We start from the raw sequence: 72,089 nt of genomic DNA, 5'->3' as shown, positions 1-72,089 counted from the left end.
TATATCTAACATACTCTGACATTAGTATATCTAACATACTCTAACATTAGTATATCTAACATACTCTAACATTAGTATATCTAACATACTCTAATATTAGTGTATCTAACATACTCTAATATTAGTGTATCTAACATACTCTAATATTAGTGTATCTAACATACTCTGACACTAGCATTTCTAACATACTCTGACATTAGCATTTCTAACATACTCTAACATCAGTATATCTAACATACTCTAATATTTGTATATCTAACATATTCTAACATTAACATATCTAACATACTCTAATTTTAGTGTATCTAACGTACTCTGATACTAGTGTATTTAACATACTCTAATATTAATCATCAGATATTTCTGTGATACAAAATGGAAGTAAGTTAAAAGTTGAGAAAATATGTTAATCTTAAAACATGTAAGTTGAATTTTGAAGTGCTCTATAAACATATGGTTGAACGTTCTCACACGTAAATAGATTCATTTCCTTTCGGTAATATGTTTCTAAAAGGGAACATATTTCTATTACCTGCAAATTTTATTGTGTGAAAAGCTAGTTTCAAACTAACACAATCACAGTATGAGCAACGTTTCGGTTTTCAAGCCAGCGGAATTTTTATTAAAATAAACACTCTTTACATAAAGACAATGGTCACACATTTACACGCCGTACAAGTGTATATCAGATACATGTGATGCTTCGGTTGCACTTTTAGCTGTATTACACTGAGGAAGCCATTTCATGTTAGAGATACGGTCATTAAATTATTCTGATATTAGCTATTAGCATGCTGAGGTGTTACGGGATTTCAAAATCAAATTCAGTTGTCTCATGAATACATTTGTAAAAAATAAGAGATTAAAACTCATCAATACATACATCCATATTCAAAATACGTTACTTACTTACCTTAAGGTACAGAAATACACATGAACTAGTATATTTTGAAAATCAGATAAAATTTAAGGTTCCATACAAAACTACAACACAGTAACGAAACTACACTGTGAATGGATATGAAACCTAGATATTCAAATAAATCTTCAAATGTCATGTGTCCATTAAAACAACAACTAAAAGTCATATTCTGAATAAGGCCCTTATTAATACCGTTGTCCCTTCGTTTTACGTATCTAAATTAATAAATAAAACAACTTTAGAAATAGTGGACCGTTAAATCTTCTAACTGCAAAGCTACAAGAACCTTAAATTTTTATACAGTTGTAAATAGTCATGCCATTCATGTTTATCGGAAATCCAGCAATGTAACTTGCACATATATTAGTTGGTACATAATTGAAATGCCTCAACTAAATAAACAGTAGGGCATTTTGCACTCGCGCTCAACAACGAGAACACGCTGGTAACTACAGCAAATTGTACTAGAGGTTTTAAACCACTCATTTCATCATTATGAAACAGTTCTAAGAAACACGTGACAGATTGTGTTTGACTTTCACAAATAAAATCTTCTTACACGAAGTTAAATGTAATATGATATGATGAATATCATAAATTAATATGATATGATTTATAAAAATCGCTGCTCGTAAATATCGCGGTTTGCGATTTCCTTTTGTTTAATGAAAACTCCAATATGAAACGTATTGTTTATGAGTTAAAGTGATACCTGTATAGAACATGTGCAAATTATATAGATAGAAACTACATAATTAATGGATTAAAGCTAAGAACGTTACAAACCAGCTATGTATTATTTCTAGTTTAAGTGCTTTACCTGAAGAGTTATTCATTGTAAGCTAGGCTTAACGGTCAGAGACTCATAATGTAGGGGGCAGCACCTATTATCATATAATCTTTTTATCGCTTTTAACACCGAATAATATGATTAAATGTCACTCTCAACAGCGCACCTTTTAATTAGCTATAATATAATAAATGTTAAACAACTTATGAAACAAAACATAGCTTATTTAACGTGCTTTTGAAAATCTAAGAAACACAGCTATGTTCATTTTATTACAACGCCATCTAACAAAAGTAAAGTTTCATTCATCAAAGTTAATACATTTTATACACTGAACACCAAGTCTCTTCTGACGGTATGTGTTTGGTTCTCCCTACCTATTAATGTCCACTTTCCAAGAACCATTTGCTGAACTACTCCAAAGAACTTTAATAACATCAGGCTTATCTGGAAGATAAACTAAACCCTAGTATTGCTATTTTCTTGAAGTATTTTTTCTTATCTTGACCTCTATTCTGCACTGTAAAGCCAAATATTTACGCTGAGAATCGGTCGCTAGGAGAAAGCACGGTCGGTTGGAAATGAGGAATACAAAGAATGTAAAATACATCAATAAACTAAATCGCCCGCAGACTCCTAAAAGTATCTTTAATTATATATAACATTTGAGTACTCGAATTACAAAACATTTTTTTTCCTAAAAAGAAACACCGATTTCTTTCCTTTATCCCTAACGTGCACAGTTCCACGTGTTTATTAAAAGGATGACGGATTTTAAAAACTTATTTTATAACTACAGAGACCCTTTCACTATGGATCTGTTAGTATCATGAGCTTTATCTTCTTTCACAGACTTCTTCCTTAAAGCTCTCGAGCGTTTCTTCCACGTGTATTTATTTCATAGTTTTATTATAGAAATTGCTCTTCCTGCACTAATCCAGTGAATGTTAAAATATGCCAAATATTAAAGTTTAAAAAGAAGAAAATATCAAGTTTCTGAATGGTACTAAAGGATAAGTACCATTTTCAAATTAATAATTCTTTAAAAATTGAATCTATCTATCCAGACATTTAAATTAACCGTTTTTTATAAAGATCAGGTGTAAACCTTTTGTAACCATTTATTCATCAACAGATACTAAATATCATAAGTTTGGTATCATGGCTAAAGTAATTTAAGAAATACCATAAGTGTTTAGTACCATGGCTGAAGTTAATATAGCAAGTATATTAAGCTTTAGTACCATGCCTAAATTTAGTATCACACATATCATAAGTGTTTAGTTTACTACCATGGCTGAAGTTAATATAGCAAGTATATTGCTTTAGTACCATGCCTAAATTTAGTATCACACATATCATAAGTGTTTAGTTTAGTACCATGGCTGAAGTTAATATAGCAAGTATATTAAGCTTTAGTACCATGCCTAAATTTAGTATCACACATATCATAAGTGTTTAGTTTACTACCATGGCTGAAGTTAATATAGCAAGTATATTAAGCTTTAGTACCATGCCTAAATTTAGTATCACACATATCATAAGTGTTTAGTTTAGTACCATGGCTGAAGTTAATATAGCAAGTATATTAAGCTTTAGTACCATGCCTAAATTTAGTATCACACGTATCATAAGTGTTTTGTTTAGTACCATGGCTGATGTTAATGTAACAAATAACAAAGTTTCTAGTACCATGGGTGAAGTTTGTGTAACTAATATCTTAAGTTTCTAGTACCATGGTTAAATTTAGTATCATAAATACCATAAGTAATTAGTACCATGACTGACGCTAGTATAACAAATACCATAAATTGTTAGTACCATGGCTGAAGTTTGCATAACAAATAACAAAGTTTTTAGATCCATGGCTGAAGTTTGTATAACTAATATCTTAGGTTTCTAGTACCATGGCTGAAGTTAATCTGTCAAATGATCTTGTTAGAGGCAAATACAAAACCGTATAACTTAAGTGTTTCTGAAAGGTGGACCTGTGTCGTAAGTTTACAGTAAGGCAGCTAAAAATAATACAACATTCCTATTACGTCTTTTACCATAACACAGAAAGAGTAAAAAAAATAGAAAGAACACAAAAATATATTGTGTTCAAGTAATCTTGTAAGGCACTATTACAACAGAACTACAAACTTTAATATATAAACCGAACAATCACTATTATGGCATGATAATAAAAAATAGTTCAATATATAAAAATAACGTGATAATAAAATTATAAAACTCGTAAACCAGACAATACCATTAGAACACTGGGAATCGTCAGTTTTATCCGGATACAGGGTGGCTCTGAACACCTACTTTTTACTTCATGAGAAAAAGATGACGAATGACAGTTCCTACACGTACGTATAGTACATGTGTACAGCCCAAGGAAAGTTAAAGAATGACAGCTGCTACACGTACGTATAGTACATGTGTACAGCCCAAGGAAAGTTAAAGAATGACAGCTGCTACACGTACGTATAGTACATGTGTACAGCCCGCTGAAAGTTAAGAATGACAGCCGCTACACGCACGTATAGTACATGTGTACAGCCCAAGGAAAGTTAAAGAACGACAGCCGCTACACGCACGCATAGTACATGTACAGCCCAAGCTGAAAGTTAAAGAATGACAGCCGCTACACGCACGTATAGTACATGTGTACAGCCCAAGGAAAGTTAAAGAATGACAGCCGCTACATCGCAACGTATAGTACATGTGTACGTTCAAGGAAAATTAAAGAATGACAGCTGCTACACGCACGTATAGTACATGTGTACGTTCAAGAAAGTTAAAGAATGACAGCTGCTACACGTACGTATAGTACATGTGTACAGCCCAAGGAAAGTTAAAGAATGACAGCTGCTACACGTACGTATAGTACATGTGTACAGCCCAAGGAAAGTTAAAGAATGGCAGCTGCTACACGTACGTATAGTACGTATCTTGAAACAAAAATGTCAAGGAATATCAGCTGCTACCAGAACGTGGAGTATCTGTCATAATGTTATTTACAGTAAAGATTTTATCGATATTATTATTATTGTAACAGCTGGAATTTTCTGACATTTTATACTTTAAACTAGCAAGTTGGCTTTAGTTAAGTAAATATTGAACTGTAACTGTTGTTACTTCTTGAGTGATTCAATGAATCAATATATTAAAATATACTGAGTTATTTAGAGATTTTTTAAATAACTGAAACATTACATTTATCAACATGTTTTTACTGATGACGGATCTTAGATTTGGGTAGAAAACTCAGCACACATATCTTTCTCTGCCTATCTGTTACTTCATCAACTAATATGTTTTCCATGCCTTTCCGTGCACACACTTTACCTAAATTATTATTTGAGTAATTATGTAAACTAGTTTTTTTATGTTAATCATCTCCGTTTCTTATTAACTGATCAATTTGTTCGCATTATGTCTGAATGTTGTTTTTTACAACTTATACTAACTTACTCTCGTTTCTTGGAGATAATTTAGATTTTTCACACCTTCTCAGTCTTAGAGACGATGTTTAGTGTGGTTCTCTCAACCTTCGTTATTTTAGGCTTAATTGTCAGCGTCATTACAAGGTAACCTACGTATGTACACGTCGTTAGCTACATTAATAACTTTGCTACTTTACTTTCAGAGTCCTTGCCTACTCAGATGTCGGCTTATGCTGCAGTGCATAACATGATAGTTAGTACCTGACGTTAATTAACTAGAGGGCGTTCATTTTAACGATACAAAAACTATATTTTTAGTTCTTTAATATGTCCGTATTTTCTAAAATAATGTCGCGAGCTATAATTATATGTCATTCTAATCTAGAGTGTAATAAAACGTCTGTGGCTTGTGTGAAAATATTTGTAAACACGTCGTTAGTTTATGAGTGATAAATTGATCCAGTAATATGTGTGAATACTAATATACCTATAATATTATTATATATGTATTCATTATGGGTGTGTTAATATACACAAACATTTTACAGGAAAAGTTGTGAGAAATTCCAGATAAATATATAATTACTATGGTTACATTAGAACAAGAAATACTGTATTCTTAATACGTTCTCCATAATTCTACCTTGGAGATACATATCTGGTAAAACCACTTCTCGTGTTTCTTATAATTTAGATTATTAACTATTGTTCTATTTTCATCAAAAATTAAACAAGAACTGAGTGGATTTTCAAACATTTATTTATGAATGTCTCCATACGTTTAGTGTTACATTTGTTATAACAAAACGAATTTGTTACTTACAGGTAACGTCAGGGGTTCGATACCTCACGGTGCACACAGCCCGATGTGGCTTTGCTGTAAGAGACACACAAGCACACATTCTTGTATAACAGTAACTTTGCTAAAGTATTAACCAATCAGTCCACGTTGTATTTTATCATTTTGAGAAGATCTAGATTGTAACAATTGACGACAACCATTACATGACTTGCTTTATATAATAATGCTCAGTAGTGAATTATCACAAATATATCAAACAAGAACCTGATCAAACCTTATGCTATGATAACAGTAAGAGAAACAAACAGACTCCATATTCCAAATCAAGCTAATTGTACTCAAATGTACAAGTTCGTTACAACATGACTTCTTTAAGAAATGCTCTCAATAATTCATATTTGTTGAAAAAAGTCCAGAATCATTCGGTTATCTTACGTCTTCTTTGTTAGCAGTTACATTTGTTTTCAAAAACAAACCTTTATTACTGTGAGATGGAGTTTGTACACAACAAAGCCTTTTTCCCTAAACTCTCGATAATTCTGAGAAAGATAATTACACTTAAGAATGTATAGATAAGAATGTTCTAAGACTCTAGTGTATGGCTATCCTAATGTGTTATACACGTGCAACATCACCAGCAAGAATATTTGTACCTTGTCCAAGTGTATTTTGAAAAATATATTTTTATATATATACGACGTTCGAAATGAGGCAGCATGGAACTGATGGCCATGAAGAATGGTTCATAAGGACTAAGCGACCCCTTAAGGACTCCAGCTGTTTGTTTCTTAGCCATCTTTCCGCTGTATTGACACACTATTAAAAAAAAGGTGTTGGTATAATTACGACAGCCACGTGTGCACATACACACATAAAAAGGTCGTTAGGTTTATATTAGAACCAAGAGGTGATATGGGTTTTCACTGTTATTCGTTTTGTAACAAATTGTATAGTTGTTTTTCCGGTAAGATTCAATACGAATTTTTCGTTTTTAGGTGAGAGGTTATGATATAGCAAACCTGATTTTTTATTTTTATCCGAGTTGAAGAAGTTTGTTGGATTAAGTGATTTTGTGTTAACTTTCTATCTCTATGATACCATGTGATATATATATATATCAACCAATATCGGAAACTTTATATATTTGCTCTTTGTTTCCTTTGAAGATGTCACAGAGGTAATATAGGGCGCTGATAGTAATATAATGGCCACGTAAAGTAGATGGAAAGGTATTAGCATACGTCATAGTAATATGAGATATGAAATTATAAAGAAATGAAATATTATGCTTATTTCTATCTTTAGTTTCCCAAAAATGTCAGAAACTATTGTAAACGCCACGTTTCTCTCTATACTAGTTTGGGTTTAACCGTCTATTCCTTGCTATGTTCACTTGCTTCCCTCAACAGTCGTGTTCTTAACGTGATATGGAAGACCTGCATCATTAGAGCTCAACTACAACTACTCAAAGATTCTGTAGTTGAATAAATACAAAAATAACTTATTATTTGTCTTTGTTTTCTTGCAAAGTAAGAAACTACACAAAGACCTACCTGCTGTGTCCACTCACCGCGAAGTTCTAGGCCTGACTGTTAACGTTAAAATCTGAAGAGATAAACGCTAAACCCAAGGGAGCAGCCGACTGATTATGAGAAATCCCTGGTACTTCTATATCGTTATCACACTTAGCACAATCATGGCTCTAGTTTTTCTGAAATAGAGTGGGTTGAGGCATAAAATATATGATCCGGCCAAATATAAAATAAAACAAAAACTAGATTAATGAATGACATTAGTTTGGGGGTTAGCGACATTTCGGGAAACTAGACCCCATTCGCTATCACTAGCTCTAGTCTTAAGCAGTTGCATCTAGCCTCGTAGTAATGAATACTAATTCAGGCCTTGCCTACAAGTTCCAAGAACCTTTATCATAAAACAAAACGAAACCAACTATATAAAACTATAAGGAACTATCTCATTAACTTTACTGCCGTTAATCAGACATTTTATCTTTGATCATATGAAACAACAAAAAGTAGTGAATGCAAAAGTGAATTATTTATTTACAGCATTCAAAAATTTCACGAAAAGAATATGCACATCTCACTTCTCACCTAAAAAAGAAAATTCTTACTGAATCTCACACGTGGCTGTCGTAATTATACCAACACCTTTTTTTTAATAGTGTGTCAATACAGCGGAAAGATGGCTAAGAAACAAACAGCTGGAGTCCTTAAGGGGTCGCTTAGGCCTGATGAACCATTCTTCATAGCCACCAGTTCCATGCTGCCTCATTTCGAACGTCGTATATATATAAAAATATATTTTTCAAAATACACTTGGACAAGGTACAAATATTCTTGCTGGTGATGTTGCACGTGTATAACACATTAGGATAGCCATACACTAGAGTCTTAGAACATTCCTATCTATACATTCTCCAGTGTAATTATCTTTCTCAGAATTATCGAGAGTTTAGGGAAAAAGTCTTTGTTGTGTACAAACTCCATCTCACAGTAATAAAGGTTTGTTTTCGGAAACAAATGTAACTGCTAACAAAGAAGACGTAAGCTAACCGAATAATTCTGGACTTTTTCAACAAATATGAATTATTGAGAGCATTTCTTAAAGAAGTCATGTTGTAACGAACTTGTACATTTGAGTACAATTAGCTTGATTTGGAATATGGAGTCTGTTTGTTTCTCTTACTGTTATCATAGCATAAGGTTTTATCAGGTTCTTGTTTGATATATTTGTGATAATTCACTACTGAGCATTATTATATAAAGTAAGTCATGTAATGGTTGTCGTCAATTGTTACAATCTAGATGTTCTAAAAATGATAAAATACAACGTGGACTGATTGGTTAATACTTTAGCAAAGTTACTTTTATACAATAATGTGTGTTTGTGTGTCTCTTACAGCAAAGCCACATCGGGCTGTGTGCACCGTGAGGTATCGAACCCCTGACGTTACCTGTAAGTAACAAATTCGTTTTGTTATAATAGATGTAACACTAAACGTATGGAGATATTCATAAATAAATGTTTGAAAATCCACTCAGTTTTTGTTTAATTTTGATGAAAATAAAACAATAGTTAATAATCTAAATTATAAGAAACACGAGAAGTGGTTTTACCAGATATGTACCTCCGAGGTAGAATTATGGAGAACGTATTAAGAATACAGTATTTCTTGTTCTAATGTAACCATAGTAATTATATATTTATCTGGAATTTCTCACAACTTTTCCTGTAAAATGTTTGTGTATATTAACACACCCATAATGAATACATATATAATAATATTATAGGTATATTAGTATTCACACATATTACTGGATCAATTTATCACTCATAAACTAACGACGTGTTTTCAAATATTTTCACACAAGCCACAGACGTTTTATTATACTCTAGATTAGAATGACATATAATTATAGCTCGCGACATTATTTTAGAAAATACGGACATATTAAAGAACCAAAAATATAGTTCTTGTATCGTTAAAATGAACGCCCTCTAGTTAATTAACGTCAGGTACTAACTATCATGTTATGCACTGCAGCATAAGCCGACATCTGAGTAGGCAAGGACTCTGAAAGTAAAGTAGCAAAGTTATTAATGTAGCTAACGACGTGTACATACGTAGGTTACCTAGTAATGACGCTGACAATTAAGCCTAAAATAACGAAGGTTGAGACAACCACACTAAACATCGTCTCTAAGACTGAGAAGGTGTGAAAAATCTAAATTATCTCCAAGAAACGAGAGTAAGTTAGTATAAGTTGTAAAAAACAACATTCAAACATAATGCGAACAAATTGATCAGTTAATAAGAAACGGAGATGATTAACATAAAAAAACTAGTTTACATAATTACTCAAATAATAATTTAGGTACAGTGTGTGCACGGAAAGGCATGGAAAACATATTAGTTGATGTAGTAACAGATAGGCTGAGAAAGATATGTGTGCTGAGTTTTCTACCCAAATCTAAGATTCGTCATCAGTAAAAACATGTTGATAAATGTTATGTTTCAGTTATTTAAAAAATCTCTAAATAACTCAGTATATTTTAATATATTGATTCATTGAATCACTCAAGAAGTAACAACAGTTACAGTTCAATATTTACTTAACTAAAGCCAACTTGCTAGTTTAAAGTATAAAGTGTCAGAAAATTCCAGCTGTTACCATAATAATAATATCGATAAAATCTTCACTGTAAATAACATTATGACAGATACTCCACGTTCTGGTAGCAGCTGATATTTCTCGATCTTCTTATGGATAGATATATACCATACATACGTGTAGTAACTGTCATTCTTTAACGTTCTTGTTGTTAGACTGGTATTATACATACGTGTAGTAACTGTCATTCTTTAACCTTCTTGTTGTTAGACTGGTACTATACATACGTGTAGTAACTGTCATTCTTTAACCTTCTTGTTGTTAACTGTCGTTAATAAAACATTTTATCTTTGATAATAAAACGTAAATCTTTGTGGATCTTACTGCAGAGAATCAGACATTTTATCTTTGATACTAAAACGTAAATCTTTATTAATCTTACGACCGTTAATTAAACAGTTTATGTTTGGCTATATGAAACAACAAAAGTTAGCGAATGTGATCGTGAAATACTAAGTCTGTTTGTAAATACCACTGAGAAATCTCGCGCTGCTAGCCATTTGGTCAGGAAAGAATTGTTCTGTCCAGATACACTCCAAGGAAATTAAGGCAGACTTTTAGTATGAAAGATTTGTTGGGGAGATTTATGGTGGTTTTCGCAAGCAGTGAGCTGGAAAGTGACTTTATGTGCCCAAATAATAAGATATCCCAGTTGTGCAGGGCCTGGATGAATGCCATATAAAAATTAAACATGCCGACCAGACTCATGCTTGCAAGTACTTAGATCATGGTGGTTCACAACAAATTTCACGAAGAAATACCAACATAGCTTTCAAAAGCTATTTTATTAAAATCCATAATTGAGTTATGTGGCCTGATTGACCTTTCTGAGAATTTAACGAAAGCGCAGTTAGAAATTGGTAATTTGTGATAACTGACGTGAAATGGTCATTTTAGATTAAGTGTCTCTTGAATGTCAAAGTCTGGAAGATAAAACACAGGATTAGAAAACTTGTTTTACATACCTCTAATTTTGAATCCAAAATAGACAAATTAAGACTGACTAGGGATAAAACATCTGTCGTTTATGTTATTTTTATCACAAATTTTAAATATGCTGGTTTGTAATTTATCATCACCAAATTTGGCGTCTGAACCGTAACGCTTGTATCACTACGTCACGTACACTCGAATGTTTTATTTTGTTGTCTCACAGTTCGCCATCAGTATGGGAGGAGGCAATGAACACGTGAGTTTATTTCATTTAAATAAGTGACAATTAGATTTTTTTATTTGTTTGTAATTCGGTTGAAACCCAAAAAAATGGGATATTCGTGCACTACCAACAACGAATCTCGAAACCCGGTTTATAGAGTTGGAAATTCACAAACATGCTGCTGTGCCACTCGGAAATGGAGGTAACCGTTAGAACCGCAAAAGAAACGAAAAACGTTTATCATAAAAAGTATGATAAACAAGTGTGATATAAAAGAGAAAAAGTAGCAATTGTAAAAAGGAAGGAAATGAAAAGGAAAAAGATATTTAGTCAGGAAGTCTGTGATAATGGTAATAAAGAACCGGAAGATGTATCATAAACTCTGTGATAATGGTAATAAAGAACCGGAAGATGTATCATAAACTCTGTGATAATGGTAATAAAGAACCGGAAGATGTATCATAAACTCTGTGATAATGGTAATAAAGAACCGGAAGATGTATCAGGAAGTCTGTGATAAATGTAATGCAGAACCGAAAGATGTATCATAAACTCTGTGATAATGGTAATAAAGAACCGGAAGATGTATCAGGAAGTCTGTGATAATGGTAATAAAGAACCGGAAGATGTATCAGGAAGTTTGTGATAATGGTAATAAAGAACCGGAAGATGTATCAGGAAGTCTGTGATAAATGTAATGCAGAACCGAAAGATGTATCATAAACTCTGTGATAATGGTAATAAAGAACCGGAAGATGTATCAGAAAGTCTGTGATAATGGTAATAAAGAACCGGAAGATGTATCAGGAAGTCTGTGATAATGGTAATAAAGAACCGGAAGATGTATCAGGAAGTCTGTGATAAATGTAATGCAGAACCGAAAGATGTATCATAAACTCTGTGATAGTGGTAATAAAGAACCGGAAGATGTATCATAAACTCTGTGATAATGGTAATAAAGAACCGGAAGATGTATCAGGAAGTCTGTGATAAATGTAATGCAGAACCGAAAGATGTATCATAAACTCTGTGATAATGGTAATGCAGAACCGAAAAATGTATCATAAACTCTGTGATAATGGTAATAAAGAACCGGAAGATGTATCAGGAAGTCTGTGATAAATGTAATGCAGAACCGAAAGATGTATCATAAACTCTGTGATAATGGTAATGCAGAACCGAAAAATGTATCATAAACTCTGTGATAATGGTAATAAAGAACCGGAAGATGTATCAGGAAGTCTGTGATAATGGTAATAAAGAACAAAAAGATGTATCATAAACTCTGTGATAACTGTAATACAGAACCGGAAGATGTATAAGAATGTCTGTAATAATGGTGATAAAGGACCAGAAGACGAATCAGAAAGGGAAGAAAAACAAAGATGAGAAACATTCATCAAAATGGATATGACAGTAAGAAAGAATTTTTAGAAAGGATTCAAAGAGAAAGAGTATATGTGTGTGTATGTTTCCTAATAACATCGGACTATCTGCTGAGTCCACCGAGGGGAGTCGAACCCATGATTTCATCTTTCTAAATCCATAGAGCTACCGCTGTACCAACGGAGGTCAGGAGAAAGTAAGAAGGAAAACACAATGAATTTTGAGATCAACTAATGTTCAAGATGACGTCAGTGTAAAATAAACTTTGAATGTAGGCTAAAGGTAGTTGTGTCTAACATGATTCTATATAGAGGTATACCATAGTAAACCTTTAATGTAGGCTAAAGGTAGTTGTGTCTAACATGATTCTATATAGAGGTATACCATAATAAACCTTTAATGTAGGCCAAAGGTAGTTGTGTATAACATGATTGTATATAGAGGTATACCATAGTAAACCTTTAATGTAGGCTAAAGGTAGTTGTGCCTAACATGATTCTATACAAAGGTATACCATAATAAACCTTTAATGTAGGCCAAAGGTAGTTGTGTCTAATATGGTTGTATATAGAGGTATACCATAATAAACCTTTAATGTAGGCCAAAGGTAGTTGTGTCTGACATGATTGTATTTAAAGGTATACCATAATAAACCTTTAATGTAGGTTAAAGGTAGTTGTGTCTGACATGATTGTATATAAAGGTATACCATAGTAAACCTTTAATGTAGGCTAAAGGTAGTTGTGTCTAATGTGGTTGTATATAGAGGTATACCATAATAAACCTTTAATGTAGGCCAAAGGTAGTTGTGTCTGACATGATTGTATATAAAGGTATACCATAATAAACCTTTAATGTAGGTTAAAGGTAGTTGTGTCTGACATGATTGTATATAAAGGTATACCATAGTAAACCTTTAATGTAGGCTAAAGGTAGTTGTGTCTAACATGATTCTATATAGAGGTATACCATAATAAACCTTTAATGTAGGCCAAAGGTAGTTGTGTCTAATATGGTTGTATATAGAGGTATACCATAATAAACCTTTAATGTAGGTTAAAGGTAGTTGTGTCTGACATGATTGTATATAAAGGTATATCATAATCTTTTTTCTGATATTATTGTTCTTAAGGTATACCATAATAATAATTTAATGTTGGCGACAGTTTGTTCTAATATGGTTGTATATAGAGGTATATCATAATATTTTATTAATGTAGGGCAGAGACTATAATCAACACGATTATATAGAGATGTGTTCATAATTGTTTAAGTGATAACAGTAAAGGATATATTCAGTGCCTACAACTTGTAAGTATTTAATCACACTCAGTACGTTGTTGGTTTAGGTATTTGAGATCGACCCTTACTTGTTTATCTGTTGTCAACTCAGATGTTTTATCAAATATATTTTGTTAGATAACTAGAGAAACAAAGTATCACAAACACAATTTGATGGCAACATGAAGGTCTGTGTTTTAGAAAACACGTTACTTTTGCAATGTCATATCTGGCAGTTGTTTGATTTTTTGTGTCAATGCGCAAATTATTAGCGATATATATATTTTTTCTTCATTTCAGTTCTTTAAAGAAATCATATATTCATCGAGGAAAAACAACTTTATAAGTACCGTTAGAAACTTGTTAAGCTGTAATTTTAAAGTGTAAATCCGTGTTCCATTCGGACATTTACTGATCGAACAGAAAGTACTTAGCTCTTAAATTGGTGTACACGTTAATTAAGTCTGAAAGAACTCTTCACAGATATACAGGATGACAATAGTCATTAGACATCAGCTAGTTAAGTTTCCTTGTTTTTCTTTATCTATAATGTTTTAATAATGTTCTCAGGATATTTATCACTGAGATCACGAAAGTAAAATTTTTTACTTGAAAGTTCTATCGCGTCAGTGTTAAGCGAAAGGCGATTTTATATTAATTATAGAATCCTCTAGATTATTATAAACATTTGAAATTTATTTCGTGGATGTGGTTTATAGAATTACGTTTATTTTTTCTAATTCTTAATTTATTATGTGTTAATAATAAAAATAAATCCAAAGATGTTTTAATGTTATCAAATCTTTGCATTTCAATGTTAACTTCAACCGACGGCTTCTTAAAAAAAATGGTTATTTTGAACAAAATTAAACATATATATATTTATTTTAATAAGCAACATAAATGTGACGATGGTAGTTTATGTTAAAAATAAAGCTGGTTAATGAAAAAAGAACACAAATAAACATCTTGGATCAACCCTCACTAGAACAACTCTTATATAGCTAATGGAATGAAGTGTCGCCACAAATGCAAGCCGTAACGGATTTTTTGACCGTTCGATAATTCAGTGGCTTACAAGATATACTTAAGGCTGGAGGACTATATCATAACCCTTTCCGAAAAGTGATATCTTTAAATGATTTGAGCCAAAGGATATATCAGTTTAAAGAATGCAGCCTTCCTTGTTGGCAGAAAAATTCAGATATTTAGGATAAAAGCACCTCGAGAGCCATATTTGACACAAGAAACATATCGATAAAACTAGATATATCTTACAGAGAGCTTAACAACACATTAAACAAGGATTTGAAGTTAACAAAAATAAGAGTTCTCCAACATAAAGATTGTTTGTTTGTTTGTTTGTTTTGAATTTTGCGCAAAGCTATTCAAGGACTATCTGCGCTAGCCGTCCCTAATTTAACAGTGTAAGACTAGAAGGAAGTTAACTAGTCATCACCACCCACCGCCAACTCTTGGGCTACTCTTTTACCAATGAATAGTGGGATTGACCGTAACGTTATAATGCCCTCACGGCTGAAAGGGCAAGTATGTTTGGTGCGACCGGGATTCGAGCCTGCGACCCTCAGATTATAAGTCAAACGCCTTAACCCACCTGGCCATGCCGGGCCTCCAACATAAAGAACATTTCAATAAAACTGTATGTGTCTTATGATACCGTTAATAACAGATTAAACAAGGATTTGAAATTGACTCGTCAGACGTTCACAGACTTCTAGTCACACTTCGACATCAACGTTTGTTTTTATGAGAAAACTCTTCTAGGACTCTTATGTGTGGTGATGACTAGCTGCCTTCCCTCTAGTCTTACACTGCTAAATTAAGGATGGCTAGCACAGATAGCCCTCGAGTAATTTTGTGCAAAATTCAAAAACAAACAAACAAAACACTGAGTATAAAAATTAATATTTTTCTCACTGGCTCATAGTTTATAACGATAGAATTCGAGAATCGGTCCAAGTGACCAATACGCTCAGAGAGCCTTATTTCGCTTCATGTTGGTGTCGAATGATAGTTGTTGCCACTACTATACATAACTATCAACAGTGATGTTATTGTTATTACCACTTTTTTTTAAAAGCACACAGGACACACTTTTTCGCAGAGCTACGATAAACCTCATAAGCTGATCATATTAACATATTACATAATGATTATTCCCTGGTTTATCTGATTCTATTTTTCACAGCATTATTTAATTGCCGGTCTAAGTTACCTTAAGTTAGGTTGAAATGCATCGTTATCAGTATAAGAAAGTAGGTTGTGCTTCCATATTCACATTCAGAAGAAAACGGTTTCCAATGGCTTCTGAACAATTACGTTCTCGTTGAGTATCTTTGACCACTTGTGCCTCTAGAGGAGTCAGCTGATATTAATTATTTGTTAATTAATCAGATTAACTTACCAGTAAGAAAATACCGTAGGGCATCTTTACGATAGACTAGAGATAGAAAGATCACTTTTAGTGTTTTATCTGATTTTAGTATAAGCTTTGCTAACCTACCTAACAAATGAATTGCGTGGAAAAGGTTTTTGGCCTTAAATTTCATATAAATGTTGAGATATTTGTTATTATGAATTACGTAATGCATTTGTGTGTTTATTTATCTGCTTTTATTTACAAATAAATGTAATTTTCTTCAGTTATCCAATTTTCTATTTTACGAATTCCTGAGACCTGTTACGTCATAAGCTGAATATCCGGATAAGATATTCACTTCCCTTAAAGCGATTTGTTTCAATTCCTATCTCCGCTTATTACATTCTTCCAATCAATGCATTATGAATATACAGCTTTTTAGTCTAGTTCTCACGGTAAACACTGGCTTCAAACCTAACCAGTAACTAAAAGTAATATAAAATTATTTGGTATGTAATTATTTAGACGTTTATTAGTTGATGGATGACCGTTAATTGTTACAACTGAAGATTGGAAAGATTAAAGACATTGTGCTGTCATCTGTTGATGTTTTTCTGCACTATTTTCATAAAATGGTTAATAATTGTGCTTCAAACGTTCATAATATTGACTTCTATCGAGGTCACTATACACGTGTGTTACTATATACTTACACTAAGAAATTGTGTATGATAAAAAATTATAGAAATTAGAAAACAATAAACATGACAAAGCAACCTAAATGTTTTTGAAAGGGTTTGTTTTCTTCTTCAGGGATCACATGGTTATTGTAAAAAAAGTAAGTTGTTGTGCTGAATTAAGCACATAGCTGCACACTGTGCTATCTGTGTTCTGCCCACCACGGGTATCGAAACCCGGTTTTTAGCGTTGCAAGTCCGCAGATATACCGCTGAGCCACCGGGGGACATTTCAAAAAATGCCTGTATTTGTGTTTAGCCACATCGGGCTATCTGCTGAGCTCACCGAGGGGATCAAATCCCTAATTTTAGCGTTGTAACTCCGTAGACATACCGTTGTACTTGCGGGGGGGAAAGTAGGTCTAGTTCCTAAAAACTCATGGGATTTCGGGAATCTTACCTTAGGACTTACGTCAATGTATTTAGTATAAACATTTAGTGATCTGTTGAAGTGATGGGTGGTTGTAAATTCAGTTTAGTGATCTGTTGAAATGATGGGTGGTTGTAGATTCAGTTTAGTGATCTGTTGAAATGATGGGTGGTTGTAGATTCAGTTTAGTGATCTGTTGAAATGATGGGTGGTTGTAGATTCAAGTTAGTGATCTGTTGAAATGATGGGTGGTTGTAGATTCAGTTTAGTGATCTGTTGAAATGATGGGTGGTTGTAGATTCAGTTTAGTGATCTGTTGAAATGATGGGTGGTTGTAGATTCCGTTTAGTGATCTGTTCAAATGATGGGTGGTTGTAGATTCAATTCCTTGGACAGTAAAAAATCGATGCTTTATAAATAATTGTTTTTTTCTTCACATTTTTGTCGTAATTTTTGGAGTTTTCGTTTTCCACACTTCAGTCTCCCATTTTGTTTTTGTCCATGGAATACGAGTTACTCGTAACTACACATTCTAGTAGTCGTGCATTTTTCCTAGCTTTTTTATCTTAAAATTATATGCTTTATATTTTCTGAGGGCCCGACATGGCCAGGTGGGTTAAGGCGTTTAACTTATAATCTGAGGGTCGCGGATTCGAATCCCGGTCGCACCAAACATGGTCGCCCTTTCAGCAGTGGGAGCGTTATAACGTTACGGTCAATCTCACTATTCCTTGGTAAAAGAGTAGCCCAAGAACTGGCAGTGGGTGGTAATGACTAGCTGCCTTCCCTCTAGTCATACACAGCATAATTAGGGACGGCTAGCGCAGATAGCCCTCGATTAGCCTTGCGCGAAATTCAAAAAACAAACGAACTTTGTATTTTCTGAGACAAAACACTTCTGTTCAAAAATTTAAATTGCATCGCTACTTGGGAGCAGGTTAAATAAATATTATATATTAGTTTGTTATGACTTGAGAAACAAGCCGAAACAAAAATAAACGTTGAACTAATTGAAAAGATCCCAGGGTATAATTTTAATGTGTATCCTGGAGTATTTTCAATCAGTGCAGAGTTTTTATTGTTTTTTTTCGGTTTTTTTCATTTATTTTCATTTCAGTTTGTTTTTTATAAGTTATAACAAACTAAAGTAATCAGTCACAGGTTTCGATTTGCCATTTTTCATGCATTTGTTTCTCGTGATTCTGTTCACTTACCTTTATCAAAATGTATTAATTTTCACTAAAATATAGAGATACGTATATGATCACACGCTGGAAGCAAGTTAAACAAGCAAATATTATACATATGAACACATGAATGTGCATCATATTCATAAATATAAACAGCATTACTGTGTTATATAGAGTCATAATACATTGTGTTAGCCCTTTGATTTTATTTCGTGAACTTACGTATGATGCAATATCCCTCTGCCGAGCTTATAACTGAAACAGCACTATCCAAACTTTTAACTCTGATTTTATAACGTGTTTTTATCTTTGCTGTGTTGTAGAGATTAAAAATGACGCTTTAGTTGTTACACATTTGACTTATATTTTTTATCATGTAAAGTGCCCTCTACGATTATTCTGTGTTACAACAGACGAGGTTTCTTATGAGCAAAGAATTGTTGTACAATGAAGTCACAATTTTTGGGCATTTCAGAACACTGGTGTCCGCGATGTCACCAAGGACAAACGTGTTTCGGTACTGATAAAAAAAGGGTAGGGAGAATTTCAGAATCATTAGTAAATACTGAATGAGTTTGTTATTTCTTTCGTCACAAACCTTGGTCTGCAATCGGCCCAGAGTACATTGTCTTTATTAATCAACTTGCCCAATACGTGAGCAGTAAGTCTTAGGACTTACAACGCTAAGATCCAAGATTCGATTCCCCGCGCTGTACAGTGTGAAATATTGTGCGGTTGTTCTAAGAAAACAGTAACCAGAAAACTTTGCTTAGAAAATATAATTTCCTAGCATCAAATAAAGAACCAATATCATACAGAGTGTGACAAAAGGTTGTTCAGAGACACCTGGATAATCAGTAATAAATGTTATGAATAAACAAAACTAAGCTGGAGATATTTGTCAGGATTCTGCCACGTCTGTACTTGACTTTTATGCAAGATTTATTACGAAAAACGATAGGTAAGAACATAATTATTTTATATATACATATAATATTATATTATTATTATAATTATGTAAGATTTATTAAGTAAAACCATAGGAAAAACTAAATTATTTTACACGGTTCACTAGTAAATTAATAGTTGTTTTTGTTTATTATTCTTAATAAGCCCGCGCCCAACAATGACTGCTTAAAACGACATTGTTTAACAAAGTGTGATTTGGTGCTTAAATCGTAAGAGATTTCTTTGCATGTAATCTTAGTACGCGTCATAACGCAGTCTCAAAGCTATGGTAAATTTTAACTAGAGCATTAAAATTCGCATACTTGCTAATACAGCTCTAGACATCTGCCATCAGATGGCAGTGTAAACAGACACAGCCGCTATCGTGGGGCTACGAAGTAATTCTCTCGATTTGACTATTTTTCCACTCGTTTAAGCGACATCACTTCATGAAGAAAACGATCATGTTTTAAATACGACTGTTTCATTTTCTCATGATATAAACCAAATTATAAGATACAGAAAAAAAAATTGAAATGCGTGCCTGTTTTTAGACATTTAATTTTATATTTATTTTCAAATTTTTTTACACAACATGGGTTGCTTACAAGTGCCTCCTTTCCTTAAATTAACACAACTTTGTTTCAGTTGGGCCCCTAACGGCTCATAACTACGTAGCTGCGAATAAAGAATAACACACTTTGAGTCAGATTTCCATATGTATATACGTTTCTTAATTGGTCAATAGATGGCAGCATCAATAAGGTATATTTACATCACTAGTACTAAACCAAACACTTCATAGCATTTGAAGATGCAAAAAGGAGTACAGTATTGTATTACAACTTCATAATATTATATAAATAATATATTTAAATATAATATAAAATTATTTATATAATGAGTACATATACATATTCAAGGTAAAGGAAGAACAATTCGAAATCCCACCAGAATTGACAATAAGTATATATATATATATATGTACATTAACCTTAAAAGTATTTCTTTGATAATATATTCAAGATATTGTCTAATAACGTCACGTAATAAGTTCAAAATATCATATCACAATCGCTTTTATTCCTATTATTAATTTTTCGTAGTCTGATTATATAAATATTTAATTTCTATATAATTGTTTTTACTTTTGATAAGACGCCCTCTTTTATCCAACAATGTATGACGTCGAACATGTTTAAAAATTTTGCTTTTCTCAGCGTATAATATATATATACAAAACCAATCTTTGTTCGGAACGCCCCCTTACGTGGTAATATTCGATTATCTTGAAACTGACTCAATATTTTCTCTCAAACGGAAGTCTTGAGTCCAAATCTCAGGCTTATTTACAAGTTCTTAAATTAGTAATTCCACGTGATTTTGGAGAAGATATTACAGCATTAGAAAAACTCATAATAAAATAATTCTCTACATATGGTTTACACCGGGTTTGAAAATAAATATAGCATGAGCTTTTTGTGTTGTTTTTTTCTTGTGAAAGTACTGTGTTCAAATAACACCCACGTGTTTTGTGCTGTTGTTTTTTATTATCTATCTTTTTTTATATATTTATAGTTTGATTTGAGAGAAGGCAGCTTGTCATCAACACCCGCCGCCAACTGTTGGGTTCTCTTTTACCAACGAATAATTGAATAGAGTGTGACATTGCAATGCTTTACAGATCGTCAAATTACGAATATAATTAGTTCCCTAACCACCAGGGCACACCGAGCCTCTCATATATTTATCATTGTATTGACAAGAAGATCTATAATTGTTCGAAAAATATACGTTACATTTACAGATTAAATAAGTAATAATATATATTTACATAATAAACACATAATATACGGCAACAACAAATCTAATATCTTTCCAATGCAACAAAATACTTTATTATTCACGTTTTACGTATTCGATGGTAGATTTTTAAAATTTTAGCAACAAAATGCATAAGTATTTTTACATAAAAAAATATATATATATATATACCTTCGTGAATTTGCTTTTCAGCAAACAATTCGCTTGCTCTGCTAACATCACAATTCATAAACTGCTAGGTCAGAATTTTCACACCTGGGAGTATTTCTTACAGAATGAGGTTCAGCACGATTAAATCTACGTGGCTTTAACAACAAGAAAACCTTAAAATAATATAGAAATATATGGAGGTAAATAATATACTCGAGGACAACTTGTAGGAAATGAACGACTCGTGCATAAAAAAAAATGTTATTTTCGTCAAACACTGGAAGTAAGATAAATATTCTCCATATATTCTCACGACACTATATTTAATTTTTGAAAACATATTCAAAGATATGTATTTAGATTTAATATTTAGAAAAACTAACCAGCAGTTACCATAATATCAAGGGTATTCGGCTGGGGTTTTTTTTAAAGAGGTCTCTACGTTTATTTTACAATGAACTAATTTCCAGTTGCTTCTTCAATCTACAGTTTCCTAATTAAAAGAAAAATTGAAAGTCCTTTAACACGTGTAAAATGTTTGCTTCGTTATACGTTTTGTTTTGATTCATAGGGTAGCCCAGGAGTTGGCGGTGAGTGGTGATGACTAACCGACTTCCCTCTGGTCTTATGCTGCTAAATTAGGGACGGCTAGCTCGGATAGTCCTCGTGTAGCTTTGTCCGAAATTCATACAAATAAACAAACTGATTCATAGGTTTTTATTTTTTCATGGTTTGGTTTGAATTTCGCACAAAGCTACACGAGAGCTATCTGCGCTAACCGTCCTTAATTTAACAGTGTAAGACTAGAGGGAAGGCAGCTAGTCATCACCACCCACCGCCAACTCTTGGGCTACTATTTTACCAACGAATAGTAGGATTGATTGTCACATTCTAACGCCCGCACGGCTGAAAGGGCGAGCATGTTTGGTGTGACGGGGATTCGAACCCGCGACTCTCAGATTACGAGTCGAACGTCTTAACCCTTTCGCACCAAACATGCTCGCCCTTTTAGCAGTGGGAGCTTTATAATGTGATGATCAATCTCACTGTTCGTTGGTAAAAGAATAGCCCAAGAGTTGACGGTGGGTGGTGATGACTAGCTTCCTTCCCTCTAGTCTTACACTACTAAATTAGGGACGTCTAGCTACAACTAAAAAAGAAGCAAAATAAAGTTATGATATTTTCCATTAACGTGCTTTTAAGGTAATTTGTCAACTTTCTTAAACTTTATGTTTCCTAAACGTAAAATACTGTCCCTCGTGTAGCTTTGCGTGAAATTCAAAACAAACCAAAGTTTCAAATCCTCACTAAGATATCAGTGAATTTTATCTTTACACGTGAAAAACAGAAACATAAATTGTCCATTTCTTGTTGTCAAAATTACAGAAAGTATGAATTAGTGAATATTAGTGTACGTGTTGTATTTTTGTTACGAGTATATTTATATCCTAGAAAATACTTTTGTTTTTGTGTAATATACACTAAACAAGCAACATTTCACACTACAAACGCGTTCATCTTGAAGATAAGAAAGTTCAGCCAACATACTTGAAAATACTTGAAAATGTGAATACAATGAGATCACGTGGTCATATACGTAAATTGCATGCTCTATTATGGACTGTGTTTATAAACAAGCAGGTTTGAGACAGTAACCATGCCAACGACCGCAAACTGGCACGTAAGTGTCTGCGCGCCTTATTTCACTCTAAGTAGTAACCGCGTTTACTCACGCAGTGTGATTTATTATATTTTTTGTTTTATTACATCAACTTATTTACTTTTGAATTCGATACAACCCAACATGGATATGTCTTGGTTATGGAATAACCTACTTTCTCAGTCAAATATATTTTTCTGAAGTTTTTAAATGTTGAATTTGATCGAAATAACTATCAGTAATTATGTATGTATTAAGGTAATTATAATCTGAATAATGCACTATATATTCAGTTACTCAGAGACAAACACAGTAACGGTTGGAGCAGTACTAATAAGTCATTCGTAACAACAATAGTTATTATGAACGTTTATTGATAAAGCAGTAATTATACAAAATGTTTATTACATTTCATTATTTTTGAATAACGCTGTGGGATTTTCCAATTTTCTTGAAAAATTACTAAACGACTAAATAATAAATACAGCGTTAAAATTAGGCTAAAGAATAGCTTAAAAGATGCGTTCACACCGTAACTACTAGCATTGTAATAAGCGAGTTATATAAATAGTAATGTTCCAACCACTTCTCTATCAGTTGTATTCTGGACGACCTCGTTGAATGTGCTGAAGGTATTATGAGCAAGGAATTTATCGAGCATAGTGTGGCTGAAATACTATTGTATATTATTTTACTTCTTGAAAAATCCCCAAGGGCTGAATGAATTAGTGATAAAAGTATATTAGGCTTATTGTAGTATCTCATAACTAAATAATGTTCCTCAGTAGGATAGCGGTAAATCTACAGGCAACATTAAAATTCGAGATTCTATTCCCTACAGTGGATAAGTCAAATATGGTTTTAGTCTTAACAAAACCGAATGAGAAAACCAAATAATTATTCACTTCATAAACAACCAACAAAATACGCCATGTAAGAACTCAACTAGAAGTAATACAAAAGCTGGTTGAAACGTTACAATTAAACACATATCAGTTAACGTTAATTCTAAGGAAGACCATACAACTGAAGGCAATGCAAGTTAATCTTTAGAAATATTCCTTTAACAGAGATTAAAAAAAAAATAATTTAAAAATCTGATATATGCTGCAATAATACCATTTTATTATGTCTCCTGTTCCGTGACTGGCCAAATTGTATTGTATTAATTCAATAATGTTTCTTAATCTCTGCCAAAAATACTTCAAGTAATTTTAAATTGTTCGTTACCTTGGCAACAAAATAAACGAACAATGTTTTAGTTTTTCTTTTTAAAATTATGGTAAATAAATAAACACTGGAAACCATTAATCTTACACTTTTCTTATTTCAAATATATGATATACAAAATATACTTTTACCATCTCGAGGGTAAATCACCCTAATGACATTACGTAGCGATGTGTTATATAAAAGACAATCGTATTTATTCAATTTCAGTGCTTTTATCCGTTATTTATTGTTCATCTAAGAACCGAATTATATGAAATATAATATCTAGACACTTTCTCACTTGTACGAAGTAAAGTACATTGGAATAATTAATTATATAAAAACTACAAAACAAGAGAACCTATATTTATGATATGTTAACGCTAAGCTGCACTGTTGGGACTGTTTACAAGAATAACACTACTGACGTATATTTACACCTATTTGCAAATACTATTACAGTCAAAACAACGGACAAGTTTCATTTTTTAGAAGTCAGGTTTGTATCGTAAATAAGCATAGTTTACTGGTTTAAATGTATAACACGGTTTGGGGGTTAATGCAGTTATTTGCACTTAAGTTTAACAAAGACAATGGGCAGAACTTACAGAAACACTAGACATATTTAACAAGCTTAACTCTGTATTCATTTACAAAACACCTAATTATATTATAACCTAAGACTGTGTTTATATCAATACGTAACCGTCAAACAGGGTTTCAAAGAGGAAATTAAACCATTACAGAAACGTTCTTGGATATAGGTTACTTCAGAACTCTGTTCATTAATTTATAAGTGATAATAACCTTTTATAACATTTCTGTATATGAAATGGAAGCTATTGTTACGGTAAATAACTTAGTTATTAAAGATTTTTTTTTTTCGTACAGAATTTCCTTGTTTTTATATATATTTAATTTTGTATAATTATCTGTGCCCATAGCGGGGATCGAACCCCAAGTATTAGCTAATAAGCCGTCAAGTTTACAAACATGCTATTTGTGTGCACGTGCTTCGTGGTCACTATGAGAAACACCTACACACAGGGTAGGTGACGATTACCTGTGAACCACAACTAGAAGAAAGCTGTCGTGTTTTTGTTTTGTTTGATTCAAAATCATATTTGTGTTACAACTGTAACCGCGTTGTTACGTATACAGGGAAAGAAATCATTTAAAAGAAATCAAACGAATAAAAGAAACTTAATGAAACATAACAATTTTTAAGTTGAATTAACCAGAATCGATTGCTTTAGTAAACTTGCTGAGTCTTAGTAGGCGTTCAAACACACCCGTACTCACTTAATTAACACGGTTATCTGGACTGACGTGCAGCTGTGGAAAATATGGTTACCATGGCGACCTTTACGTCAATGCGCTTTAGAATGACGTGAACTTGGCGGTAGAGAGAAATAACACTTGAAGGTGTTTATAAAACGTTGTTGATGAAACATAATCTTCAGGTTAAAATGTTATATCAAATTATTAACATAGTATCTGTACTATAACTGTTTTAGAACCAATTTAACTAGAATACGTTATAGCCACAAAGTTACAATCTCACAACTTAATACGGACATATCTGACGTGAAACGTTTAGGGGTATTTATGAAAACATGGAAATGCTATGTCATGTCCTTTCGTTTTAGAACGTACACTGATAATAAATGTCGAATGGAAAACCATCACGTTCCATCGATAAAACAACTGAGCAAAACTGTATTCACGCATAATAACAAGTGCTAACAAGTTCTGAACATAAAACAAACCCGAATTAAGCTAAGAAAGTGGAAAGGTAACGAATTTTAAGAAAGATAAAAACTCGATGCCCGATTCAGTTGATCTCAAAAAACAAACACCTCTCCTTCAAACGTTCTCTATCCAGTGGAGTGTTCTCGATATTCCAGTATCTACGTCTAAATAAGATGTTCATATAGCTGATAAAAATTAATTTCAGTCTCCAAATAACCGACCTTTTCAGTACTGGTAAGGTCAGTAAAATGCATTGTTTTGAGTCACTTCATCTTCTTGTTTGTTACATCGTGAAGAACTGGCTCAAAAGAACTAACTGTAATTTTAACCACTTAGAAGTGGGGGCCTAAAAATAAATTAAATCAACCACACTGTAGTGGTCCCAAACTGTGCCACAGGGCGCCGCGAGATATTTCAAATCATTAAGATAAAATTATATAAAAAAATAAATAATAATTTATATATATATATAATAATATTTAAGTGCTAAAAAATAAAACAGGCCACCTATGAGCTAGACCTCAGTGAAAGAACTGATGATGCGATACAAATGGCCATTGCCCGAAAGGGGCCCGACTAAATGTGGATTACTCTGGCCCTCATGTATACATTATTAATATACTGAGCAGTTCACGCTATCAATGAAAAGAACGGAGGGAGAGGTCAAGTGCACCTGACCCTCCTGGGTATACACATATATACCCAAACAACGAAAGAAATATCGACATCAAAATATTTCCAACAAACCCAAATACCCACAAAGAAGAACCGACGCGATAATAACATCTGTATCTCAGAACGGCTGGTATGGGTATTAACACTCAAGGTTAAAAGAAGATGACCTGGAAATGACCTAGGAAGGTCGAAACGTTGTTCTCTCCTTAACAATGAAAGTGTTAGTACCCATACCAGCCATTCTGATATATATTTTATTTCAAGTGGATTTCACGTCATCAAGTACTTTTGGTTACGTCAGTAACTTCTCGAACTTTCACGTCTCTTAGATTTTGTATATAATGTTGGTTGATTTAATTTATTTATAGGCCCCCACTTCTAAGTGGTTAAAATACCTGTCGATTCTCCGGGTGCGTCAATAATCGACATAACTAAAGGGTGTTGTGAACAGCTGTCTGCAAGGTCTAGCGAAGTTCAGTGAATTATTTTGTTGATTTTTAGTCCTCGTGCATAACAATAGAAAGATTTTGAACATTAATAAGAAGTGTGGGAGTGAAGAAACGGATGACGAACCACAGACCAGTTTCAAAGTCGTGAAGAAACGAAAATATGACGATAGTTGTCTAGATTGTGGTTTCACTTCGGTAGATGTCAATCCTGAAGAGTGTCCGCAGTGTGTATTATGTCTAAAGTTTTGACTTCAGAGTGCGTGCTTCAAGTAAACTAAAACGCCATTTAGAGACCAATAATGCTAATATGGTTGGTAAATCCCGTGATTATTTTACCAGAAAGTGAAAAGAATTGAAAGAACAAAAAGGTACACTTTTAAAAGAAGTTAAATACCAAGCAATGCTTTGCTAGCATCCTACAAGTTGATATATAGAGTCGAGAAATGTAATAAACTTCACGCCATTGCAGAAGAACCGATTTTACCGACTGCAGTGAATATGGTGAACATTATGGTTGGTGTATCTAAGGGAAGACTACTTTATCCAACAATACTATCGGTCGTAGAATCCAACACATGGCCATAGACCTAAACGGGCAACTAATTGGAAAAATGAAATGAAAGGAATTTGGGTTACAGCTGGATAAGATGACGGATAGCAAAGAGGATGTTCAATTGATTTACTACACACGGTTCATGGATGGTGACAAAATTGTGGAAGGCCTTCTCTTTTGTAAAAGTATCACTACAGGTACAAAGGCTCAACACTTCTTTGAGATCTTTGACACTTTTATGTGTGAAAACAAGTGAGACTGGACTAAGTGCGTTGGCGTCTGTAACAATGGTGATCGCTCTATGTCCGGCCATTATGGAGGACTGCAGGCACTCGTGCGAAGCAAAGCTCTTGATACACTGAGGAACCATTGAATAATCCACAGGGAAACCCTTGCGTTAAAGCACCTGAGTCCTCCACTGGACCTAGTCCTGGGAAGTGTGTTGGAAGTGGTGAACTTTATAAAAACTCGGCCACAGAAGGCTAGGTTGTTTTTTTAAAACTGTGTGAAGATATGGGATCTGAGCACACATCTTTGTTGTACAACTGTAACTCGCGATGGATAGCCCGACATGGCCAAGCGTGTTAAGGCGTGCGACTCGTAATCTGAGGGTCGCGGGTTCGCATCCCCGTCGCGCCAAACATCCTCGCCCTTTCAGCCGTGGATGCGTTATAATGTGACGGTCAATCCCACTATTCGTTGGTAAAAGAGTAGCCCAAGAGTTGGCGGTGGGTGGTGATGACTAGCTGTCTTCCCTCTAGTCTTACACTGCTAAATTAGGGACGGCTAGCACAGATAGCCCTCGAGTAGCTTTATGCGAAATTCAAAAAGCAAACGAACAAACAAACGTCATATCTCTACGAAGCTGGGTTTTTGATGGTTGCTGTGATAAAAAGGAAATACCGTGCGAAAATGAATGTGGGTGGAAATGAGGGTGGCGGTGTCCAACCTGATACCAATGTTTGATAAGCTGGACCCAACAGGCGCACACATCCCACTCATAACTGTGGTTATTTAAAAATGAAATACAAATATTATTTTCAACTTTACGTGTATCATTCTCTTAAACGGGCTACTAAGTTGTTAAGATAAAATATATATGAAGTTATCTGAATGCGTGTTTTTGTTTTCTGATAGCAAAGCCACACTAGGTTATCTGCTAAGTGTACGGAAGGGAATCGGACCACTAATTTCAACATTGTAAATCCTTAGACTTACCACTGTACAACTTGGAAACGAAGTTGTTTGGATCTAACTGCTTAATAAATGGAACTGTTAGGCTTTTCTTTTTGTCTAAAGGCGCCGTGAAAAAATTGCTGAGACAGTAAGGGCGCTGCAAACCGAGAAAGTTTGGGATACGCTAACCACACTCTATCTTCCACATTCAATACCGGTGAAATATTTAGTCTGATAATACCATAGCTAATCGGGCTGACCTTCATAATTAACTACACGAACAAAACGAAACGTACTTTTGTTTCGAAACATTTGGTGACGTCACCAGAAAACTATCTGAACAATAAAACCAAGAGTTCACAAACAAGATTGTAGCACACAAAAAGCTGATGACCACTGGTCAACCAACATCTATAAATTAAATAACAGACGCTAGCTGACGAACTTAAACAAATCCCACTCTGATCGTTTGTACAACGGGGAAAGCGCCGGTTATCATTTTAAAAGGACCAGCATGGCCAAGCGTGTTAAGGCGTGCGACTCGTAATTTGAGGGTCGCGGGTTCGCATCCCGGTCGCGCCAAACATGCTCGCCCTTTCAGCCGTGGGGGCGTTATAATGTGACGGTCAATCCCACTATTCGTTGGTAAAAAGAGTAGCCCAAGAGTTGGCGATGGGTGGTGATGACTAGCTGCCTTCTTACACTGCTAAATTAGGGACGGCTAGCACAGATAGCCCTCGAATAGCTTTGTGCGAAATTAAAAAAAAAAAAAATTAAACAAATTGCTTCTTTACTTAAGTACAAGATGGCACAGAAAGATACAATTTTATTGAAGAAAATAAACGAAACTTCATAAATAACGGAGCAGTTTCTAGCTCGAGAATACGTCTGAAGAAAATCCATTTTCAGACGAGGAACTTAGTATTGATCTTTCCGTTGCTATGGGAACACACGCGCAATTGGCTTTATGTCGTGGAGTTGATAAGAGTTGCTTGTGTTAAACTGGGCTATAATTACCGGATACGCCACGATAGTAGTTGTTCGCGAAAATTAATAACATAGATGGCGTATAGGTCCTATTATGTGTATAGTATCTCAGCCAGCCTAAAGAGTCCTGGTATTGTGATAAAGGCCTCGTCGGCACTGAATATGGCAGATGTATGAGTGGTTAATATATTGCATCACATTCTCCTTTGTTTTCAGTCACAGGTTCTTAGAATCATTGAATACACAGACCACTGTAGAAAGGATATTACTAAATATATACACGTATGTCGTACAATGAAAGGACATATAATATAAGAGCCAAAATAATATATTGAACATGTGGTATATAAATGTATTAACACAGTGCTGATATTAAAATAAGTAGAGACAGGTTTAAGCCATCTTTCAAGTTGTCACAGAAACCTAATCTAATCACAATATATTTACTCATAAGGGTCACAACTGTCCATTTATTGCAGTTAAAACATAACTCAAACGTAAATATTTTGTATAAAGTAATATTATGCGTTGACCCCATAATATACGCTCATAAATTGAAAGAATAAATAAAAGTTATTTGTGACTGTATTTAACAGTAGAGTTTTAAGTCTCGTGTTATTATTTGACCATCATCCCAAAACGTGTCCCACTCACCCCAAGTGGGAAGCGATGTTTTGTTCATTTACTGAGTTTTGTTGTTGTTTTTTTCGGTAACGGTACGCGAACCAGGAACCCGCAGGCTCGTAGCCCCACACGCTTTGCCCTTGCAGCGAAAACTGTGTCGCTATTCTGTACCATTTTGTAGATATTATTACGTGGATATTGGAAGTGTTACAGTGAACTTTCAGAGCAACAAAACCGTTTACTTGGATAACCAATTTCTGAAAAAAACAAAAACAGTTTTAATCTTATATGTATGGGAGATGTTTATATATGCGATTTAACGTTTGTTTATTATTTACCTTTGTTGTTCTTACGGGTGAATTTAAAAGACGTTACACAACATCACAAACTATTACAACACATTTATCACGAGCTCAGGCACGAGAAACACAGTACATACGTGTATACTGTTATAACAATATAAATATTTAAACCACTATTGCTGATAAACGAATCTGGCACCGTGCCAAAAAGCCACTCCTACGTGATAACTGGTATTTCTATGTGTTTCTTTTTGTCACAAAATAACATTACGCATGCGTAACTTTACCGGCGTCTGGCATTATGCCCACGCCTTATCGATCGAAATATCTTGCACGTGGAAGAATATACTGGGTAAAATAGTGCATCTCGTATCCGCCAATAACACTCTTCAGAGATAATGTCGTAAGAAGAAAATAGAGCAATTTGCGAATGAAAATTTGAAGATTATTAAAGGTGCTTAAATTCTTACAAAACTACAAGTTTATCATGTTACTAATTGAAATGTGTACTATAATTTTAAATTATAAAAGTTGTATTTCAGATTTTAATTGCGTTTTGTACCACATAACATCTAGTTCCCCAAAAGTTGAAATATCTTTAGGACTCTTATAGATTGTTTTGGCAGAGTATTCATAATGAAATCTCGTAGAATGGAGACACAACAAGGAGATGCCGTCCATTCTACACAAGTTTCATCTTTGGGACTAATTATCCTTTAATATAACGTTCTTGTGATTATCTTGTTATTTTTATGGTTTGTGTTTTGCAGTCAGTATTGAAATTAATTCGCGTTTTATGAAACGTTCTTTAAAGATATTTTAAACACCTGTACCTATTAACAACCGAATTGTTATAGCAGTTAAAAACTTTGGAGTTTAATTTAAAACCTAATTCCAAGAGAAATCTATATTAATTTAATATTTATGTTTATTTTGTATTTAAACTGTGTAACATTCATCTCAATGTAAAAAAAAATAAACGCATTTGCTATTAATATAGTACGTAATGACTTATTAATTCCAACTTTTTTAAAAAGCATTTGGTACGAAAATTTTGAATTTTCTACCGTGCTGAGTTGAAGGAAGTCAACTTCATGACAACAAACAACAAAGACAAGATATCGCTAAAAGATACAATTTTTATTTCAGTATTCTGTTTTGTTCTCACTGTATTAAAGAATATTTTACGTAACATACTTACAATGTAAGTATTACGTTACATAGTTCTGCATCACTTATTTCACTAACTTTACAGAACGTATCTTGACTAACATTTGAAGTGACCTGTAACAAAAATCACACTGATTTAATCATACTACACTGCTTACCGCAAATAATAATTGATTATATTTATATATATAACACACACACTAATATATATATACATATACATACAGCTTCGAAAAATAGTGAATACCAAAAGCCTTAAATCGTTTAAACGATTAAAATCAACCCATTCGAATGTCCATAGTAATTACATGCCTTTTGGTGCAAGTCGCACACAGTTTCCTATTCTTATTTACATATATATATACAGAATCCAAGAAGTTCATTCGAGGCAGCTCACTAGCTTGAAGGAGTTACATTATCTTTACAAGTTTCAGGAGAGGAATTAGATCCGTCACCAGTCTCAATTTTCAATTTTCTCTTCAGCTTGTCTACAAGTCGACTGTGAAACTTGTTCAAGGAAGAATTAGATGCCGATTTGGGAGAATGGCTTTCTAGTGCACACTGCGAGCTACACCGGGGTTGCTGTTCCCTGGACTCACCTTTCAATTGTTCAATATTAGCCATTCGCTCCTCTACATCACTCTCTGGGGAACATGACAAACTAGGCGTGGCAGATTCAGTTCTTGTTCCTCGTCTAGACCGAGGTTGACTACAAGTACTGCCCCGTCTGGATCGACTCGGATATATTTCGTATTCGCTTCTGACAACAGGCATCATAAAAGCCATTGTTATTTGTACGTTAGGCTTAATGGTTTTAAAAAAAAACGTTACTTCTCTTCAATACGACGTGTATCTCAGAACTTGTCTATAGACTCAATCGTTAAAGTAACACACAAGAGCTATAAAAATAACCAAACTTTAAAGAAATTTCTTTCAACACAAACGACAAGGAAAACCCAAAGTGAATGAATGACGCACGCAGTGACCCACCAAGTTATACACAAACTGAAAGTATGTCACGTGACGTAAACTTGGAAGCGTGCCAGCATTATTGGTGGTGTGGCTAAAGTCGCTTCCAATTGGCTGCATGACGTCATGTGTACGTTAACACGTACAACAACTATGTGTTATATTATTAGCAAAAAATCTTTCGATTAAAATATTACCTTAAGAAGTTTTACAGTAACTGGAATATTTGCTGTGCTGTAACATATAAAAATAATAACCCCAAGCAAGTTTGCAAGAACTTGTTTAGATTCTTACAAAAAGTGTGAACGTTTCGTTTTTCGACCCGACGATTCATTACGACATGGAAAATTCCGTTGAAAGCTCTTGAAGCGAAGGTTGTTAGTAGGGTATGAAGGCGTGTAACTTAAATATTTATCTTTGTTAAGTATACATGGAAATCTCTTCTCAAAAGTCAAGGAAAAACTAATAAAAGAATTGATATTTCTTTACTTATCTATATGTGTCGCTATATATTTTATAAATTTACAGAACTGAAGTTCTTTAGACATCAGAGAAATTCTAGCAAAATGTTCTCCTATTGATATACGTGTGTTAGTGTAAATATAGATATATAATATTGTTTATTTGTAAAGATAGTCAAGGTATTATTGACTTTAAGATATTCTGCCTAACAGAGAGTCCCTCGCTGGTACAACGATAAGTCTACGGACTAACAAAGCTAAAATCAGAGGTTAATTCCCTTCGGTGGACTCAGAAGATAGCCCGATGTGGCTTTGTGTAAGAAAACACACACACCCTAACAGAGGTGCTAAAAACCAATATAAGAAATGATAATTTCTTGTACATGTTGGAACCACGTATTTGATTGCTGTTGTACTAAACGATCTTCAAAGCAGAAAGCCATATAATAAATACTTAAATAACTTGATTACAGTCTTTGTGACAATGTCAACATCCAATGAGATTTAGTCAGGAAACCTTAACTTTCTACTTATAACATCAGAAACAGGTGCGTATCACTCCCATGGGTGTTACACCACTTCTACCACTTTCAGTCACTGCATGTTTCTTTTGATATATAAGGAAACAACAGTGTAAAACATCTAGGTAACTCGGAGTATTATCATTTAAAATAAATAGGTCTAAAATAGCGATATTTTTAAATAGTATGTCATGGGCCCCACAGGAAAGTGTTAACATGGTTATCCCACTCCCTCGGCCCGGCATGGCCAGGTGGGTTACGGCGTTCGACTCGTAAACTGAGGATCTCGGGTTCGAATCTCCGTCGCACCAAACATGCTCGCCCTTTCAGCGGTGGGGACGTTATAATGTAACGATCAATCCCACTATTCGTTGGTAAAGGTGTACACCAAGATTTGGCGGTGGATGGTGATGACTAGCTGCCTTCCCTTTCGTCATACACTGCTAAATTAGGGACGGCTAGCAGATATAGCCCTCGAGTAGCTTTGCGCGAAATTAAAAACAAACCAAACCAGCCGTCTTGAAAATACATTTTAACTTCAAGTAGATTTCTCGTCATCTCTGTTGTCAAGAGGAGAAGGTTTATTTGTTTCTTTATTTTTGAATTTCGCGCAAAGCTACACGAGGGCTATCTGCGCTAGCCGTCCCTAATTTAGCAGTGTAAAACTAACGATAAGGCAGATAGTCATCACCACCCACCGCCAACTCTAACAGTACTCCTTTACCAACGAATAGTGGGATTGACCGTCACATAATAACGCCTCCACGGCTCGAAGGTAACAATGAGCATGTTTGGTGCGACGGGGCCTCGAATCTGCGACTCTCAGATTACGAGTCTAACGCCTTAACTCACCTGACCATGCTGGGCTAGAGGGATTAAAAAGACCTATTTCACATTCCAACTTTACAAAGAGGTGCTAAGCCTGATAAATGGTGTATCCATAAGTACAGCCAGAGGGAGGATAACTGACCCCTCTAACACTGTTATCCTGGATAATCGTTATAAGCCAGAACGTTGTATAAATTATATATATTAAACCCTCAACCATGTAAGTTTTTATTAGAACTACGTGATTTGAATATTTTGCTTCGATTCGGAATATATCAAATATTATTTTGACTACGACACTGGGTTTATCCTAAATGACTCATAGGTTCCCAAGTTTCCTTTTATACTAGGGTGTATTTAACCACTCACTATGTACGTGGTTTTATTGTTTGAAACATTTGGACTGGAATGAACCAGATTTGTATATATTCCATATTAATAGTTTGTATTTTTTTTTTAGTTTAAGTTTCTTACTCGGTGACAAAGAAGTTATGGTCTTTCTTCTGGAAAATATTTTACGATAGGAAACAAAAATTCACAAATACGTATATTGTACTAGTAGATTATGAACCTCTGTCGAACAGACACGTAACAATAGTGTCATAAAGGTATAATGAAGTTAGATTTCTCGTGTTAAGTGGAAAACCAATAATGTTCGTTTAACACTCCTACGAAAAGTGGGGCCTAATAGGCCCCAGAGCAACTTGAAAGGTTATTAATATTAGGCTAATAATTTTGTATTTAAATGAAATTGCCATTTAAATCCATTAATGAATGGATTAACGAGATTCCCACTGTCCCTATCTACTATCTAGCGAAACCACAGCCAGGGGAACGGGCTTGGAGAAATCAGGACTAGAAACGTCTTTTTGTAGGAGTGTTAATAACTTATGGATCGGGTTTACGTCATCTTATCCAGTGTTTCACCAAAACAAATACTAACAGAATATTCACGAGCAATCTGTAACAGTCATTTGTTGTTGATTTGTGTTAGTGGTTCGTGACAGTTTAGGGAGACAGTATGTGGATACCTGATATCGAAAAGGTTAAAATACAACGTGTGTGTGTTCTTATAGCCAAGTCACATTGGGCTATCTGCTGAGTCCACCGAATCGAACCCCTGATTTTAGCGTTGTCAATCCGTACATTTACCGCTGTACTAATATTGTTCCGAAGATTGTGCATGACTTCCCACAATTCTACCTGATTGGCTGGCCATTTTTATAAATTTAGCTTACACGTATCCCATAAAACCTCAAGAGTTTTCGAATCTCCAAGACGAAATCGTGTTTGTGAGTGTTCTATCTTTTACCGTCAGGATACACAGAATTATTCAATACGCCTGCGATATATAAACACGTGTGTGTTATCCAGTACTAATTTGGTCTCGCTTGGTCACCGGTTTTGGAGCAGCTACACGTCCAGAGAGACCACAAGTAACATTCACACTAGTATTTACAGCGTCGTCAAAATCCGTTATATCCGTTTATCTCGTACGGAACATTTCCTGAGATACTTATAAATACTTTTATACAGTTTCGGTTTTCCATCTCGGCTACTTTCTTTATTAACAGAGATAGTTTCACCCACTCTGTTTGAAACATGTTTTCCGATACTCCTGAAACAATGAATATTGTCACTGTTTTCTGGTTGTTGTTTTTTCCAAAGATTACAGTTACTAGCCAAACCTTTAGTTTCTACACGTTTGTCGTAAGTTATTTGGACCTTGGGAGATATACCCGTGATACTACTGGGGACAGTATGACTACCTGTAGTTTATACATTTTATACTGATATGATACTTTCTCACTGACTAAAAAGGTGACATTTCCGTAGGATCTGTCTTTTATATGGTTTTCCTCACAGTTGCCATGATTATTTCCATTACATGTGATTTGTTAAACAAATAGTTGGTCATAAATTTAACTGATGTGATATATAGAAGGTATCTTGGCATAACTTGAAACATTAAAAGTGGCATCAGACCAAACAGATTACGTTTTAATGTAAATACAGAAAAATATTTAGAATACTTATAAATGGCCAGTTAAAGAAATCAACTAGTAAGGATAGAGCGACATTAACTGTAGTGGAACAAACATTGCTGTATTAACTGTAGTGGAACAAACATTGCTGTATTAACTGTAGTGGAACAAACATTGCTGTATCTTTCATTGTGTCCAAAGACAGATGAAATTTATTACTGAAGATATATTTTATAAGCATGCATTAAAACTGGAAGTAGGAAAACAAGATAAAAGAGGAATTGATACTGTAGATATTACGAACATCGGTAGAGTTCATGTACATAAACACTGTAACACTTGAAAGGTTCGTGTTTTAATCCCCTAACTTCGTTTTTCAGATCGTATTGTCAAGTTGTTAGTGAATGATATATTATCAAGCAACATGAACAGCTTTCATGTACTTACAACTCTACTAAGAAAGTAACAGTTATCTTAACAAATCTTAACAATATACAAACAATATATTTCGAGATAAACTAAGTAGAAACAACTTACAATATACAGTTTTCAGTCGGCGGTAAATCTATATCACGTGTTATTAAACTAACCATTACCATTCAGTGGCAGTGCCAAGGAGGGAGAGGCTTGGGAGGGGGGGTCAATCACCCCAATGAGACAAGCCCCCCAATATTGTTACCTACATATATTCATAAAATATGGAAAACACAATCGTCGTTGTTGCTTAACAATTAACATCAAAGAGACACAGATCTGAAAAACTCAACGTCTTTATTAAAACGGAAGTATGTGTCATGCGTCCCATAACAACGTACTGAATGCACTAAAACTCATGCTCTGTACTGCCGCTCACTGTGTAATGCCATTCTATCTTGAGCTTTGACGAAGATTAGACAACCACGTTGATTTCAAGTTACAACAGATCATCAGGGATTTTACTTGATAAACCAAAGTATTTACAGGTATTTACCCGTTAATTTAATTTATCCTTTATTGAAAAGTAAAACATAGCATGCATGTATAAGTGTATTGTGTATAGGTCAAAACTATGAAGCATTTCTAGTTTGTAATAATGAATTATTAATCACAGTATGAGTTTCCAATGTAAACTACATTGAAAACGCAGTTCAAAATAGCACACCTTTTTGAATTGTACCTTGGTATTTACATTATTATAATTTACCATCTATACTTCATATTGATGGCATTTTGGGAAGCCCCTCCACAGTTTACCTCAGCCCCCCTCAACTCCCCCAACGAAAATATCCTGGCGCCGCCACTGTTACCATTTATATAACTTTGTTACTTAAGTTGAAGTTAACTACATGATAAAATACTTTTGATGCTGAGATATACAGTGAGAGAGAATAAAAATGTGTTGTTATCAATGTTCCATTGCTTTGTACAAAGATATCACCAACACGCACTTACTGCTCTCTTGTTCGTTGTAATTTTGTAATACATTTACACAAGAGCTTGTATTCCACATTCCAACCATCTTCATGAAACAACAAAACAGATGCCTTTAAAAAAGTTCGTACTGTGTTTTATTTGGCTTGAAATGAATAGAAATATGTTGAAGTTAGTGAAAAATTACAATGAAGTAATATGGTACAAATAGTGAAAAATTACAATGAAGTACTATGGTACAAACAGTGAAAAATTACAATGAAGTAATATGGTACAAATAGTGAAAAATTACAATGAAGTACTATGGAACAAATAGTGAAAAATTACAATGAAGTATTATGGTACAAATAGTGAAAAATTACAATGAAGTATTATGGTAAAAAATAGTGAAAATTACAATGAAGTACTATGGTACAAATAGTGAAAATTTACAATGAAGTACTATGGTACAAATAGTGAAAAATTACAATGAAGTACTATGGTACAAATAGTGAAAAATTACAATGAAGTAATATGGTACAAATAGTGAAAAATTACAATGAAGTAATATGGTACAAATAGTGAAAAATTACAATGAAGTAATATGGTACAAATAATAGGATACAGTTTAACAGCCTTAATTTCAAACCATCACACAGACTTCAAGTATAGTGCAGTTCTCTTAGTAATGTAAGTTAGGAACTTGACAGATTACTGTATTGTACGTAGCTGGAGTGGGACACGCCCTGACTGTGCCTCCAGTTATGTACAAGAAGTTTTATGATTAAAAACCCAAGATCATTCATTTTTACCTGTTCGAAAAGACTGCTGGAAATTTGAACCAGATTAATTGATGAAACCTTCCGGTCTTTCCTCAACTAAAGACAGAAGATGTTCTCGTACTATTATAGAAACATAAAGATTTAATCGATACTTGATGACGCTATATAATTAGAGAATTGAAGAAAACAAGACAATCGTACATTTCACAAATATACCATTTATTAAAACCTGTACCTGATAATGTTTTCACTTGTGAAACATGGATACGAAGGCTCCTTTTCGTATTTATATATACTCAGGGGCGTAGATCCTGGGGGGATGGAGGGTATACATTCCCCCTTCATTTTAGGTGTGGGGTGTGGTGCATGCAATCATCCCCCCTATAGTTTGGTCTGCTGGATTGTTTTATTGCATCACAGGCCTACAAATTGTGTGTTTTTTCTTGTGATTCTCGTGTTCTTAACAATCGAATTACATAATTAGGCTTAGATGTAGGCTTTTTCAGTAGCCGAAATGTACATCTTTAATATAGGCATGCTTCTAAGCTTTTCGATCTAAGCGATAGTTTGTAAGTATCAGTCAGTAGGCCTAAGTATACATGCAAGTATCGTGGCAACAAGATTACTCTGTGACTGCACAGACTGTCACAGCTTTCAGGTTTACGTAATCAGAGATTACAAATTTGTTAATTGAACAGTCCACATAAGTGGTTGCAAAAGTCCTCCCCCCATCGGGTGTAAAAAATCTACGCCCCTGTATATACTTATGTTGATAGGCAGTTGTCATCAACTTGGTGTATCTTTAACATGATGTTTAGGTATTACAGAACTTATGTATCTGAGAGCCAGAAACGTTTTCTTTATCTCTTTGTTTTATATGATTTAAAAGTCAGACACTAAGTTCCTTATCTGCGTTCAAACAACAGCTTTCATGTGACGTGCTATTGCACTAATGTGACTTTCGGTCAGTGTAGGTACTAACATGCATTTAGGGTTAATTATAAGTTAAAGGTCAAGGCCACGAAATGGAATCGTCTAAGTCAAAATTTTTCATGAATGGGAAATGAATATTTCTGTAAAATATATTTCTTCGTTTTCAAAACATCTCATAAATCTCATAAGTAAACTCCAAAAGCACTTAAAACATTTTGATGTTTTGTAGAATCGTTTGAGATTCATTCAAATTTCTTTTCCAGATCGTGTTCAAAGTCTTAACCGTAGAAGATCAGATGAATACATCGGAATTTTGGTAACACAGATTCAGATCTGAAGTACCCCCCGGCCCCTTCCCGTGTTGATACTGTTCAGACTTTTAGTTGTAAAATTTATGAACGTCCTGATTATAACTCATGTCTCTATTGTTCTTTACAACAGCAATTCAATGATACTTTTGCGCTATACGTCTGACTAAGGAACTCAGAGCCGATTGTTTGCATGACCTATAGAAGTTAAACAGTTAAAACGAGAGAAAACTGTATTTTGCTCACTTCCTTAACTGTTTGCATGAACTATAGAAGTTAAACAGTTAAAACGAGAGAAAACTGTATTTTGCTCACCTCCTTAACTGTTTGCATGAACTATGGAAGTTAAACAGTCAAAACGAGAGGAAACTGTATTTTGCTCACTTCCTTAACTGTTTGCATGAACTATAGAAGTTAAACAGTTAAAACAAGAGAAAACTGTATTTTGCTCACTTCCTTAACTGTTTGCATGAACTATAGAAGTTAAACAGTTAAAACGAGAGGAAACTGTATTTTGCTCACTTCCTTAACTGTTTGCATGAACTATAGAAGTTAAACAGTTGAAACGAGAGGAAACTGTATTTTGCTCACTTCCTTAACTGTTTGCATGAACTATAGAAGTTAAACAGTTAAAACAAGAGAAAACTGTATTTTGCTCACTTCCTTAACTGTTTGCATGAACTATAGAAGTTAAACAGTTAAAACAAGAGAAAACTGTATTTTGCTCACTTCCTTAACTGTTTTCATGACCTATAGAAGTTAAACAGTTATAACAAGAGAAAACTGTATTTTGCTCACTTCCTTAACTGTTTGCATGAACTATCGAAGTTAAACAGTTAAAACAAGAGAAAACTGTATTTTGCTCACTTCCTTAACTGTTTGCATGAACTATAGAAGTTAAACAGTTAAAACAAGAGAAAACTGTATTTTGCTCACTTCCTTAACTGTTTTCATGACCTATAGAAGTTAAACAGTTAAAACAAGAGAAAACTGTATTTTGCTCACTTCCTTAACTGTTTGCATGAACTATCGAAGTTAAACAGTTAAAACAAGAGAAAACTGTATTTTGCTCACTTCCTTAACTGTTTGCATGAACTATAGAAGTTAAACAATTAAAACGAGAGAAAACTGTATTTTGCTCACTTCCTTTTATTGTAAAACTTCATGAAAAGTTGATGGTATTCAAGAATGAGTTAATATGAATTTTATAAATTTTCTCACTGTTTGATATTAGTATTCTGTTAACACACTTATTGATATAAAACGGGTTTAAGGTATCAACTATCAGAGTGTAGGGCTTCTTATAAGCCTTAAACTGTATGACTTTTACACTCAGAACATATATTTTCGTCCCTAAAGAATATAACCAACCTACAAGTGGTTTCCCAAATTACACGTCAGTCAACCATATCGTACACGTGTAGTTTAAATACAACCGTTTATTTAACTGTAGCACCACATTATCTGTTCGTCAAATTATATCTGATTTGGCAGCTTATCAAACCGGATCCTCTTTAACTACCAAAAGCTAGACGTGTAACTTTTTTTGACATACGATAAGTAATATATTATCTTCTTATGAACGAGATAGTGACATTTAGTGTAAACTACTAATGTAAACACTTTTGGTATGACATAATCCTATCCTACAATGTAGAGTTCACACGAATTTTTTTTTTTACAGTGTAGCCTTGAAAGGAGTGAACTCAGCTGAGAAGTCAGTTATAAAGTACAATTATCACTTTAATTTCGTACATTGTATTTAATCACTAATTAAATTTAGCTCTCAATCTAGAGATATTAATAAATTTCTGAAAGCTACGTTTTCATTTTTCTTGTTATATTTTAATCTATCTATCGATATATGTATATACAGTATTTGATCTTATTCCAAACAGTTGATATCTGATCCGAATATTATAAACAACAGATATCGTTGTCCAAAGCAGGTTATAGATTGAGGTTATAAATTGGTGAAATGGGCAATAGAAGGAGAGATGAGTAAATGTAAGTGTGATTATTTATATTCATGTTAACTTTATTCAAAAACAAATTCATCAAGTTATAAATAGGAAGATAAACAGTACTTTTAAAAACAGTAAACTAGTTTGGACTAATTACCAACCTCAAAATTCATAAACATTTCGAACTGTGAAAAATACTAAAATATATAATGAAAACGGTAAGGTTGAAAAAAGTGCTTAAGGTATCCAAATATATATCTTGAGGTATCCAAATATATATCTTGAGGTATCCAAATATATATCTTGAGGTATCCAAGTATATATCTTGAGGTATCCAAGTATATATCTTGAGGTATCCAAGTATATATCTTGAGGTATCCAAGTATATATCGTGAGGTATCCAAGTATATAACTTAAGGTATCCAGGTATATATCTTGAGGTATCCAAGTATATATCTTAAACTAGAAAGTGTAACAGTTGAACTAACAGGGCAATAATTATTTAAAGTGAAAGGTTATTTTGAACGAAATGCTTAAATTGTAATTTATATTTTAAATGTTCTATTTCTGTATAAATTTAAACAACTGGCCGACTAAGAGTTAGTGTATGTAAATGTCATGTTAGAAATGTGGAACATTGTCCTTTCTGTGTAATAAATTGTTGTCCTTTCTGTGTAATAAAATGTTGTCCTTTCTCTGTAATAAAATGTTGTCCTTTCTGTTCAATGAACTTTTTCTTCAAAGTTTCCCTTTTGGAACTTTAATGAAAGAGAAATACGAACAGTATCAGAAAAATACTTTATTAACCGTTTTAACACGTCTTTAAATCTTAACTAAAAGCTCTTAGGATTTAAATGTTTTAAATAAACATGAGTGTAAATAAGTATCATGCTACACATAATGTCTAATGAATTGAGTGTAATTATATACTAAGCTAAACACAATATCTAATGAATTGAGTGTAATTATATACCAAGCTAAACACAATATCTAATGAATTGAGTGTAATTATATACCAAGCTAAACACAATATCTAATGAATTGAGTGTAATTATATACCAAGCTAAACACAATATCTAATGAATTGAGTGTAATTATGCATCAAGCTAAACACAATATCCAATGATTTGAGTGTAATTATATACCAAGCTAATCACAATATCTAATGAATTGAGTGTAATTATATACCAAGCTAAACACAATATTTAATGAATTGAGTGTAATTATATACCAAGCTAAACACAATATCTAATGAATTGAATACAATTATATACCAAGCTAAACACAATATCTAATGAATTGAATACAATTATATACCAAGCTAAACACAATATCTAATGAATTGAGTGTAATTATATACCAAGCTAAACACAATATTTAATGAATTGAGTGTAATTATATACCAAGCTAAATACAATATCTAATGAATTGAGTGTAATTATATACCAAGCTAAACACAATATCAAATGAATTGAATACAATTATATACCAAGCTAAACACAATATCTAATGAATTGAGTGTAATTATATACCAAGCTAAACACAATATCTAATGAATTGAGTGTAATTATATACCAAGCTAAACACAATATCGAATGAATTGAATACAATTATATACCAAGCTAAACACAATATCTAATGAATTGAGTGTAATTATATACCAAGCTAAACACAATATCTAATGAATTGAGTGTAATTATATACCAAGCTAAACACAATATCTAATGAATTGAGTGTAATTATATACCAAGCTAAACACAATATTTAATGAATTTAGTGTAATTATATACCAAGCTAAACACAATATCTAATGAATTGAATACAATTATATACCAAGCTAAACACAATATCTAATAAATTGAGTGTAATTATATACCAAGCTAAATACAATATTTAATGAATTGAGTGTAATTATATACCAAGCTAAACACAATATCTAATGAATTGAGTGTAATTATATACCAAGCTAAACACAATATCTAATGAATTGAGTGTAATTATATACCAAGCTAAACACAATACCTAATGAATTGAATATAATTATATACCAAGCTAAACACAATATCTAATGACTTGAGTGTAATTATGTACCAAGCTAAACACAATATCCAATGATCTGAGTGTCATTATGTACCAAGCTAAACACAATATGTAATGTTTTGAGTGTCATTATGCATCAAGCTAAACACAATATCCAATGATTTGAGTGTCATTATGTACCAAGCTAAACACAATATCTAATGAATTGAGTGTAATTATGTACCAAGCTAAACACAATATCTAATGATCTGAGTGTCATTATGCATCAAGCTAAACACAATATCTAATGATCTGAGTGTCATTATGTACCAAGCTAAACACAATATCTCATGATTTGAGTGTCATTGTGTACCAAGCTAAACACAATATCTAGTAATTTGAGTGTCATTATGTACCAAGCTAAACACAATATCTAATGATCTGAGTGTCATTATGTACCAAGCTAAACACAATATCTAATGATTTGAGTGTCATTATGTACCAAGCTAAACACAATATCTAATGATTTGAGTGTCATTATGTACCAAGCTAAACACAATATCTAATGATTTCAGTGTGATTATGTACCAAGCTAAACACAATATCTAATGATTTCAGTGTGATTATGTACCAAGCTAAACACAATATCTAATGATTTCAGTGTCATTATGTACCAAGCTAAACACAATATCTAACGATTTGAGTGTAATTATATACTTAGCTAAACACAATATCCAATGGCAGGACTATCTACATTCTACCCACTATATCGTTCAATTATTGTGGAAAATTTCTTACTTAAAATTCCCGAGTAGCAAGTTATGGTTTTAAGTAAACATTCTTGCACAACTTTGCAACTGATAACTGAGTTGTTGCACCGTGTTTATCGATAGGAAATGTCAAGGATTGTTTTCGCACTGTAGTAAACATTTCGAAATCCAGGTAAGTCTTACATGGGAAATCTGAAACATTAACTGTGTCACAATTTCACGAGATACCATATGTAAACACCATACACTACTTCTATATCAAAACCAATGTACAGGTTCTGAGATTATTTATGTTGCGTGTCGAGATAAATTATTCTTAAACAAAACTGTGTTAGTAGCTAAAATTCCGTATCCCTGAAATAGTACAGTTTGCTTTCAAATCAATGTCTTAACTTTGTTTTTTAACAGTTTCGCAAAACTCAACCCTATTGGACGTTTCCTAGCGACCAACCAATTAGACCCTGGCGACTTTAAGTTCAGATCAAGGTTACGTAAACAGTAACGTTAACCAACAAAGAGAACAAATGTCTCTAATCTGTAATTCTAAACATAGCCTGAACATGAAAAGATATATTAGTAACTTATAAAATGTCGTTTCTTAATTTAACTATCACAGTTCTGGCTTCTTGACATCTAAATACAGTCTCGACTGCACACGCTACACCTTGTGTATCTTTTTTCAATCATTACGTAAGTTTGTTTGTGTTGTTGTTTTTTTAATTTCGCGCAAAACTACTCGAGGGCTATCTGCGCTAGCCGTCCCTAAATTAGCAGTGTAAGACTAGAGGGAAGGCAGCTAGTCACACCACCTACCGCCAACTCTTGGGCTACTCCTTTACCTACGAATAGTGGGACTGACCGTAACATATAACGCCCCCACGGCTGAAAAGGCGAGCATGTTTGGTGCGACAGGGACGCGAACCCGTGACCCTCGGATTACGAGTCGAACGCCTTAACCCACCTGGCCATGCCGGGCCCATTACGTATGAAATACAGGAACGCGGTGGTGATGTGACGGTATTTGTCATATATATATATCAATTTTTTTCTTATCAAATTACGTGTTTTCTAATTCATAAAGGCCGCTGAATAAAGTTCTTTTGTGAGAATTTTCTCTTATTGTAAGAATCATGAAGAACAGTTTCTAGTGTTTTAGTCAGTAACATATAAATAACGTTATTATTAAAACCATTACAACGAAACTTCATTGGTTCCACCACTTGAATCATAAATCACAGCTAAAAAAATACAGCACTGTCCTATGCTAGTCCAATAAAATATAGAATCCTTGGAATAATAATATTATTTACAAAGACAGACACAAGACGGATCAAATCAGTTTCTTACTTCTGAAAGAAACGAATAAATAATGCATCAATTAGCAAGATGCATAATACACTAACGTAAAATAGACACAGAGAATTATGTGAAAAATAAATCAGCCATTCTTAAAGCGCATGCTCGGGTAAGCGCGCGTACTGGTAGGTGTTCGGGTTTTCGCACAAAACTACACATTGGTCTTCTGCAATATTGAAGTGATAGACTAGACGGAAATCAACCAGTCAGTCATTTGGATACAGAACATGGCTGTTATCTTCGTAACACTTCAATAAATGTGAAACACTATAAACATTTTTTGTGGATTAGATAGTAACAAGGCACGATAGCAAACGTTGTTATAAATGTGACTGCTTATGTTAACTCAAAAGACTAAGTACTCTCCAACCTATGATAGTTTCAAATGTATACTGCAATATTCTCCCAACTCTATGTCTTGGTTTGTTTATATTATCTCATAATTTTATTGTACGTTATAAAAACAGGATAAAGAAAGCATTTTTATCAGTAAAAAACCGAAGCTGTTAAAGTTTGGACTAGAAAATATATTTATTGTTCGAGAATATTTTCGTAAAGTAACACAAAGGGCCATCTGTTCACATCCTTTTATAATTATTAACTACAGAAATTCCGCGTCTATAACTTCATACAAAGTGTGGAAAATGTTTCTGTAGCAGCAGGTCGAGAAACATGAACCACGGAATCGTCGGCTAGAGTTTGTTTTGTTTTGTTTTTTTTTGGAATTTCGCACAAAGCTACTCGAGGGCTATTTGTGCTAGCCGTCCCTAATTTAGCAGTGTAAGACTAGAGGGAAGGCAGCTAGTCATCACCACCCACCGCCAACTCCTGGGCTACTCTTTTACCAACGAATAGTGGGATTGACCGTCACATTATACGCCCCCACGGCTGGGAGGGCGAGCATGTTTTAGCGCGACGCGGGCGCGAACCCGCGATCCTCGGATTACGAGTCGCACGCCTTACGCGCTTGGCCATGCCAGGTCCGTCGGCTAGAGCAAGCTAAACATTTGGCCAACCTGAGTCGAATATTTTAATATATGTTAGTAATATTAATTATACAATTAGCAAAATATAATGAATGTTTATGTATAAATAACCCCAGTCAGCAACAAACGGGAAGAGAAAGCGTATAAAAATTATTGTATATCGTATTTAGCGACATCTAGTGGTATATTCTCATGTTTAAATGAAGTATTTATTATTCCTATGCATTTTATAAACATAACAGATGATATAAAGCTAAATATATTTGTAACTGTTTTCAAAATAAGTCTTTTTCCTACCAATGAACGAATCTGCCATAACATTTACAATTTGTATTTTTAAGAGTACCAAACAAAACCTGCCTGCTTAGAAATAGCACAAGTTCCAACTTTTGGTACCGCAGCACCATCTATTGATAAAGAATATAAACACAATATATATATATCAAGTCTGGGGGCTTATAGCGCAGTATATATATATAACACATACATATAAACATCGTATTTTTGAAGGGTCAATAGAAAGTTAGATAAACATCGATAAATACGAAGATAAAAGGGGTCTATATTTCAGATTTTTTATATTGTAGACCAAAACCTAAACAAGACGTTCTACTCTTAAAACGTTTAATTAATAATATATCATTTGTTTTTGAAAATAGTTACTTCAATGTTAATTATTTTCAAAATAATATCTACTGAACAATGTCTTCAGTGGGTGAACAGCAAGTCTGAGGGCTTATAGCACTACAATTCCGGCTTCAATACTAATAGTGGGCGCAGCTCAAACAGCCCATTATGTACTTAATAACCAACAAAGATAATCTATTGGATCCCACAGTAAGGCAGCAATAAATTTGCCAATGTACAATGCTAACGTCCGGGTTTGGGTTCTACATGATGAACGAAACGTAAATAGAAGTGTTAACCTGAAGATGACCTAAGAAGATCGAAATGTTGTTCTCTGCTTTATTAGTGAAAGTGTTAAAACCCACACCTGAGATACATTTTTATTTCAAGTAGGCTTCTCGTCATCACGGAGAGTATAGATAACTTTCTGTATAGCTGTGTGTCAAGAGAAAGAATAATTAAAGCTTGACAGACAAATTAAATTTCGTGCAACATTAAACACTCTTAACAGACAAACATTAAACAGTTTCAACAGATAAACATTAAACACTCTTAACAGACAAACATTAAACAGTTTCAACAGATAAACATTAAACACTTTTAACAGACAAACATTAAACATTCTTAACAGACAAACATTAAACAGTTTCAACAGATAAATATTAAACACTTTTAACAAATATTAAACACTTTCAACAGACAAACATTAAACACTCTTAACAGGCAAACATTAAACAGTTTCAACAGATAAACATTACACATTTTTAACAAACATTAAACACTCTTAACAGACAAACATTAAACAGTTTCAACAGATAAACATTAAACACTTTTAACAGACAAACATTAAATACTCTTAACAGACAAACATTAAACAGTTTCAACAGAAAAACATTAAACACTTTTAACAAACATTAAACGCTCTCAAAAAACATTAAACACTTTCAACAGACAAACAATAAACAGTTTTAGGTATTTTGTAATTAGCTTTCATTAAAACGCTTGCTGTTTGTTTCTGTTCTGTTCTGTTCGTTTATCTTAGAGCAAAGCCACATTGGCTGTATTCGCCAGAGAGAATAGAATCTCGGATTTTAGCATTGTAAACCCGAAGAGTTATTACCGTCTCACAGACAGTTTTTCTGTATCTATCATATATTCACAACGGGTCACTCACGCAGTATATATACAATACTGATTATATTAGAAATCTGCCATATTGGTAATCCCTCATATTAGTATTATAAGATATGTAACATAATACTACAATACATAAATGTTTTTTGTACATGTTGCACTCGATTATAATTATATGATGTAATGTAATTTATAAATGTGTCATATATTTAAGTGGCGTGCGTCTAGTTGTTTTTAAGATCGTATGTCTTGCAGTTTTCCTATGGCTACGCATGTTAAACAGTGTACGAATTGTGTCTCTAAAACCGATATTGGATACAAGACTCCACTCTTTAATGTAATTCTCTCTCATATTTATGTATGTATACAATACTGGAAACGTCACCTGAGAAAATAATATCTTCTGTTTAAAAAAATAAACTGGTGCCTAATGCTGCATTGTGCACACTTAGCACGATGTGATAAGGTGTCACTCAACCAATCAGAAAACAGCAAGAGTCCTATATAAAGCACTGGTATAATTTTATAGTTTCAAACTTGCAGTGGAGAAAAATCACACATGACAAGCGCATAGAAATCAAAAGTTTATCTAAAGACAGCAAATCCTAACTACAGATCGTAACTTAGCTTCATGTTTCACCCAGTGCTATATTCAGGGTTCATTTACAATAGAAGTAGTACGGTTATGAAGCTATTCAAAAGTGTGAGCAACTTGCATAAAATCGAAGGCACCATGACTGCTAGCAGGTACAGGCCGGTTCTGATCCGCCATACTATTTGCTCGCGGAACGCTTCACGTTGGACATGTTTCATTTTGAACATTACAATGACCCCAAGCACTCAGTCAATGTAGTAACGAAACCTAGTTGGAAGGTTTATTACATCATCAGCTATAGAACTCGGGATTTACATATTATTTATCCTAAAGGAAAATGATTTTAATCTGACTACTTGATACAGTAAAAACAACAACTACTTTTTTTTTCACATGAGAATCGTACAAAACGTTTTATGAAAGGCTGATCACAACAACGACTTGGTGATTTCCTTATACGAATGCTATATCATATTTGGGCCCGGCATGGCCAAGCGCGTTAAGGCGTGCGACTCGTAATCCAAGGGTCGCGGGTTCGAATCCCCATCACACCAAACATGCTCATCATTTCAGCCGTTGGGGCTTTATAATGTGATAGTCAATCCCACTATTCGTTTGTAAAAGAGTAGCCCAAGAGTTGGCGGTGGGTGGTGATGACTAGCTGCCTTCCCTCTAGTCTTACACTGCTAAATTAGGGACGGCTAGCACAGATAGCCCTCGAGTAGCTTTGTGCGAAATTCCAAAACAAGCAAACAAACAAACAAACAAAATGTCATATTTACAATTGTTGTCTAGCATTGTAGTATTTAATTATTGAAACCTCTTGCAGTTGAAATTTTTAAAAAAATCATTCATCGTGCTAAGAAAGATACTGCTGTTTAGTACAGTGTAAAAATATGAATATTCCAATACTCTTGTTTCTAGGTTCCGCTCTTTTAATGTAGCAAATTAAATGTTATTCTTTCTCAAAATAATATTTAAAAACATTTACTGTTACAAACAAACACATAAATAACGCATTAATGTTGTGTTTCATTACGCGAAGCGATTTTACGTTACAAATATTGTGTTTCAGAATTCCACAGTGATTGTATAACTACCACTGAAGAAGTAGACAAGAAAGGAAGGCTGCTAGTCAGAGACAGCCTCCGCCAACACTTGTCTGATTGAACAGTAGAGATGTGACTCATGGTCCCAAACGTATCGTGGATGTTAAGTTGAATAATAAAGTGTCGAAGGACACCTACATCAGAGAAGTATCACTTACGGAGTTTGTTTGCCATTAAGCCTAAAGCTGTACAATGGAATATCTGTGCTCTCTTTACTATGGGCATCACACGTATGAAAGATATAAACATGATAGTTAAAGGGGAGGAATACCAATAACGTAAGTCACTTATTATGGTTTATACTTCAGGGTCAGTTGTGAATTATAAAGTTTAATAAATCGTGATTTTACGTGGAAGTAACACACTTAATAAGTGAGAGTAGATGGATGTAGTGAGAGACGACCATGAGAAAATGCGGATCAGCTGTGACACAAAATACGAAGGATCAGAAATGAGAACCTAAAGTTACTGGGAGAAACGCTACAAAGAAGAACAGTGAAAAATCCTCAAGTTGGTGGTTAACTTATGAATTAATTTTTACCACGTGATGTAAACGTATATTTAAAAAAAAAATTACTGGACAACTTTTAACGTTGTTCAATCACAAAATATTTTAGAACCTCTGTAACTATTTATCTGACGAGTATTTAACTAGTTGAAATACAAATATGAAATTGGATGTTATTTCTTAAGGATTATTCCTTGTCTATCTGAATCAATTTTTTTGATAAAATCACATTCGGCACAAAAAGTAAGAAGACAGATTGTCATTGAGAATTAATGGTTTACAAATTTCTGATATATCGCCAGATGGCGCTATAAGGTTCCATTCTTCAGTCAGTGTGATGTTACTCCCGCTGACGTTGCATGGTGAGGGAAAAGTGGTCAAGTTATACGTTGCTTAAGAAATTAATGGAATATTTGATTTGGTTATTGTGTGGCACAATGGGCTGTGTCTGCACTGCCCACCACGGGTATCGCAACTCGAATTATAGCGTTCTAAATCTGCAGATTTATCGCTGAGCCCCTAAGGAGTATTATGGGGTATTTTATGAAATTTAACTTAAGACTTCTGAATGGTCTCTTATTTTTTGTTCAAGGTCACAATTATGACAATACGACAGAACCAAATGCAACCGTTTTTACAAGAGAATTTAAATAACTTGTTAGGATATATAAAATTTTATTTTTTATCATATTTTTTGATCCTAAGCCAGTTCTATTTACGTGCCTTAAATCATTAAAGTACCATTGTAATAAACATGATAATTATTTGTCAGTAATAGTTATCGATAATTATTTGTCAGTAATAGTTATCGTTAATTATTGTTGTGAGCGAAGCGAAGTAGACTTTCTCCAGATATAACCTAATTAAGGTGTATCAATCCGATACGAAAATTAGAACTAAAAAAAAAAAATTAAACAAGCTCAAATCCTGGTTCACATATGTGTAACGTGATATTATTTAGTAATTAATATTATAATTAACCAGTGATATTTATTTGAACTTAGGTTTTACATCTTCAGTAAATACTTGATAGCGATTAAAGAGGCATAGTTACTAAACCTGTTATATTTCTAATTACGAATAAAGATCGTCGCTTCAGATCAGGCACTTTGAAGGTTATTGTGGTAAAGCAGTGAACACTAGAATGGTGTTAAACGTGATGTTATACTAACTCTGTGTAGAGGTGTTACAGTAATCATTTAAGAACAGAAGCCCAGCATGATCAGGTGGTTAAGGCGTTCGACTCGTAATCTGAGGGTCGCGGATTCGAATCCCTGTCGCACCAAACACGCTCGCTCTTTCAGTCATGGGGCATTATAAGGTGACGGTCAATCCCACTATTCGTTGGTATAAGAGTAGCCCAAGAATTGGCGGTGGGTGATGATGACTAGCTGCCTTCCCTCTATTCTTACGTTGCTAAATTAGGGACGGCTATCAGATAATGCTCATGTAGCTTTGCGCTAAATTCAAAACAAACAAACAAGAACAGAAATGTAGAAGACGGTATTTGTTTAACAGGATAACATAAGGAATATTTAATTTTTACTAGAACTTTAAAACCTTGGTTTTAATAAGTACTAAAGCGATAGATATTTCTATAATGAGTTACATTTAAAGTAATCTTGGATCAGCTTGTAAAGCATGTGCTGGTTATACTAAAACGTAATTCACTTACATGCATATTGCTGGATGGTCAGGGTGAGTTATATCAACTATTTTAACTTAATTCAACACGTGAGTTTCCAAATATAAATCAGTATGATAGAGTCCTTCACAAACTTCTAATAACGTACTGTTCTGTAGTGTGTATCTTATTTTTACTCGAATAAAACTGATATACAATTTAAGTGCAACCTCCAACAGAACTGATCTACATGTATTTGAAACACGACTTCCAACAGAACTGATCTACATGTATTTGGAACACGATCTCCAACAGAACTGATCTACATGTATTTGGAACACGATTTCCAACAGAACTGATCTACATGTATTTGGAACACGATCTCCAATAGAACTGATCTACATGTATTTGGAACACGACCTCCAATAGAACTGATCTACATGTATTTGGAACACGACCTCCAACAGAACTGATCTACATGTATTTGGAACACGATCTCCAATGGAACTGATTTATATGTATTTGAAACACGACTTCCAATAAAACTGATCTACCTGTATTTGAAACACGATCTCCAACAGAACTGATCTACATGTATTTGGGACACGATCTCCAATAGAACTGATCTACATGTATTTGAAACACGAATTCCAACAGAATTGATCTACATGTATTTGAAACACGATTTCCAACAGAACTGATCTACATGTATTTGAAACACGATTTCCAACAGAACTGATCTACATGTATTTGGAACACGATTTCCAACAGAACTGATCTACATGTATTTGAAACACGATTTCCAACAGAACTGATCTACATGTATTTGGAACACGATCTCCAATAGAACTGATCTACATGTATTTGGAACACGATCTCCAATAGAACTGATCTACATGTATTTGGAACACGATTTCCAACAGAACTGATCTACCTGTATTTGGAACACGATCTTTAATAGAACTGATTTATATGTATTTGAAACACGACTTCCAATAAAACTGATCTACCTGTATTTGAAACACGATCTCCAACAGAACTGATCTACATGTATTTGGGACACGATCTCCAATAGAACTGATCTACATGTATTTGAAACACGAATTCCAACAGAACTGATCTACATGTATTTGGAACACGATTTCCAACAGAACTGATCTACATGTATTTGAAACACGATTTCCAACAGAACTGATCTACATGTATTTGGAACACGATCTCCAATAGAACTGATCTACATGTATTTGGAACACGATTTCCAACAGAACTGATCTACCTGTATTTGGAACACGATCTTTAATAGAACTGATCTACATGTATTTGTAACACGATCTCCAATAGAACTGATCTACATGTATTTGAAACACGACTTCCAACAGAACTGATCTACATGTATTTGGAACACGATTTCCAACAGAACTGACATACATATTTCAAACACAGCATCCAGTCAAACAGATATATATTTCAATTTCCAATAGAGCTGACATATATTTCTACGTTCCATAGAATGGATATACATATCTCAAACGGAACCTTAACCTTACCTTATATATTTATTTCAAACACATCCTTCAATAAAAATGTACATGTTTCAGCCTATAATAAAACTTACACATTTCATCTCCAACATAAACGACATACATATTTCAGCATTCTACAGATCTGGTATATATTTCAAGCACAACTTCCAAAATAAAACATATATATTTCAACCACCAGTGGAACTGATATATGTTTGACACACAACGTCCTTTGGAACAGGTTCTAGAAATGTTTTCTGTAAGGAAAGACATACAGGATTATGGCAATGAAACAAGAACTTAATGTTATCCAGATTAGAAAAGAAACCTAGATAGTTCCATTATATCAAAATGGCCGTTTTTAGTTTGGCGGAGGAAAAATGGGTGGAGAACCCTTCGGTTTACAATCACGTCGTTTTTTGTTTATTATAAAAAGGTCTGCGACCTCGGATTCTGTCCTGTGTCGAATGGACAGGTCTCTGTCAGTAGATGTAGATTTCACAGACTGAGGGTGAACGAATGACCTCAAACCGTTCTACATTTCGGGTCCAAGGAAAGTGGAACCAACGAGGATCCATAACAAAAGAAGAAAGATTCAGGGCCTACTGACCCCACTCACCATGGTGTCCTATTATGAGATACACTATAGTGTCACACAAGATGCTGTAGCAACACCAGGGTTTCGTGAGCCCTATACCCAAACATCGGCATCAGATACAATGTCCATAACAGCTGTTAAGAATGTCCGACACTGGTATTTGGTTGATTCTAGCCCAAGTGGACCAGCCAATTGACCGTGGGTGACAAACCAAGGCCAACATCTAAAGGCAAAAGTAGTGTGATAGGACCACCATGTACGGCAAACACGTGAGCGGACGTTCAGACCCAAGAGGAGGTAAACTGAAAAGACAAAACCATCTCTGGGAGGTCCACTCACCACACAAATTGGTTCAAACACAACCTTCAATAGAACTAATATATATATTAACCTCCAATAGAATTGATATATATTTTAACCTTCACTAAAACTGAAATATTTTTCTGTCTTTAATGGAATTGATAAATAGATCAAACACAATACGGATGGAGTTTATACATATTTCTAACATAATCTGTAATAGAACTAATATATATTTTAACATCCAATAGAACTGATATACATTTCAAAGAAGAATCTCCAATACAATTAATACATATTTTAACGACTGATATAACTGATAAATATTTCAACCTCCAATAGCACTGATATAAATTTCAAACACAAACTATAACATAACATATATATATATATATATATATACTTTTCAAACAAAACCTCCTAAAGAAAACATATATATTTCAACCTCAAATAGAACTGATACATATTTGAAGTACCATTATAACTGATGTATATATATTTCAACCTCAAATAGAACTGATACATATTTGAAGTACCATTATAACTGATATGTATATTTCAACCTCAAATAGAACTGATACATATTTGAAGTACCATTATAACTGATATATATATATTTCAATCTCCAATGGAAGCGATATATGTTTTACATTTCGATAAAACTGACATACAATTAAATTCTACTATAGATGATATATGAATAAAACACCATACGAATAGAAGTAAAATATTTTTTGAGTATAATATCTGATAAAACTGGTATATATTTCAAACACAACCTCGAATAGAACTGACATATACTTCAAATTAAGCATTCATATCAGTAAAGCTTACTTTATACAATACGAGAGAGTCTTGTGTTCGATCTGTTTATCAATTCTATTTAAACTAGTTCGTGTACTCTTATTTTTCTGAGGTTTTAATGTCTCTTTTTGTAAGATTGTTTTTTAGTTTTCTGTTTTGTGAAATTATGTTGATGGTTTTGTGAGAAAATAGAAAACAAAAACAAGGAAACAACCAAAAACAACCAACAGAAAGAAGACAACTTAGATAATTTTAGTGACATCCAACAGCCAACCTTCCCAGGTAAAATTACAAATTTATATTTTCCAGAAACACCTAAAAACAACATCTTAAACGATTTTTTCAAAGAATGTTCTCACACAACCATCAACATAATTTCACAAAACAGAAAAATAAAAAAACAACCTTACAAAAAGAGACATTAATTCCATTAAAAACCTAAAACAAGACAAAAACATAAAAAGTTTCTGAGGTTTGTTCCTCTAATCCTTATTCTTACAAAAGTCTGCAGAATGTTTACATGTAAACTTAGAACACTGTATACAACTTCTTCTCTCGTGGAAGATCAGTAGTTGAAACATTTATAACTTCGTAATTCTGGGATCTCCTAACGTACATGTGTAATTTAAAAGACATACTAAGCCAAAAGCATCATAACATGTAATCTAGGCTTAAAAAAGAAACGTCCTCGAAAACTTTGTAGTAATAAGGTATTTATTTCACGTCTGTCAAGACTTCTTTAAGTTACGTGTTTTTCTAAGATGTTTAATATAATCTAGGGTAGCACGCTTGTAGGTACCTAGAAAGTAATTAGGGATATTTAACTTTCACTCTTGTGATTGGGTGATTTCCTTAAGTTACAACTTTGGTTTAACTTTCACTCTTGTGATTGGGTGATTTCCTTAAGTTACAACTTTGGTTTAACTTTCGCTCTTGTGATTGGATGATTTCCTTAAGTTACAACTTTGGTTTAACTTTCACTCTTGTGATTGGGTGATTTCCTTAAGTTACAACTTTGGTTTAACTTTCACTCTTGTGATTGGGTGATTTCCCTAAGTTACAACTTTGGTTTAACTTTCACTCTTGTGATTGGGTGATTTCCTTAACTTACAACTTTGGATGAAATTAGATTTTGTTCTGTCAGTATACGATCATCACATTTTAGGTATGAAGCACTCAGCTGTGTTGTAGTAATATGAAAATATGTGAAGCCACATATCAGTGTATGGAGAACTGGTGTTGTATTATATATCGTCCAGTTGAAGCCAATTGTAGATTTTTATTAATATTGTGACTAATGTAAGGATTCGGTTTCAACTTATCCGTATAACGACTCTTCACAAACACTTTTACCAGTGAAAATAGTGCTTTGGTCACCATTAAATTACTAATTGAATATTTCGATCATACAAATAAATAATATTGTCTTCTTTCACCCATAAAAGTATCGTAATAATATTATATGTCTAGCCATTTGTGCAGTACAATAACAAAAACATAAATATTTAATACTGTAAGAAGTTTCTCACATCTTTGATCTTACTAAATTAAATTACGAAGTCTTGTTAGAAATTTGAAAAAACCTTTAAGTACAAATGATCAGATATTTTGGCATATTTAGCCCAATCTATCAGAGGTACCATTATAATCGCAATGGAACTACAAAAGAACTAAAACTTTTTACTTTTTGAGAAAAACAATTTTTTTATTCACGAATGTACGAAGATAATAAACAATAAAAATGAACAAAGACGTTATACACAACATTATAATAAGCCAGTCTTCCGTAAGTTTTCTTGGGTCGGTCAGTCTCTTCAGAAATCACCAAAGTGACACAAGAGAATCCATAAAGAAAAAATTTCCGACTTTTGTGTCACACGAAAACAACAAAATATCCATTATTTTGTGTTTGAACTTGCCAAAGACATCGATAATATAAAACCAAATATAATTTTACAAATGCCAGTGGTACTTTAAAAGAAATAAATAAAAACAATTATTCTTACATAGTATTGTGGGGATATACGAGCTAGTTCTGTCGATATAATTTGACTAGTTTTTCCAAAGTTAGTGTGTTATCTATATTGATATTTCTCGCAGGTGTTTCTCAACGATAGAGTGCGCTTGTCAGCCTCAGCTGAAAATCCTTGTATAAAAGTTTACCACCAAGCGGAACACGCTGAACAAACATTTCCATGTTCATCAAACATAAGGCTTTGCCATTCATAAGGAAACGTTCTAATTTTACTGAAGGCAAACGATGACACGATGCCATATGCTTTAACCATGAGGCCACGTGGTCGCGTGTCCACAGCCGCGGATCTACAAAGAATTAAACAAACAAGATATAGCAAATAATTTTAGGAATACCACCTATACACAAAACAAAATGTTACCTTGGAAACTATTGACTGGCTAAGACGAGAGAGTGCGAAATAATTTATTATTTACTACTATTTATCTTTGACGAAACACAATAAAAATTCTTAAGGTTTTAACGTTACAGTGTTTTCACTCCTTCATAATATTTTTTCTAATCACTGGAATAGAAAAAGGAAGACAATTTTAAAATATTGCTTTCATAATTAAACACAAATGTCCTTAAGATAAGCATCGCAGTCTAGTTAAAGGTTCTGTCGCCATACGAAAACAAATGAGAATAAATTGTTCTAACAAAAATAAACCCATCGTTTTTTAACATGCGGTTTCAAACATTTTATTTTCTCCATCTTCCTGTCAAATAGTCTGTTTAACATTTGTAAATGAAGTCACTTTAATTAATAATTACCTCTTGGAAGAGGCGGCTCGCTCGTTCCCTTGGTAACCATAGGAGATGTTTCCATTGACAACCGGATGTTACTCCTCCCATCAGTCCAAGATTCGTTGAATTTGTTACACCGAGAATCGGTGAGTGGAATAACAGTTAGTACGGAAATACCATGGCAAGGACAGGCTGGGGACTCTGGTATTAGCGCGGAAGGATACATTATAAACTGTCAGACCTGCATGGATAACAATGAATGTATGACGATAAATATTGATATAATTTTAACTTGACCCCCAACATACATAGATGATTTTAATAGTTTATTGTTTTCTTTATCACCATTACTTCCGCCAAACGCATTCAACAACATTCGTAGTGAAAAACACAAACAGAAATAAGTATATCATCCCTAAATGTTAGAGTTTTGTCGAACTAAGCATCTTCAAACATACACAAAAATTATAAACCAATAAGACAAAAATATTTGGACAATGCTTAAACATAGAATAAAAAAAAAGTACAGTATGGCTAAATAGAACAAATAGTTTAATATATAAATATATGATGTATATTACATTTCTGTAACACTTGTTTTCCTGCTAAGGTATTTTTAAGCGAGTTTTTACGTTTTAGTGTATTTAACGCCATTAATACCAACATTGTAAGCGGAAATTCCAAAGTTGATGTAAGCACGTTATTTCATTAAGAATTCTTTTTTCAGTGTAAGCTCAACCTAGAAACACGTCATTCAACATTACCGTCCTGTAGAACCTACTTGGAAAGAGAGAAGCCACAGAAAGCGCTCGTCTTCTTTACTGATTTCTGTACGTCTGACGTGAAGTCCGGCAAAGCTTCGCTTCGTTGTGCAAGAAAAAAAAAAAAAAAAGAAAAGAAAGAAAAGGCAGCTGTTTGTAGCCCTCACAGCAAACAACACCTGCCTCGATTCCATGCGACCCCTATAAACTGTTTTCTCTTTCTCTTTATAAAGATATAGGTGGCCTCAAGAAACTGACTCACTGGAACGTGTGTTTAAAGCAAAAGTCAAGATAAACCTAAGCACGCGCCGAACACCTGCTTGCACGCGTAATCCGCACGAGTAGTTTTTGTATCTGTCTAAATAGCATGCATTCACCAATATCTGAGTATAAAATACGATTGAATCAATATTACAGAAATCGTTGTTCGTGATTCAACTTATACCAACGTGTCTTTGTTTTTGTATTTTAAATTTCGCTTGAAAGCTACGCCAGGGCTATCTGCGCTAGCCATCCATAATTTAGTAGTGTAAAACTAGAGGGAGGGCAACTAGTCATCACCACCCACCGCCAACTATTGGGCTACTCTTTTACCAATGAATAGTGGGATTGACCGTTACATTATAACGCCCCCACGGCTGAAATGGAGAGCATGTTTGTGCGACGGGGTTTCAGACCCACGACCCTCAGATTACGAGTCGAACGCCTTAACCCACCTGGCCATGCGGGGCCCTATTATAGGTGACCAAGGGAAAACGATGGCACATATCCCAGTATGTTTATTATTTACTGTGAAATTTTAAGCGTTAAATTATCATGGGCCACCACTCTCTGAGCATTTAAGGGGCGTTTCCTATGTACAAATAACAATACCGCTTAGCCTGGCTCAACATGGCTTTCACAGGCAAAGGACAGAGATAGCCTATATACCGACTTCTTTCTAAAATCAACATATTTATCGTGAAATTTAAGAGGTTAAATTATTTTTTATCTCTTTCTCCTGTATATTTTCCATCATTTCATGTTTGTATTGATACAATAGCTCACCAGACTTACAAAGAATACATCATTTGTTTTAGTTTTACAACTAAACATTTAAAAATTAAGTTTGATTCAAAACTATAATACACACCTTTCATTCTAAAGATTATTGGGGCGTTTTATTCTTTTATAAAAGGCTGGAAAATTGCTCAAAATGTTTTCACGAATAAAGCTCTTTATCATGTCTTTGAAGAGGTTTTTCAGAACTATTGGATACATAAGTAGAGCCTTGCATTGTCACAACACTTTTTTATTCACATTCAACCATAAACTTCTGGTTGTTTACGAGGTACAAAAGTTAACCAATGCTGGATGAATGGGTGCGTGGTCTGATGACAGCTACAGGAACCTTCTTCATCTTTGTGGTCTATATTGGAATGCACAGCACATAGTAAAGAATGTTTTCTTATGGTCCTTAGGCTTGGAAACGACAGATCTAGTTGTATCCAGGCAAAGGTAACAGTTTTTGGGAAGCTGAAGGTCTTTCATTATATATATAGTTGAGCATCCAAGAACATCTGAACATCAATAGATAAATGCTTTGTATATAAACATGTTTTGTTGATATGGAGTTCAGTTCCTTTTCATGTTGGTGTTTCTGCACTGTCTAGCATCCATATATTCATTATCATCTATATCTGTTTTCGAAGTCTCTTTCATTTGAAATTTTCTGAATTATTCCAATTGACTTGACAATGTTTATATTACAATCCATTCTATATTTTTAATGGTTAACTGCGTTGTGTAAAGGGACATGGGTTTCACTGCATCAGGCTGATTTTTCAGTTTTTTCCTCTTCTGCTATCTCGTGTGCCTTCAGAACACTTGCAAGGTTTTATGGTTGATTGATCCATCCAGATCCATCAGTACAATCATTTATTGCTAACACTTTTGTCTTATTTGTTATTGAAAGATTACAAATTATGCCCCCTTCAAACTTGCATTGGCCTATCGCACGTCACAAACATATATGTTTATTCTTGAACGACTGGTCTTGATTCTACTGCATTGGAAGTGTAAAATTTATTTACTTGGTTAATTTACTGACACATTTTTGTGTCAGCCCATGTTTTCTTCAGTACGGAGTAGCCTTCCTTTCTGTCAGGGTATAGTTCGCTCCGTTTCTCCATTGACAATGTGACACTGGATTGTGATGGACAGCTCTCCGAAAGCCTAAAATTTCAATGTGACACTGAATTGTGATGGACAGCTCTCTGAAAGCCTAACATTTCAATGTGACACTGAATTGTGATGGACAGCTCTCTGAAAGCCTAACATTTTAATGTGACACTGAATTGTGATGGACAGCTCTCCGAAAGCCTAACATTTCAATGTGACACTGGATTGTGATGGACAGCTCTCTGAAAGCCTAACATTTCAATGTGACACTGGATTGTGACGGACAGCTCTCTGAAAGCCTAACATTTGTGTCGTTCAACATTCTTGCCATTGTATCATCATGGAATTGGTTCACAGTAAAATATTCCCCAGGACTTTCTGTAGACACTGGTATTGATCCCAAGCACCGATTTAATCATCACATTTCTGAGAGTGTGCGGGGTCATCACTTCTTATATTCTTGGAGTGACTTTTACAAGAGTCGAAGATATATTTTCTCACTTTTTGCCTGTTTTCTTTGTTTTTCTTACAGAGAGAACAAAATCATGCAGAAATTATTTTGACGTCCATAATGTTTTGTATCCAACACAAACCGGGTGTAACAAGTTTTTAAATTAGCTACATTATGGTTCATCCGGGTTTCTACTCTATCTGAATAGATAGTGAAGTTTTAATCTTCCTGAAGATTCTCAAGGTTTCTTGGTCTGTCACACTCAGCGCTCCGTCCATAGATGCACGTCCATGGCTGTAATCTGTGCTATCAACTCTTAACGCTATGTTCATAGATGGATTCCATGGATGTAATCCACGCTATCAACACTTAACAACATATCCATAGATGGATGTCCGTAGCTATAATCCATACTATCAACACTTAACACTATGTCCACGAATTGGTGTTCATGGGCATTATCTATATTATCAACACTTAACACCATGTCCATAGATGGATGTCCATGGATATAATCTATGGTTCTTGAAACGTAATTTTCGACGATCTTCACGCCATATTTGATAAAGCCATTTTCTAACAGAAAATTTATATGTATGAAGCAAAGATGCTGTTCCATCTCACATTGTACTTTCTCTGCGATAGCCTCTCCGGTCTAACTTGGATATATTTTGATGAAAAGCATCAATTTGTGTTCTGTTTGTAGATTAGTTTCATAAAAAGTAATTTCTTAATGAATGAATTATCACAGTTTTTTTCAGTGTAACAGTGAAAGGGCTCAATCTTTGGACCAACACTGTTCCTGATTTATATTAATGACGTAGATGGAGGAATGGTCCATAAGATTCTCAAGTTTAGTGAATACATCAAATTCCTGGGTGTTTCTGACTGTGAGAGGGAGTTGATGCTTTACAAAAGGATTTACATCATTTAGTGAGTTGAGCAAATAACTGGTAGATGGGTTTTAATTATAATAAATGCACGATATTTCATGTGGGTTTCATAATTTAAATTATAAGTATAAACTGAATAATTTTAAGGGTCTCCTAAAAGAAAAGGATCTTGTTATAATAATTGATCAGTCTCTCAAGACATCCAAGTAGAGTGACGTTGCTAGTGGTAGGACAAACAGTATTTTAGGTTGTATCTACAGAAATATTGAATACAAGTCTAAAGAGGTTATAATTTTATTGTATAGATCACTGGTTATGCTACACATAGAGTATTGTGTTCAGTCTCGGACTTCTTACTGAAGGCATAACACTGAATTGTTGGATAGAGTTCAGAGGAGGGTTACTAAAATGGTACCTGGGAAAAAGGGTTTGCCATATGAGCCGATATTAAGAACCCAAAATTCTTTACTTTTGACAAAAGAAGAGTTAGATTGGATCCGAATTAAGTGGTTAAGATTGTAAAAGGAATTAATATTGTTAAATCAACGATACTTAGCAGCGAGAATTATAGAACTAGGGAACACAAATATACAAAATTTCGTTTATCATAATAGGTTGGTTGGTCTGTGTCATGAGTTGTGTTGGTTGTAGTAAAGGTGGTAAATTTGGGTTTGAAAGAGAGTTTGTTGGATATGTGAACTGGCTTTGATCTTTTTAAAATAATTTTAGTTTGGTCTGGAGAATGGAACAATCGACATGGACCTTTTTATCCATAATGTTATATCCGATCTGACGTATTCATAGCTAAATAGTTGATATTATAAGTTTGAGAACAAGTCACTTACTGCCAGAAAGTAAAATTGTCACTTTTCACAGAAAACATTCACTACACTAGTTCATTACTTGCATGTAGTAAAAACATATTTTCCGAACTACAATATCAACAAACGTACAAGAAATACGGGTGGTAAACGTATGTAATAGTCCCCGCAGCAAAACTTCAAACAGATGGCGTGTGGGGTGGAAGGGTGTATGTGTGTGTGTGTGTTTTCTTATGGCAAAACCCATATTGGACTATCTGCTGAGTCTACCGAGGGATTGTGGGTGGAAGGTTAGCACTCATTTCAAGTCGCAGTAGAGGCCACTAGACTTCTGGGAGTAATTTGTTTGTGAGGCAGGTGTCCCTCAGGAAATAGGGGTTAGCCTTATTCCATTCATTATATACGTCAACAATATCTCTCTAAAAGATTCAAATCACGGATATTCGTCAGACAATGTTGCACGATAAATAGGAGCGACAATTTTCCAACCTCAATTAAATAGAAAAGTTGAAAACTGCCCCAAAAGTATCGTATTAAAATAAATGTCTCTAAGAATCAATAAGTAGTTTCTACAAAACTAGCAAAACGACCCGCCAGAACTCTACATAAATATGGCACTTCTACAGGTTACGACATCATCAAAATGTATAGGACTAATTTATTATTTTAAATTATCGTGAATTATTCATTTAAAGTGCATGAAAACCAAAGTTTAGCAACGCACGAACTATACCAGGAATCTAAAGGTTAAAACAGGGAGCAACAGCCGATAACATAATCATAAAACATATACATGTCCGCTTAACTAGTACTCACCATCTGCATAGATTAAAAATTAAACAACTTAAAAAATTAAATTACAAACAGTAGAGAACTCTTTACTTACATACGAAGTACCAAGATCAACATTTCAATTACGTGAAAATAGAAACGTAACCCAATAAATTCCTACATAGCTCGCTAAATTATTTCGTCTAAAAATTGTCCCAAAAACGACTATGAGAAATTCATTGTTATCTTATACATGATAAATATAACACTAAGTATCTCTTCCAAGTTAACATATATATAAGGAATAAAAATAAATTAAGGTCAGCTAAGGCTAGACTGCCATAATTTATCGTTCGTTTTAGATTTGTGACAACACTGAAATGGTAAATGATTGAATTGAATCAAAGTATTAACGTCGTCAAAGCTACTTATCTGAGCATAGTCTCAAAAGGAGCCAGAGTGAGTGTGTGTGGACAAGCTGTACTCTGAACCCCTTGAAGCAATTAAATTAATGTCATACAGAAATCATTAGACATGTGCTGGAGGGAAGGAAAGGCCGAACGAACCTGACCCCCTTCCTCAGTTCTATAAGAACTAGAGACAGGGTATTTGCTGTGTCCACTGAGGGAAATTGAGCTCCTGATTTTGGCGTTGTTAGTTCGTCGACTTGGCCCGGCATGGCAAGGCGGGTTAAGGCGTTCGGCTCGTAATCTGAGGGTCGCAGGTTTGAATTCCCGTCGCACAAAACATGCTCGCCCTTTCAGTCGTAGGGGCGTTATAATGTAACGGTCAATCCCACTATTCGTTCGTAAACGAGTGGCTCAAGAGTTGGCGGTGGATGGTGATGACTAGCTGCCTTCCCTCTAGTCTTACATTGCTAAATTAGGGACGGCTAGCGCAGATAGCCCTCGAGTAGCTTTGCGCGAAATTCAAAAACAAACTAACAAATCGTCGACTTACCTCTGTCCCTGCGGGGGATCTAGAAGAAAAAAGGAAGAGGTCAAATTGTACCTGACCTTCTTTCCCAGGTTTACAGAAGACCTTAATTGCAATGATGACCAGAGGGAAAAATTGTTTGACTTCCGTAGAGAAAAGCCGATTTGCGCAAATAATTTTGCATCTATTGTTTGCTTTATTTTTTGTTTATCCTACAACATGGACATAACTCTATTGTTTGTTTTATATTTTGTTTATCCTACAACTTGGACATAACTCTTAATTAGAAACTTCTGTATGTTTTACCCATAAATGGTGGAGAAACCTGAACATCTCAAAAGTAAAATCAGTAGATCTATAATGTGATGATATGCCCTTTGACCTTTGATCTCGAAGAGACCTGTAATGAGAGGGTTAAATCCCAGTAATGATTAAAGGGGTAAAAATTGGGGCATATCTTGTAAATATCCACATTAGGTCAGTTTTTATGGTACTAATTGTCATTCAAAAGATGTCCTCTTGAAGCACACACAAAGAAGTGGCCCAAAATAATTTCACGCTAAATATAGGTTTTAGAAAGAAGTTGGCATACGTGCAGTTTTTACACAATTAAATCACTTTAGGCAAAGTAAATGATACTGTTCTTGTGGAGAAGGTGTCCTTTTTTAAGAACATTAAGAGAAAGGAGTGGTCCAAAATAATTTCACCTTTAAATTTCATAAACACATATGTATAATTTTTAGAAACAAGCTGACATGTCTGTCATCTCTGCCCTATTATTTTACCTATGAAAACGTCCTTGGGCTAGGCTAAATGGTATTCATTTCTGTTGAGTGAATGGCCCTTGAAAGGATAGGCAGAACATGAATGGCCCATAATATCCTTACCTCTTAAGATTTAATGATAAGTCCTAACAGATGGGAACAAGATGCTGTGTTAATAAGACGTTATGTAAATAAGAAGCCAACTTCCACGTCGTTCATCGCCACTGGATATGGCAAGTGTGACGTAATATTTGTCTTAAACTTCTTGAGCGACTCTATAGTTGGTCACCTTCAGTATCACCCTTATGATTTCTCGTGTTTATAAACCTCACGTATTTATTCTTTAAAAATGTCTCTTGCTATTTGATGATCGCATTACACTTAACAGCATCCCATAATTGTACTATTTTACCTTGTTAATTTACTGTAACTGTACGTTTCTTGATTTTAAGCCAATTTAACTCATTCTTTAGGCAAGATATGATGCATTATTTTTTAAACGTATTTTTATCTGGACTGAACAAGCATGTTCCATAAGAGCAAGGCCCTTTACTGGTTGTTTGCCTTCCTGTTTTCGTACAGAGCTAGACTGAACAAGCATGTTCCATAAGAGCAAGGCCCTTACTGGTTGTTTGCCTTCCTGTTTTCGTACAGAGCTATTCAATAGGTTACGTACTCACAGCTGTCGCTAACTTGTAACTTGTAGGATAGAAAGAAGGTAGGTAATCAACATCAACTCCTGGGCTACACTCACGTGACAAAATAGTGGGATTTCACTGTCACTGTTATAACGCACCCAAGAGGGATATGGAAGGTAATCAACATCAACTCTTGGACTACACTTGTCTCACGGAATAATGGGATTCAACTGTCACTGTTATAACGCACCCAAGACTTCAAAGTGCAGTGTCGTCACGTTTCTAGAGCTACAGAATGAAAATCGTGAACCCTCAGATTCATTCTCTTGTCACGCTAATGACTTTGCCACGTCTGATTCTTTAAGTTTACAATAAGAACAGTGAGTAACAGCTCTGTAATTAAAATCTTGTTAATAATTTGATTTAGTAGTACATGTTTTAAAACCCTCTAACATATAAAAAGAATCAAAGGACAATATTATAATACTAAAATTCATTAAAATAGACCTGACAAGTTTCACTAATTTCAGTTTGTCATTATCATAATGCTCAATGTATTTTATTCAAAGGGGCTAAAACTATATCTATACCTTAAAATTTCTCAACTACAACAATTGTTTTCATTGTGACAGTTAAGAAATATACATATATTCATGTTGGTTCACCAGTGTCACAGTTGTTGCAGAAAGCGACAACTTAAAATACAAGAACCAGAGCATAACTTAAACGACGCCTTTACAAATGGAACATAAAAACACGACATTTATGTACAATGTACCTTGACTATTACATTGTAACTGCTGAAAGTACTTATATAACATTCGGACGTGATTATAAAATATAGAGCGTCAGATGAAATGCCATTAAAAATGTAGTTTCAATACATTTCTTGTGAAGAATAAATTTGCGAACATTTTTTTCTATTCGGGTCACGAGGCGGTTCTAAAGTAGGCGCTCAGGTGTAAGCTTACCTCTTCTTCTATTATGTATTATCGTTCATTTTTCAAATTTAAAGAGAGAAGTGTGAGTGACCAAGATGGTGGAACACAGTTAAAAACAAGTGAAAAAAACATGAAAAATATGTCCTTACATGACACATAACATGCTTTACCACACTCCTTATACATTATAAGTACAAGTTGTACTAAAACAATACCGATAGATTAATGCAATGACACTTAATCAGTGATGACAAGAAAACCCACTTGTAGAGAAAAATATATACGCAAAAACGGCTCGTTTGGGTTGATAAATTTTTTTACGTAGAGGAGCGAACAACGTTTCGACCTTCTTCGGTCATCGTCATGTTCACGTTTTTACATATATATATTTTCACTGCAATAACTCTTATTTTATTTCCTGTGTGAGTGAAGGACACTTGTAAACAGACAATAATTAGTTTATCAGTTTTCCTTTTTATAAGCCGTGATGTGTCAGTCGTTTTGGTCTGTTAGTCAAGCATTTTATAACAAGCTGGTAGCGGGTGTTTCTGTTATTAACATGGGGTGTTTAAAGAATGATAAGAAGTTTCAGGTCGTCTCTTACGTTTTCATCCATCATTGGCTGTACTACACAGGTTAAAGGAACATAACAGTACTGCACACTATACAAAGACGTTGCAAATCATGTATGTCTAACTTTGTCAAATATGGTACAAAATTGTGTAAGTAACGAGCGAGCGAATGAGACGAGAAAATTCTCCGTTAAAAATATTTAGTAAGTTAGCAAAACAAAAGTAAATTTAAAAATAGTTGCAAGTGAAGGGATGTTTTATATCTCTTTTAGTTTACTACGAGTGTTATAATATAGGTAGTTTACAGAGAGCAAAAAAAAACTCATTTAGTTTTAGAAGCGATAGCTTATTACAGGTTCGTATGGATAATATTTTACGAATTGGTGATTGTTGTGTTACGATCTCTTGTTACTAAAACATTTTACTTTTTCTTGTTCTGTTAATTTAGTATTATTGCATTAATGATATCTCGTGGCGTGTGCAATGTTTTAGACCTCTGTCAAGGTAAAAATACGCATCGAAAATTTAGTTCGAAAGGTAGATCTAGACTGAATGATTGTGAGTTTAGCCACAGAGAGCGTATAATGGCGGTTTTTAAAGTGAAAATATCACAGCTTGTATTGTAATCACAGAGAATAGAAGAATAATTTGTCTTATCAGTTACGTTTTAAAGTAATTCAATCAGCTCTGCGGACTTTGACAAAAATAAGACAATTACTTAAAGCTCTGGATACGTATAACTGTGATATCCAACAGTGTTACAAACATTTGAATGTGTGTTTTACTTGTTTCAGCATATATTACTTAAAACAAGTGGACTGTGAACTGTTTGTTTATTTTTGAAATTTATCTCCAACAAGTCCCAGACGCCTCCTGTAAAGAATTTGACCTTTCTATAAAATCTAACAACGTATTAGCTCAATTACAACAAACGGACACGTACATTTTTATATCAAATCTTAAGTCATTAAAACAATTAATATAGTTTTGCTCAATCATGAAGTGATAATAGTTTCTATAACCAGTGTTGTTTTTAACTAAACCAACCCTTCTACTTTAATCAAACAACTGACAATAAAAAAGTAGATTTATTTATTTTAGACCAATGAACACTATCAGTCACATTCACACAAAATCAACAAACAGAACTTTCTTACGTTTAGCTAGTGTTCACTTATGTTGTTCTTCTGGATTGTATGGTTACATTGAAGATATCCAAAACACCTCTATCTTTGATTGGCTCAGCTACATCGTAAAAAGATGGTAATCAGATCGTATGGCATAAGCTTAACTGTCTACAAGTTACTTTTGTGGACTACAAGCTCTGTCCACAGCTGTTATGTGACACATTCGAGTGGGACAACTGTTTATATATAAAAGTGTGATTTAATTGACTGTACGTTAATTATAATACAATGAGATGTCCACTTGAATATTTGCTCATAATGAAGTAACTTTCCTTCAGAACAATTTAAAAAGAATTCCTTTCCTTCCTCTTCACTAGGAAACGCGAGATGTAAAGTTCGTTGTAAAAAAACAACAAAAACACTCCACCAAATAATATCCAACTATGTTCTACATTCTATCTATCATTTGCTGTTCATTACCTTGAGAAACAAACAAAGATTGTCTTTAGATTCTTACGTCATATAAGCAGCATTTTAGCATTAAAGACAACTCACTGTCACTGTTACGATCCACAGATGAATACAAGTACACGAGCTGAATGTTTTATACGTTCTTAACACTTTGTTATTATCTATACTAATGATTACTTCATCACAGATCTACTGAAGATAGGAACTGTGTAATTTTTACATTTCTGTTGTCATGGTTCCACTACTCGTTACCAGCATTGTGTATTATAAGCACTTTATGAACTTGTTTAAGCACACCAGAAAAAACCTCATTAAATAAAAGTATCTACTTATTCTTAAATTAATAAAGAAACTCAAAAATCATAATAGAACAGTTTTTAAACTGAAGAGTATCGCATTTTAATTAAAATGTGACTAGCAGTAGACGTGGAATTATATAATTCAAGAAGTCGAACAACACGAAACACTCAAATTATATTTACATACTTACTTACATGAACACACCAAGCACTCCTGTGATTTAATACTTACTTACATGAACACACCAAGCACTCCTGTGATTTACATACTCACATGAACACACCAAGAACTCCTGTGATTTACATACTTACTCACATGAACACACCAAGCACTCCTGTGATTTACATACTTACTCACATGAACATACCAAGCACTCCTGTGATTTACATACTTACTCACATGAACACACCAAGCACTCCTGTGATTTACATAGTTACTCACATGAACACACCAAGCACTCCTGTGATTTACATAGTTACTCACATGAACACACCAAGCACTCCTGTGATTTACATAGTTACTCACATGAACACACCAAGCACTCCTGTGATTTGCATACTTACATGAACACACCAAGTACTCCTGTGATTTACATACTTACTCACATGAACACACCAAGCACTCCTGTGATTTACATACTTACTCACATGAACACACCAAGCACTCCTGTGATTTACATAGTTACTCACATGAACACACCAAGCACTCCTGTGATTTACATAGTTACTCACATGAACACACCAAGCACTCCTGTGATTTACATAGTTACTCACATGAACACACCAAGCACTCCTGTGATTTACATAGTTACTCACATGAACACACCAAGCAGCACTCCTGTGATTTACATAGTTACTCACATGAACACACCAAGCACTCCTGTGATTTGCATACTTACATGAACACACCAAGTACTCCTGTGATTTACATACTTACTCACATGAACACACCAAGCACTCCTGTGATTTACATACTTACTCACATGAACACACCAAGCACTCCTGTGATTTACATAGTTACTCACATGAACACACCAAGCACTCCTGTGATTTACATACTTATATGAACACACCAAGTACTTCTGTGATTTACATACTTACTCACATGAACACACCAAGCACTCCTGTGATTTACATAGTTACTCACATGAACACACCAAGCACTCCTGTGATTTACATACTTACTCACATGAACACACCAAGCACTCCTGTGATTTACATAGTTACTTACATGAACACACCAAGCACTCCTGTGATTTACATAGTTACTCACATGAACACACCAAGCACTCCTGTGATTTACATAGTTACTCACATGAACACACCAAGCACTCCTGTGATTTACATAGTTACTTACATGAACACATCAAGCACTCCTGTGATTTACATACTTACATGAACACACCAAGCACTCCTGTGATTTACATAGTTACTTACATGAACACACCAAGCACTCCTGTGATTTACGCACTTACATGAACACGCCAAGCACTTCTGTGAT

At 34.1% G+C, this 72,089-nt stretch overlaps 2 protein-coding genes, 2 long non-coding RNA genes and 1 pseudogene across 9 annotated transcripts in view; 2 read left to right on the top strand and 3 right to left on the bottom strand.

Moving 5' to 3' along the window:
• The window catches only part of LOC143231423 (uncharacterized), a 12,826-nt gene extending 5,007 nt beyond the window's left edge, over positions 1-7,819 (bottom strand). Inside the window, exons 1-2 of the long non-coding RNA XR_013016912.1 lie at positions 7,505-7,819; positions 5,973-6,026 (exon numbers count right to left, since the gene is read on the bottom strand). This is a non-coding gene — a long non-coding RNA (uncharacterized LOC143231423). The remainder of the gene's footprint in view (positions 1-5,972; positions 6,027-7,504) is intronic.
• Positions 4,054-4,618, top strand: LOC143232428 (uncharacterized; annotated as a pseudogene).
• A 24,261-nt stretch (positions 7,820-32,080) lies between the features above and the next one.
• Positions 32,081-33,146, bottom strand: LOC143231658 (uncharacterized). The gene has a single exon (XM_076466225.1). The coding sequence runs from the start codon at positions 32,913-32,915 to the stop codon at positions 32,526-32,528; it is 390 nt and encodes a 129-aa protein (XP_076322340.1). The 5' UTR covers positions 32,916-33,146; the 3' UTR covers positions 32,081-32,525.
• A 4,568-nt stretch (positions 33,147-37,714) lies between these two features.
• Positions 37,715-42,485, top strand: LOC143231659 (uncharacterized). Its single transcript, XR_013017100.1, has 2 exons — positions 37,715-37,855; positions 40,261-42,485. It is a non-coding gene; the product is annotated as an uncharacterized LOC143231659 (long non-coding RNA).
• Positions 42,486-57,917: 15,432 nt separating this feature from the next.
• LOC143231657 (transcription factor ETV6-like) overlaps positions 57,918-72,089 on the bottom strand; it is a 15,274-nt gene continuing 1,102 nt past the window's right edge. Inside the window, exons 2-4 of one of the 6 annotated variants that reach the window (XM_076466222.1) lie at positions 69,849-69,936; positions 59,011-59,224; positions 57,918-58,544 (exon numbers count right to left, since the gene is read on the bottom strand). In XM_076466222.1, coding sequence (XP_076322337.1) covers positions 58,330-58,544; positions 59,011-59,209 — 414 coding nt within the window. In that variant the 5' untranslated portion in view covers positions 59,210-59,224; positions 69,849-69,936 and the 3' untranslated portion in view covers positions 57,918-58,329. Of the gene's footprint in view, positions 58,545-59,010; positions 59,225-59,564; positions 60,089-69,848; positions 69,937-72,089 lie in introns of those variants that run through there. The other 5 variants (XM_076466223.1, XM_076466218.1, XM_076466220.1 and 2 more) reach the window with 5 other exon arrangements.

The sequence above is a fragment of the Tachypleus tridentatus genome, chromosome 11 (genome assembly GCF_004210375.1).
Source record: "Tachypleus tridentatus isolate NWPU-2018 chromosome 11, ASM421037v1, whole genome shotgun sequence".
NCBI lineage: Eukaryota > Metazoa > Arthropoda > Merostomata > Xiphosura > Limulidae > Tachypleus > Tachypleus tridentatus.
This window is presented reverse-complemented; position numbering and strand designations above follow the sequence as displayed.

Excerpts from the sequence above, each read along its gene's own strand:
- LOC143231658 (XM_076466225.1), bottom strand. The coding sequence starts at position 32,915 with ATGGCTTTTATGATGCCTGTTGTCAGAAGCGAATACGAAATATATCCG.